The 71,600-nt window shown below is 42.5% G+C and overlaps 1 protein-coding gene across 1 annotated transcript; it reads left to right on the top strand.

Moving 5' to 3' along the window:
• Nucleotides 1–17,105: 17,105 nt before the first annotated feature.
• Nucleotides 17,106–69,844, top strand: TRPM8 (transient receptor potential cation channel subfamily M member 8). Its single transcript, XM_074910271.1, has 26 exons — nt 17,106–17,147; nt 22,603–22,707; nt 24,247–24,320; nt 27,487–27,643; nt 32,382–32,559; nt 32,900–33,072; nt 34,180–34,354; nt 35,399–35,466; nt 38,328–38,525; nt 40,906–41,008; nt 41,988–42,106; nt 42,452–42,742; nt 43,868–43,963; nt 44,807–44,936; nt 47,426–47,571; nt 48,300–48,412; nt 48,883–49,099; nt 52,599–52,690; nt 53,677–53,818; nt 55,412–55,583; nt 55,826–56,003; nt 60,084–60,274; nt 62,550–62,649; nt 64,217–64,250; nt 66,180–66,266; nt 67,674–69,844. The coding sequence occupies exons 1-25, from the start codon at nt 17,106–17,108 to the stop codon at nt 66,228–66,230; spliced, it is 3,345 nt and encodes a 1,114-aa protein (XP_074766372.1). The 3' UTR covers nt 66,231–66,266; nt 67,674–69,844.
• Nucleotides 69,845–71,600: the final 1,756 nt, after the last annotated feature.

Genomic DNA, 71,600 nt, shown 5'->3' with positions numbered 1-71,600 from the left:
GCTTTGGTGGTATCCTGGATTTTAGGTGGGATAATAAAAGAGCCAGACAACTCTCCTCTTGAAGCAGTTGCTGCCCATAGCTTACATGTGTCTGGGAGCTGGCATTTCTCCTCCTGGCCCATCTTTTGCTGCACTTATGCAGGCCCCCAAGGTGTTTTCCCGCTCTCGGTCTGGGTGGTGGAGACACCAAGTCTGCCAGTGTGTTTTGTGGCTCTTTGTTGTATCGTTTACTATTTCCATCTGGACACCAGGGAGAAAGGGCTGTCCTGTCTCAGCCCCATGGAGAGGTGGTGTGGCTCTTCAGGCTGGAGACACAGAGTGTGTGGGAGAGGAGCTCCCAGAGCACAGAGGGGTTGGACAAAGGGCTTCCTTCCCATGGGGCAGGAAGGCCAGGGGCTTCAAAGGCTCCACCCAGGCCTCCAACAACACGAGGCATTTTGGAGAGACTAGGTAGGTAGCTGTGGAATTTGTTATTACTCAGAATGCTGAGGTTGGAGAGGTGGTAACCCCTCTCTGAGCCAGGAGAGACTTCTCTGCAAAACCTCTTTCTATTCCGACTGGGCCTGTCTACCTCGAGTTGATCAGGTAGCGATTAAAAATCATACTTTGATAATACCTAATTTTTCTAGTTTAAAATATCTTTGGATGTTTTAGATTAATTCAATATTTAAATCGAAGGATAATCTGTGCACTCCCAACATGGTCCTCTAGCTCAATTCTTCATACAAAGTTACAGCATCTGACCTGTCCCAGCTTCGGCCGTGTTGTCACAGATTTTACACAGCTAAGGTTTCATAGAATACCAGGTCAGAAGGGACCTCAAGGATCATCTGGACTAATTTTTCTTGGTAAAAGCACCCTCTAGACAAGATGGCCCAGCACCGTGTCCAGCCGAATCCACCGCTTGGGGAATCCACCACTTCCCTAGGGAGGTTATTTCAGTGGCTGATTGTTCTCACTGTGAAAAATTTTCCTCTTGTGTCTCATCAGAATCTCCCCAGGAGTAACTTGTACCCATTACCCCTCCTCTTTTCCATGTGACTCTTTGTAAAAAGGGAGTCTCCATCTTCTTTGTAACTACCCTTTAAATACTGGAACATGGTGTAGGGTTTCCCTTGAGCCTTCTTTTCTCAAGGCTGAACAAACCCAGTTCTCTCAGCCCTTCCTTATGCAGCAGACTCCTCAGTCCCCTGATCACCTTTACGGCCCTTCTCTGGGCACTCTCCAGCCTGGACATATCTCTTTTGCATAGCAGGGACCAGAACTGAACAGAGTATTTCAGGTGTGGCCTGACAAGCACTGAATAGAGTCGGATAATGACTTATTTATCTCTGCTGGTGATGCTCTTGTTGGTGCAACTCAGCATCCTGTTGGCTTTCTTCACCACAGCAGCACACTGTCCACTCCTACTGAGCTGCTTGTCCACCAGGTCCCCCAGTCCCTTTCCACAGAGCTGCTCCTCAGATGGGTAGATCCCAGACTGGGCTGCACTCCTGGATTATGTTTTCCCAGGTGCAAGTCCCTACGCTTGTCCTTGTTGAACTTCATAAGGTTCTTGTCAGCCCACTCTTCCAGCCTATGCAGATCTTCCTGCAGGGTGGCTCTCCCTTCTGAAGTGTTCACTTCACCACTCTGTTTGGTATCATCAGCGAACTTCATCAGGGTACTCTTGATCTCATCATCCAGATCACTTATGAAGATATTAAACAGTGTTGAGCCCAATATCAATCCCTGAGGGACCCCACTTGTGACAGGTTGCCAATTTGTAAAGGAGCTATTTCCCACTACTCTCTGGGAGCAGCATGGTGGCCAATTCCCCACCCACCACACAGACCACTCGTCTAGGCCATAATGCACCAGTTGCTTTAGGAGGAGGCTGTGGGAAACTGTATGGAACATCTTGGAGAAATCCAGGTAGACAATGTCCACTGCTCACCCCACATCAACTGAGCAGGTTACTTTGTCATAGAAGGCAATCAGGTTTGTCAAGCACAATTTGCCCTTGGTGCATCTGTGCTGGCCTTTCCCAGTCACGGGCTTCATTTGACTTGTGATAGCCCCCAAGAGGATTCATTCCATAACTGCCTAGGGAATGAAGTAAGACTGATGGACCTATAATTTCCTGGATCCTCCTTTAAGCTGTTCTTGTAGATGGGGGTGACATTAGCCTTTTCCCAGTCTTCTAGGACATCTCTCAATCTCCACAGCCTCTCAAAGATTACACAGAGAGGCCTCGCAGTGACATCAGACAGCTCTCTTAACACTCTTGGGCAGATAACATCAGGGCCCATCAATTTGTAGGGGTCAAGCTCCCATAATAATTCACATACTAACTCTTCTTTCACTGATGGTGGGTCTGTGTTTGCATTAGCCTGGATTTTTGCTCCCAAGTCCTGGGGCCCAACAGTGCTGGTAAAGACTGAGGTGGGGAAAGTGTTGAGAACCTCTGCATTTTCAGTGATGGCAATTGATTCATCTCTCCTGTTTAACAGTGAGCCAATATTTTTCTTCTGTATCTGCTTGTTGTTTACATACCTGAAGAACCCTTTCTTGTATACAAGACTGTAAAGGTTCAGAGAGGAGAAAGCACTGAGATAGAGGCTGCAGTGGACTCTGTGGGTGTTTTGTTACTTGATTAGAGAGGAACAGTCAATAACTGAAGTGACTTCCTAGGGTGAGCGTGGGAGCTGAGCGGATGTGAATGCGTTTCATCGATATGTTTGATCTTACTGCAAAACTTAGGCAAGTGTTTCTGAACTAGCACTTCAAAGATTGAGTTCTTCAGTTTTGTCATATTAACTGGACTAGTTTTGACAGTTACCTGTATCACACAGAAATATCTTGAATCCAGGATAAGTAAGGTAACTTGTCCTTACACAACTCTGGCAACTGGTGGAGACAAATGTGTATCTACTGTGAGGCTAATCCATACACCAGCCTGCTGAGCTCAAGAAATCTCTCTCTGGGCTAGAGAACAGCAGGATCTGATCCAATGGCGTGCATTTATGTCAGCTGTAACAATGGTGCCGTTGGGAATTTGGTCATTCTTACAGTTCTGATGACTGGGACAAGTCTGTAGAGCAGCTTACGGGCTCTGTGAGAGGAGGAACTGGTCTTTCTGGCCCTGGAAATCCAAACTCCTATAAAGAGAAAGGCCTGCCTCTCCCATTTCTCTTCTGTCAGGAGATCTCTCTTCCTGCATTCATGCTGGTTCAGCCCCATATATATGTAGACTTGCTCCTGGTTTCCTCTGTTGCCCCTAAAATTGTGACAATGGATGCATTAGAAAAGGAATTTCCATGACTGACAACAGGAGAGGCAGTACAGCAGGTAAGAGGGACGTTGGAGCTGACTGCTGGGAAGGGAGCAGAGTAGCATGTACAGAGTGGATTTGGATAACAAAGAAGGTCAGCACAGCTGGTGCTGTGCTGAAAACTTGCTTTAGAGATGGACTTGATTTTCAGATACCAAGTGTTAAGCTGGTCCTTTCATCATTTAACCTCACCTCCTATGTGATGGAAAATTACTGCCCTCGTGTTCTCTCATTGTCCTGTTGTAATACTAAATACTCTCAGAGAGATGCTTATCCATGCTGTTAATGTGTAGTAATGGGATTGCTATTTTAAAAATCGATACAAATATCACACTAAAAAAGAAGAGCTTATAGATTAGTCTGTCAAGAGCTGTTTTAATAGATTTGTCTGACATTTGAGACGCTTTCCCCAGAAGCACTCTTTCAGTTTCAAATTACTTTTTAAATGTTGCTGGTTGCAGATTCCAGGCTAGCTAATACAAGTTGTTAGAGTGGAAACCTTTCTCTGCAGTTTCAGAGAAGCTAGAAATCATAAATGTTTTCCTTATTTTTTCAATTGATCAAGAATGTATTCTCTCACAATTTAGGGAGTGGCAGCTCCAAACCCAGGCTTTATTTCTGTGGTTTCAGCCATCTGGTAGACTGGGGAAGCTGAAGAGTTGAAGATGATGGGAAAGTTTAGAATGGATCTTTCTAATACTGCCACTTGCAGTGTGAAAAGCTGAATGATGCCGACTTGATTGACACTCTTACTGAGATGCAAAAAATTGCTAGCAGATGGTATATGCATCTGTAATGTAGGTATTTGAAGTAATCTTTAATATCCTTCTTATATTTTCACAATATTTTTTACCCTTCTCATTTCCTTCCACAGCTCTTTGTGGAATGCCTCAAAGATCCTTGCCTGTGTATTTGTAGCCTTTTTTTTTTTTTTCTGTGATTCCTAAAGGCCTATTAATTACCAATAATTGTAGTCGTTTATCAAATTTAGGGCCATGTCTTTGGTGTGTATGCTCTGCTGAGGGTCTGAGACCAAAAAATGTCACCAGTGGTGATAGCTTGAAGACTTGCAAATCTTTGAAAAATTACTGCTATTATTGTTCACTCCAAGGCTTAGCACTGCTCAGAGAAGTGCAAGAGTTTGATTTGGGCTATGTTTGACTTGATTCCATCTTAACATCTGCTGCAGTTTCCACTTTGCAAACAGGGAGGATCGAGGAACTAGCACAATTACTCCCTTCCCCTTAGAGCCCACAGAGTCAGTGGCAAGCAAGTAGATAAATGGAGGGAAGGAGGAAAAAACAGGTGATAAACATTCACTGCTTCAGCTGGGTAGTTCTTCATTCCTTTGGAGATTCCTCACTGAGACTGGAAGGAAGGTTTTGCTTGTTTGTGATCACCTTTGTCCTGTAGCAGGTATAAATAAGTTTCAGTAGGGACTGCTAGGCTTGTTAGTGCCTTGGTGGCTTAGGACACTCCAGAGAAAGACTGGGTGGTTGCTGCACTTTGATACAGCTAGCAGATTTTGTGATATGCTGTTACCTTTGGAGGTTGAGTAAAGGGACCCATCCTGCTGGTTTACGTGCACAGATTATTTTTATCTATGCAACGTATCAGGATATTTTGTCCTTAATTCAGCATCTTGTGGAGGGTTGCTCTAAAGCTGTTTGTCATAGGATCTGTGTGAAATGGCTACCTGATCTAGGCTTTCCCAAATCATCTATAATGTCCAATTATATGCTTTATCTTTAAAAAGTCTTCACAGCACAGAGCTCTCAGCACCAACCAGACAAAGACTCTGAAACCACGTTGAGGTCGTTGTACTTTAATCAGTGTAGAACTGGATGCTCAAACTGTGTAGTGGTGGTGAGAAGCACAAAGCTGGGGTGTTTGAGGGTAACTGCAGTGAAACAAAGAAACAATAGATTTGGCCTTAAGTGTCCACAGGGCAATGGGAGGGTGAGACATGTGGGTGTAATGGCAGGAATCCACTAAACCTTGTAAAATGTGGCAATCTTTGAAAGATATTTAATTGTCAAAAGGGTCTATTTTAATACCCCTACTCTTAATCAGAAATAGTTGTCTAACATTACTCCAGAACCTGTATTGTGTAATTTCAGAGTTCTTGATATTTGCTTTGCATCAGAAAGCACAACAGTTTCTTCAGAATTCAGTAAACACCCATTTAAAATCTCTTTCTAGCTTAAATAGGCCAGAGAACTTCAGCCTTGTCCTATCTACGTTTTAAAGTATTTTTTTGGTTCACATACTTACTGTAGGGTTTAATGGCCTGGAAGGTAACTAAATCAAATGGCTTATTTGCCTACAGGCCAAGTCTACCCTCAGGCAGACCAAGGACAGGCCTAAAGATCTTAATGTAAGCAGGGGAAGTTAATCCAAGCAATCTTCTTTCCCCCTTGTCTTTTTTATTCCTTCTCCAGCAGTTCTGACTCTCCTCACTCACACTGGTCTCTCTCAGTAGCTGGTTTTTGGGACACACACCGTTCCTGTCTCATGCTGATCTTGCTTGATGGTTCTGTGGTTTCTGGACATCCCATCAATTAGTGGGACCAGTGAGGTTTGTTTCTTGTCATTGACTCTACAGTGGTTTTGGTAGGTCTCTGTATATTTTGTTTTGGGTTTCCCCCTTTTCCCTTGGTTTCCCAATTGACAAGGTCCCCAGTTGGATAACCTTGCTGGAGTAAACATTCTCACACTCTCACATGCCTTCATCAATTGGTGTGACTGATGAGGTTTAAACATTTATTACTTTATTTTTTTTCCTTTGCTCATCAACCCTGTCCATCACTCCCTCCCAGGGCTGCTGATTATTCTCTCCCTCTCAGGTCATTTCCAGTTTAAAGCCATCTTTACCAGTTCCTTTACCTTGCTGGCAATAATACCACTGCCCCATGTAGTGGTGGATCCCATCTCTCCCAGAAGAAGCTAATTTGTAGATAGTGTCCCACAGTTATAGAAACCAAAACCAACACCAGCCAACACCATCTCTGCAACTGACTGTTGATCTACATATCAGTACTCCCCTCCTCATGCCTTTTCTCCTCACCAGGAGGACTGAGGTGGGTGCCCCACACCTGGGTCCCCATGCCTCTGACTGCTGCCCTGAGAGCTCTATAGTCACTCAGTCAGGTCCTTGGCTTGAAGGCTCCTCTTCAACTTGGAGAGTGGTGAACCTTTTCTGTTAAAGTCTGTTCTAGTTGCAGAAGTAATTACAGTGATAAGAAACTTCAAGAGAGCATTGAAGGCAACTGCGTTGCCCCTGAGAACACAGCTGATAAGCAACTGGTTTTTTTAAACTGTGGGGATATTTGCCTTTTTTCAGCCCTGTTGATTGCCCTAAGGTGATACCTTCTTCAGTATCATGGCTGTATTGTGAAACTTCTTTCTTCAGGGAACTGTTCAAGCTGGGACCAAGGTTTTTGGGAGCACAGAAGCCAGAGAGCTGTTCCTACCTTCACTGCAAGTTACTGATGGACTAAGATAGATAGAGCACTGAATAAATCTAGCACAAGTCTATAGCATGCTTAAACTTACTTGCTGTCCTTAATAGGAAATTTCCAGTCCTGGGACTCTGAGTCACCTTTAAGCTTGTGCATATGGTGTTTTGGAGGAAGAATGAGTTTTCCACTGCTGACTTGCTAAAGATGTACCGGAAGAAAGGCAAGCATGACCATGCTTGGAGAAATTTCAAACCCTAACAGTAATGTGTGCTCTGTGTGCAATACCAGTGTGTTCTAGAGAGATATTTACTGTCTGTCAGAATCAATGATATCTGTTCAGACTAGAGAGAGTAAGAGGGGTGTTTCTGGTGCCCTTTTTGCTGCTTTTTGTGACTGTAGCTAGAGACTCTGGTTTTGGTGAAAGTGATGCTTTGTACTCTTCTCCACTCCTGCATGTAAGTCCAGGGGATATCTTGGAAGCAGCAATGTCTACAGAAGTAGCTCTCCAGAAGTATAACTACAGACAAGTCATGCACTTCACCTTTGTGCCTGACATTAGACTTATGTTCTTCCCTTCAAAGTGTGTCAGAGCCACCCACCTCCCCAGACACCAAGCTCCTTATGGTCTTGGGAAAACAATTAAATATGTAAGTGAGTGGATCAAATTCATGGTTTACTCTAAAATGCTAATCTTTCATTATAATGCTGCATGATGGACATAAAATCAAATTTATAAACTACCTCTATAAAGAACAGACTGCTTCGTGTTTTTAAGCACATAGGCTTGACAGCAGCACCTGATTAATAATTTAAAAAAAGGTTAATGAAATAAATATACCTGTGCTAATCTATAATTACTTGGAAGCTTCTTCATACATTTTCCATGAGAGTCTTTTCCTTGTAAGACTCAAAAAGTATATTTAGTGTTTGTTTGCTTTCAACTATGGTTTTCAGCGGATATTCACTGAAACAGCATCTTAATCACTCTGACCTCAGCCTCCAGGGGATTTTTTTCCATTGACTGTATTTCTTCCTCCTTGCCTCTCCCTGTGTGCTGAAATTCTTGTCAGAGCTGCTAGCTCTGTCTATTAATGCTGCCTTTAGTGCTTCTTATTTTAAGACTCTCTTTAGCTCAAAACTTTTCTGAACATTCCTGTCTTGGTGGGCAGTTCTTGCTGACTTTGACCTGAGCTAAATTACTTGGAAGGAGCTTCCTCCCGTCCTCCTACTTTTCTCAAACTGACTTTACAGCAGCAGCTCTGCTGAGAACAAAATTCTAAGTAATGCAAAGCATTTTATAAGGCTTGAGGAGTCTTGTGTGAAGACCACTTAAACTGGATAATTCAGTCAGGTTTTCCCATCTCAGTCCTGGAGTGTAGCTTTTTTTTTTTTCTGTGGACTTGTCAAGGGTTCTTGTATTCTGTTTGTCTTTTCTACATTCCCTGCACATACTTTTTCATTACTTCATATTTCACCAAGTTTGATTGTATCCAGCTTCTCTACTGCAAAACATAAAGGTGTCCTTGGCTTCTCATCACCACATTGTTTTTAGAAAATAAGTTGTTCAGAGTGATCTGGAGTGAATAACTAATAATTTGAGATGCTTGTAGCTCTGAAGTCCAGTTCTTCAAGCAAAAGACCACTGTAGATACAACGTACGGTGCTCGCTAAAACAGGGGCTCACTAACCCAAAGCAAGTGTCAAGGGTCGTTTGTGAAGTCAACCCCTTTGCTTGTGAAACATGCAGGGCTCAGCAGGCTGATGAGCAAGGGAGTTCATCTGATTAGGGTTTTTTCGTTCAAAAGGTCTGCTCAGGAGTCACCACATTGTAGACAGAGCCACTGGCAAGTGAGGGGTCAACACACAATGCACTCTTGTCACTAGAGCGTACCCTGCAAGGTGCATGTTTACTGGGTGTACTTGGACTACATACTGGGAAGTGTCATGGGGGGTCTGTAAGGAAATGGGACAGGAAGAGCATGAGATGCTGTGGTCAGGCTGTTGCAGTGCAGACCTGGCTGCTGTCTGTGGTTACATGGACAGCCTTAACAGGTGTCTTCCAGCATCTAAGAAATTGGTTTCTCTGCCTCAGAGAGCCTAGTGTTGTTCTCTCTCTCCTGTGTGTATCAGCCTCAGGTTAACTATAAATCCAGCTTTTTGCTTCTGTTGTCTCTCCGGTCGTTGAAATCCTAGAGTGTTTTGGGGCAGGTTACAGCTTCCCACAAAGTGTACGATGGAATTGTGTTTTATACAGAAGGGCTTGAGAAGGATGCAAGTGAGGGTTCCTCCAGACAGTGGCTGAACTAAGGAAAAATGTGTAAGAAGTATCAGTGCCTTTGACAGTCCCACTCTTTTACAACAGCTGCATTTGCATCTGGGCTATTTGCAACAGACACTGCAGACTGGTAAGTGAATTTAGACTGTGCCCACATCTGTTCTGTGTTGTTGGAGCAATAGTCCAGTATCTGCTGCTGGAACTGCAATTTTCACAAAGTTGAGGCATCCTATATTTTTTACTCTGGATGGCCTGCATTTCCAACCACGCTTGCCAGCTGAACAATTCTCCTGGCACTTTTCTCATACTACTTCCATTAGGCTGATGATTATTGTCCCTTTTTGTTCTGTGGCAGCAGGAGAACAGAAACAGAAAGCAACAGGACTTGGGCAGGTTATCTCTGGTCAACCAGTCACCTGGTCAGGGATTGGTAATAGGTAGCGTGTTCCTAAGAGCTGCCAAGTTTTGACATGGGGTATGTAATTGCCTGACTGTGTGCTCTTGGTCCTCTGTCTGGTAAATCCTGTCCTAGGTTAATAAAAATGTCCTAGATGCATCTGGGGCTGAAAAGATCTGAGGGCCAAAAAGTTGGATACGAGTCCGCAGTGTTCCCTGGCAGCAAGAGGCCAACGACATCCTGGGCTGTATTGACAAGAGTATGGCCAGCAGGTCCAAGAAAGTGATCCTTCTTCTCTGTTCAGCACTTTTGAGGTCACATCTGGAGTCCTGTGTCCAGTTTGAGGCTCATCAGTGCAGAGAACACGTGGATGTACAAATGTGAGTTAAAGCAGAGGCTGCCAAGGTGGCTGGGACTGGAGCACATAATGCATGAAGAGAGGTTGAGGTGAGAAGATGCTGTGTGGGGATCTTCATTGTATCTGCAACTGCTTAATGCAGGAGGGTGTAGAGAAAAATGGATTCAGACTTCTCAGAGATATGCGGGAATAGGGCAATGGACACAAGCTGGAACAAAGGAAACTGCAAGTAGACAGTAGGAAAAAAAATCAGCCTGAGAGTTGTCAAACACTAGAAGAAGGGTATTGAGAGGCTGTGGGATTTATATTCTTTGATATACTGAGCCATGTGTAGTTCAGTTCTGTTTACCTGGACCTCTTGATGTACCTTCCCACTTACCTGTCTTTGATTCTATGATTTCCAAGGATTAAAGGTATTTTACCTAGGATCCTGTATTTGAATATTCAATTAAGTGTACCTTTTATAGTGGGGGATAACCAAAGGCCTACTGCTGATGCACACTATTATCTGCATGGTGGTGTGAAATTGGAATAGATGTACAAAGTTTGCATGTTACATCCAGTTTCCAAAGAATGGAGACTGAAATAGTCATAAGCATATGTTCATTTTGACTGAATATGATTAGATGAATATGACAGCATATTTTAATAATATTCCTCTGTAAAAACAGATGTACTTCTTCACTGGAGTAGTTTCTTTTGGTTAAATTAAAATTTTCTTCAGTGTTACCACTTATCTTTGTGCCATATAGCTTTGATTTATGTATATGATCTCAGTGCACGCAAAATAGGCATATGAATATTATGCATAAAAAAACTCTCAAAATTGAAAACTATATCGTTTATTGCTAAACCATATGTTTAGCATGTCTGTTATGAACTTTGCAACCATGAGTGATACCAGCTATTACTAAGGATAATTTTATGAATCTTGCAACAATGTTACAATGATCCTTAAAAAAATGAATTCACTTGGTATTTTTCTTAAACATTCTTAGTATATTCAAATATACTTTGTTATTGAAGTACATGTACTTCCTTTTAAAGAAGGTTTTAAGTTTGGTTTTAAGTTTACTTTTGATGAAAATAAGAGAATTTATTACTACTTTCAATTTTTTTTCAGTTTTGAAAGGTTCATTGCTGAGTCCGTACCTTAAAGAACTGTTGTGTAAATGTAGACTTGCCTGTGATTGTCATCACCCAGATTATTTGGGGTTATTGCACATTTTTATTTTGATCCTAGTTAAATTCAGAGAAGCTCATACAAGGGTAGCAAAGCTAAGCTTGTGAGCCTACTGCATTGAAACTGGTAGGAGCGAGTCTTCAATTGAGTAGTGTGCTTGAGGCGAGGGGCTCGCTTGGTTTTGGGTTGGTTTGTTGGTTTTTTTTCCTGATCTAAAGTGTCCTAAGCTCCTCTCTACTCTCTCCCTTCTCCCCCTTCTTTCCTCTCGTCTGCCCTCCCCCTTCTCTCCTCTTCCCTCTCCTCATTTTTGAAGCTTGATGAAGACTTTCTCAGAACATTTCCATCAAATTAAGTGCATAAAAGCCTGAGGTGCACAATTGCTAGTCACTCTGAACATTCATAAGCTGAAAACTACATAATTAGTTTTGGTGGGTTTCTTTTATTTTTAAGGCTTTTACAGAAAGAATTTGACAGTGTTCTGTTCATACCTATTAATATTTCACACCAAAATGCGCTTTTAAAGCTTTCTGGGCTAACATGCATATCAGAATGATTTCACCCATTGTTCTCCAAATGCAATACACTCTCACGCTTGAAGTAAATACAAGTGTCTGCATTTAGGAATCTAAATTGTTAAAAAGGATTTTAAATGCTTGTGAAACATCAGGATAGGTAATAAGAGGGTAGGACCACAGCTTTCTGCTCTGTTGTAACCCAGCTTTAAGGTCCCATAGCACTAGGTCTCTGTATCTTTGTCTAGGAGACTGTCCTCTTTAAGTGAGACTAGGTGAACACTCAGACTAATAAGAAGTGCTTCTAATAGATTTGGACTTTGTCAATAATCCCTTTTTGAACAGTTCAAATATCTGTAATTGCCAAAATACTGCCATTTTGCAGTAGGCTATGTTCTCTTTAGTGTGCCGTTTAATGTGTCATTGTAGATTTGAATATTCTGTTACATCCCTTGGAAAGGCAAATGCCATGCCTACAAATAACAAAATTGCTTTCAGTAATTAATATTAAATCCTCGTGACTTGAGCAGCCATGTGGAAATATGCCATTCTACAAGGTTTTCCATTCAAAATGAGTAAGAATCACTGGAGCTGGGTTTCTTTTATGAAATTTTGTGAAGTGCTCTTTAGGCTTTTCCAAGATTTTTTAAAGACCCAAACCCCAAAGGAGCTCTGCTATCTGTGGTTTTGTTGCCAAAGTTGTACTGTAACGACACTTATCACACCTATGATTCAGGTAGGACTCTGCTATAATTTGAATAGCTTTGCTGACCTTTCTTGCAATGAAGAATACCTTCTGTGGCTCCTCATTTTACTGAGCTTTAATATAACCCAGAAGTTAAGCCATCAAATTGCTTGTATTATCTGAAAGAGACTTATTGTAGTGTCTGGTAGGTGCATGCCAGTGGTCCACACAGAGAGAAATAGGAATCAGCTCTCCCTTTCTTTCCTAAAAAGGAGGAGGGAGGGGGACAGGGGAAGAAGTCTATCATTGTCCTTTTGCTTGATTTGAAGAGTTTCCTCTGCTCTATCTCAATGCTTTTGTGGGGTGCTTGTTGCTAGAGTATTGGCCTGCCATCCATGGAGCATCTTCAGATGTCCTCCTTAGCCAGAGCTGGGAAGTGGTAAAAGAACAAATAGGGAAATTCTCGCCTTTTCTGAGAACAGCTGGGTGTTTATGGAGTCAGGTGAGGTAGAGAGACAAAACATATGGAGTTGAAATGACAGATAATTATCTTTAGTTCTCCCTAGGTTTGTTGTGCTCATGCTATGTTCAAGGTGCTTTTGAGGATGAGAAGTGCTGAAGTATTATCTCATAGTTCACATTTTAAAATTTTCATTGCTTTCTCCCCCTCTTCTTCTAACTCTGTTGAGAAATGCAGTATCTAAGCTGGATACATGATGAAACAGTTTTATTCTCCCCAGTGTTGATGAATCCAACATCACAACATAAAAAGGGTAAGGAGCCACACAAGCTGTTACCTCTGCTCAAGGTGAGTTTCTGCAGTTTGGATAAAAAGGAAAAAAGTGGGTCACTACAGCAAGCAATAAAAGGTGGTAACAAAGGCAGGTCATACACAGTAAATGAACTTCTCTGTGCAACAGCATCAGTGTCTGTTTCCTGCTCAGAAGCAGGAACAGTGTTAACAGCTTGCAGCCAAAGCAAAGTAAGTCCAGAGGGATTTCTGTGATAGAAATGTTCTTTGTGAATCTCCATGTAACACTTTGTTTTAGCTTCTGTAATTAGTAAGTACTCTGGCCGTTCTACAACAGTATTTGGCATTTTGTTCTTTCTGGTGATCCATGGGGAGAATTTAGACTAGGGAATTAGCACTTAACAGAATAAGTATTTCACCTTTTTGATGATTTGATCCATCATGCTTCGATAGTGCTGTAAAACCCATCTGTATTTTTGCTTGGGCTCTTCCTGTTTCAGGTGGGAACAGATGGCCCAAGCATACTTTCAGCCGTTGAATTCTGTGGTGGCTATGCTGTGAATCCCCATATACAAACCCCTAGTAAGACGTTGTCTTTAAACAGTGTGCTAATTAATACTGTGTGGCGCAAAGCTTAGCTAAACCAAACTTGTTCCTAAAAAAGGATTTTATGGCCAGTAGTGGTAATGCTGTCAGGCCATGACAGTTCCCTTAGCATTAAAATTTCACTAGTTATGGTGAAATGAGACTAAGTTAAATAAAAAAACAAATTAAAAAACCCCACAAAGCCAACTTTATAAGAAAATTAATATATTGGTTAACTTCACAGCTGCACTGTCAATTCTGCCTTCACCAGTAAAAAGCCCCTCTTACGCTCTCACGGGTCCTGGGATAGAAAGTGATTTACTGCCAACCACTGAAATGAATCCTATAGTACCTGGCTTTCTGCTCATTGGAGGCTGCAAGCTTCAGAAATCCCTGTAGTTCTTCAGGCACCATTTGTCTTAAATCTGCTCTCTTGCTTTATACTTTTTTTGTTAAAGGATCACAAGGTTTATTCGTGTGTGTATTCTGTACAGTCTTTGCTCTCAGAACAATAGAAAATGATTTCATATCTATGTGAACTTCCATTTCTCAGTAATACAAGTGCTTGTTGTATTTTGATTCCTGCATAGGTAACAACACTGGTGGTCTGAATGCTGATCCTGAAAATGTGGGCTTTTACTTCACTGAACATAGAAACTCATATAGCTCTTTGGCCAGGATCCATAGTAACACCTTTTCTGTTCTTCACAAATACCCACCTCTATTTAGTCCAAAACTGATGTTACATACTTTCTGTGAATTAGGAAAGACAGCAAATTCTGTGCAGTTTGGTAAATTCTCACTGAAATCTCTCCAGTGGAAACAGACCTGATTTTGCTGGAATACAGTAAGTATTAGTGCATTTTCTATCATTTGGTATAATTACTGTAGGTCTGGAATACTTGCATGTGTATTCTCAGACCAAGAATGCAGGAATGCTGGGAAGTGTGAATTATTGCCGGTGGAGGAGTTCTTGTCTTTGGAAAATATTGATCATCTTTGCCCAGGTAGACTAAAAACTTCCGGACACATTCAGAGAGCATCTCTGACTTATGCTTGGGGTGCCAAATTTCTTACTTGAGGTATGGGGGGATTTGTTACATTTGAGTGGCTCCAAAAATCTGTCTGCTCTCCAGGTTTACTATACATAATTGGACCAGGCAGGAGGGTTTGTTCCCCGACTCTGCAGTTACTTTTTTAAGGGATGGTTGAGCTCCCATTATGTACTACTTTCTCTTCTTGAGAGTTATCAGCCAGACTGGTTTCACACTGTGGTGACTAAGGACCTTACTACAGGTATAAAAAAACAGAATCAAGATTCATCTTTGGTACTTCAATAATGTTGATGCATGACCATACTGCTACTGCCTGCCCCTGAAAACTCTGTTCTTCTGAAATAGGATGATAGTACAGCAGCAGTTTAGCTCCCCCTCAGGATTTGCTGCAAGTCTTTGATATGTTTCAGGATCACTGGGATGAGTTATGTCTTTGGGCTGAACACATATGTGGTAGAAGCCAACAGGACGGTGGTCCCTCCTGACTTAAATAAAAGGTCCCTGGTGTATGCTGTTCTAGGAAGTTTCTCTCATGGATGGTGAACTTGCATTCCACACTGTTGGGTCTAGGTTGAGTGAGGAAATAACTTTTCGTGTCAGTTTGGCACAGCAAAACTACAAACTGAAATAGCCTCCAGTAGTTTAAACTCTTAACTGCTTTTTACTGTCAGCTTAAGGTAGGCATCATCTGATAACAGATCTGAAATGACAGGGGAAGTGGGGAGATGTGTATGAAATTACAGGTGTTATGGCTTTAGTTAAGACTTAGTTTTGTGTAGTTATCATTTTGTGATCCTAGTAACATTTACTGTCTAAGGTTCTTCAGCCGATTTGCTACTTAGGTAATAGTTGAACCAACTGGATAACCAAGCTGAGAAGGAAAGAAAGAGCAATGAAGTACATGGCAGCTGCCTGTTCTTAAGTCATTAATCACTAGCGTGCAGTACGTACTGTCAAGACAGAGCTGTTAGATGCTGCAGTGTAAAGTTAAGCCCCTAAGTGAAAACTCATGCAAATGCAGATGCGTATATGTCAAGGTAACAAGAGATTTAAGGTAAATAAAGCTATCTCCATCACAGACAGAAGGGTTGCTCTGAGGCCAGGCTGCAGGCTGGTAAAATCCAGTTCTGTTCCCTCTCCTGCCAGTGCCTCTTGGCAGAATAACTTGTTGGAATTGATTAACCTTCCCATGCTGCAGGACCCTACAGAGTAGCAGTACCTGTCTCACTGTGACTGGAGAGAAAAGTGCATCTGGGGCTTCTCACTCCTGCCCTTGCAAAAGCTACGGAAGTACTTTTGCTGAGCTTTTTTGGTGATTATCCACTTACATGTCCTAGCGTACTGACTGCATGCTGGGAACAGGTTCCTATGTGCATTATTCCCTCCATTTGGTTTCCAAGGGGAAAAAAGCTGGGAGCTGGGGAAGTGGAGGGACCCCAGTACGTGGCACCAGGCTCTTAGTCTGGATGCTCGGAGATGACGCTTCAAATTTACATTGAATATAAATTGAACAGTTTAGAGACACCCCTGATTACCAGGAAGTAGCACTGTGAGCTTTTGACCATCAACAGAAACTCAAAACACCTCCTGGTGTTTTTAATGGTTGTGTTTTCAACAGCAGATCTTTAATTACAACACATACTTGTTTTGTCTTGGGCCTTTTGAAGAGTATGGCCTTTGTTCTTTCCCTCTGCTGCTCTAGAATTGCTTATGGATTAGAAGCTTCTGCTCTCCAGAGCTGGATGTATTTTCTCTTCGCATGCTCATTGACTGCAGTGCAAAGTAAAAATAGGATCATGGGGGAGTGCTTGAGCTGGTGGGGTGGTGACATCTGTCCAAAATGGGTGATTAAAAGGATGTAGAAGGTTCTTCAGCAGCACACCAGATAGCTCTGCCTTCTGCAAGGAGAGTGGACAGGGAACAATCTGGCTCTCCACTGTGAATATTAAAGCAAAAGAAATTACTCTGACAAAGTGAATAGTTTTAAGTCAGAAGAAAACCAGATAACTTTACACTGATGAGTGTCAAACAAAAAGTTAAGGAACTGAGAGTAAGATTTTTGTGGGTCAAAATATCAGTTGTAAAATCCTCTGTTGTACTCGCCAGTGCTTCAACAACCTTGCAGTAAATTAGATTAATAGGTGTTGATTTTAGAACCATTTAATTATCTTCTAATACATTAAAATCTAATTATTTATTCCCACAAGCATTTTCTTATACTCCTGGCTTTTTAATAGCGCTGTTGATTGCATGAATTAGCTGCAGTATTGTTACCAGTTTCTGCAGTACATTGGCAGCAGGTGGGACAGAAGCATTGCTGTTCTCTCTTACAGATAACCTGCAACTGATAGTTCCTGTGCCCTGCTGCAATTATGCCCACCTTCATTATTAATTGGTGAGTAATCTTGCCGTTACTTTCTCCTGTGCATTATCTCTTCCTCTGTGTCCTCCCTTAAAAGGAAAGCATGACACAGATAAAAAAGGTGGGGCTTTGCAAGCTGAAGTATATCAAAACCTTCCTCTTTGATTAATGATTTCAGAAGGCTTGCTGGGGCATATTCTGGAGACTTTGGTAAGTGTTCCACAGTGGTATGTGATTAGTCGTTGATTTTTCTGTACTTAAGAGTATATACTTTTAATATGCTGAAACTGAGGTAGCTGTGCATCTGAAGTTTGGCAACATCCTTTCCTTTTTGAGAGCTTTCACATAAAGCCTGTGAAATTCACATAAATTGCTAGAATTGTGTTAACACAAATAGTGGTTATGTTTATCTGAAAGCTTTCTGAGAATGGAAATTGGTCTTGCTTTTTCAGTTGCAGTCGAGTTTTCTTAAAGTCTTTACTGAAGTCTCTTTAGAACTAGTTATTTTGTCACTTCTTATTTTTTTAGTCACATCCAAACTGAAGATTTATTTTGAATATGCTCCTTCAAGTACTGTGGAAGTCATAGTATTAGTCTTATACTTTAGAGGATTATTTTGGTGTTTATCTAATGGTCATTACTCTCAAAATGTGTTAGTTCAAAAAAGTTATGCTTTAATGCGCCAGTCAGTGCTTTAAAAATGTCTTCCTATCTATTTAATGAGTTGGAAATACAATAGAAAATGAACTGTGCCTGTTATGTAGACTGCAGCTGTGTCGCATCTTTTTACGATTGCTGTGTTATTTCTAACATTCATGGGGTTAATGAGCTTCACTCACATACATCAGCTAAGCATTCTGGTATCAGTGCAGCTCTTCAGAATTTAAATTTAAAAATAATTCCAGGATTTTCAGGGTTCCTTTGCAGTCTTGCTAACTATTTTCAGTTTGTTTGCAGCATGTTTATTCTTATCAATTATTTACAAAAGCAGTGAGGCAAACTTGAAATCCTTTAGTGTTTTGAATGAATAATTTAATGCCCTTGTTTCCTTTTAATATTCTCTCTGTACAGTTATGTTCATAGTCACTTTTCTCATGTTAACTTATTAAACAAATCAACAAGTAAAGTAAAACTCTGTCAATAAATAAATAAATGTATTCCCCCTCCCCGTGGAACTTTTGTCTTGAATTAATAGCTTTAAAAACATATTTACACCAAACATCAATCTTATGAAATTGCTTTCTGGGTTATTAGGAAATATGTCTCCCAATACACAGCTGCCAGTCTTAGTTAAAGAAGTGATATGGTGGAGGGTGTGTGTGGGGTTTTTTGTTTTATACAATCTGGTATTTTTAGGCACGATGCTCTCTCAGCTATCTCTTGGTTGTTACCAAAGTTAGCACTTCAAAAGGGCAGGATGATTGCTTTGTGGCTGTAGCCATCTAAATTCCTCTGGCACTGTGTCTTTCTAAAGAGGAACTAGTTCTAGAGCTTTGATAACTGCTTCTCTGCTTCTAGCTCATGCCTGGAAGCCATCCTTGCTCTAGGTAAAATGTGCAAAGCTTGTGTCCTGCCTGGGGAGGGATCCTAAAATGTTTGGGGTGCTGAGTGAAACCTGTCATAACCCCAACACCGAGGTCAGCTGTTGCCCTGTAGCTTGCTTGCCCTGTTTGGAAATGCAGTGTGAGAGCTACCAGTCCTTTGCTGGTGGAATTCTTGTTTACCAGGACCTCTTGATATGCTCCAAAGTCAGGGTCATATAGGGAAGGGGGCTGTTACATGCAGGACCCTGGACTGATTTGGCATTTGCAGGGTTTGTGAAAATCCAGGCAGGCCTATAGGTGGACAATGGATGGCTGCATACTTAGGAAAGGTAAAGCCAAGCTTATGTTTGCCCAGACTATAAAGCCAGAACCACTGTGTTTGGTCTTGCATCTGTTAGCAAACAAGTGATGCTAGCCAAGTACCTGAATGATTCACAGGCCCTTCCTTGGGTCTTGCTTCATAGGTGCCCAGCAGAAGGCTCCAGTGGCCCTGAAATGGTCTTGGGAAAGTAATGAGCAGAAATAGTAGCTTGGCTGCTCTTGGTAAGCTTCTAGTGCTTTGTATTCCTTTAATGGAGACCTTCCCATTGGGCCAGTGGAGACAGGAGGTCACTAGTGCAGGACACAGATGACACTCTGGGGGTTCATGTATTTGCAGATCCTTTGAGCACCAGCACAGCCCCTCTGTCTGCCCAGCACCACTGCCCAGATAGTTAAGAAATAATTTATTAATAGGAGAGACTGCAGTGATCAGGCACAGGGCTCAACCAGACAAGCCACTGGCCCATTTCACATGCAAAGGGCCCCTTTTATACCCCTTTCTGCCTGTTCCTCCTTTGTTCCTCCCTGTCTGCCTTCCCCTCCTCAGCTGGCAGGATTCCACTGCCCCCCTCCATCATTTTTGAACCTCAAGTTTGCATTCTTACCAGCTGCAAAGTCCCAGTTTGCATTGTTTCCTGCTAAACGCATCAATTACTGTGACTGACAAGGCATTTTTTTCTCGTCTTTTGTTTCCGCAATGCTTGTGTGCCAAGTTTGAGCCTCTGTATATTTTGTGTACGGCTTCTGTCTTTTCCTTAGTTATCTCATTTGACAAACCTGCCCTATAAGATAACCTCGCTAGAATAAACTTTCCCACGTTCCACATACCCTTATCAATTAGTGTGGTTGACCAGGTTTGAGTCTCATCACTCCTTCCCTTATTGTCTGTCAGACAGGTTTTCCTCTCTGCATGTTCTAGTTTATGGCTTACTCCTTTTCTTATCCCCTTTTGCACTGAAAAGGCCCTTGAGCAGATACCCTCAAAGGAAGATATATTCTCTCCTTCCACAGATCTTTGCAGTTCCTGGGCAAATAAAGGCATGCTTCTCTTCTGGAGATCTGAATCAGGGCATGACCAGACTGGTGGCCTCAGTGGAGGTCAGTTTGTTCTAGTGTTTTGCTGTTATGAGCTGTTTTAGTTAGTTTGCTATAAAGTCTTTTCCTGAATCCAGTGAAAAGCTTGCCAGACTTCTGTCCTTGCTCTGAAGATGGGAAGTACTAGAGTAATCAGTGTAAAGGAGATTATGAACTTCAAAGGAGTGTGTTCCGTTTTCTTCAGATTCTACTTGAGAAACAGCATGACATCTTTCTGTAGTGCTGCAAGAAGAAATAAATTGGTCTGTCTGAAATGTTGAGCAAGTGTGTATAGCCTGATATTTATCAGCAGCTGTAAAGAGTTCCCATGTGGAAGGCTTAGGCCAGCACAACTGTAGCTCTTAATGGCACGTGTTTTGAGAAGTCCCTTTTGGCTTGGTGTTTCAAAGTTGAAATTTGAGGGAGAGATTGTGATGGGAGATGAAGAGACATGAAGACATTATACACCATTGGGTTTTGAAGGAAAGGGTTTTTTTGTTTTTATTTCTTGGGGCTGAGAATCCTAGATACCACTGGTGGAGATCTGGTCAAAAAAGATCATATAACCATGGGATCATAGAATTATTTAGGTTGGAAAACACCCTTAAGATCATTGAGCCCAACTGTTAACCCAGCACTGCCAAGTTCACTACTAAGCCATGTCCCTAAGCACCACATCTACATGTCTTCTAAATACCTCTAGGAATGAGACTCTACCACTTCCCTGGGCAGCCTGTTCCAATGCATGACAGCCCTTTCAGTGAAGACATTTTTTCCTAATACCTAAACAAAACCTCCACTGGTGCAAACTGAGGCCATTTCTTCTTGTCCTACTGCTTGTTACTTGGGAGAAGGGACCTTCTTTCAGGTAGTTGTAAAGGGTGATGAGGTCTCCCCTCAGCCTCCTCCAGACTAAACCCCCCCAGTTCCCTCAGCCGCTCCCATCAGATCTGTGCTCCAGACCCTGCACCAGCTTCATTGCCCTTCTCTGGACGCACTCAAGTATCTCAGTGTCTGTCTTGTAGTGAGGGGCCCAAAACTGAACCCAGTCATCGAGGTGCGGCCTCACCAGTGCTGAGTACAAGGGTAAGATCGCTTTTCCTGTCCCAGCCACACTAGTGCTGATACGAGCCAGGATGCCATTGGCCTTCTTTGCCATCTGGGCACACTGCTGGCTCTCATTCAGCCGGCTGTCAATCAACACCCCCAGGTCCTTTTCCACTAGGCAGCTTTCCAGCCACTCTGCCCCAAGTCTGCAGTGTTGAGGGGGGTTGTTGGGACCCACGTGCAGGACCCAGCACTGAGCCTTGTTCAACCTCATACAGCTCGTCTCAGCCTGCCCAGATCCCTCTGTAGAACCTACATGCCCTCAAGCACATCAACACTCCCACCCAACTTGGTGTCGTCTGCAAACTTACTGAGGGTGCACTTGATCCCCTCATCCAGCTCACTGATAAAGATGTTAAACAGGAGTGGTCTCAGTACTGAGCCCTGGGGAAACACCACTCGTGACCAGACGCCCGCTGGATTCAGCTCCATTCACACCACTCCTTGGGCCTGGCCATACAGCCATGATGAAATGCGCTTTCCAGACTTTTGCCTCTTCTTGGGTTTAAATCATTCCTATTGCATACAGAAGGTGGGTGGGAGGAATAGGGTTTTTTCTGTGCTCTTTCATCACTTAACAGTGATAAAGAGTGCCCCGAGTAAACTGTTTTCACACTTGCTAGTTTTTGGATCTCAAAACCATGTATTTATGCAGGGATGCTTCATCAGAGCTGGACAATGCGTGTTCTGGTGTCTGGGAGGGATGTTTTTTGCCATACAGTCGCAGTATCACTTGAGAGGCCAGCCCAGTGTGCAGAGTGAGAGGAAAAAGCAGGAAATAAAACACTGTTGGAAGGAATACTAGAATTCGAGCTCACCATGTTAGCTGGCTGGCAGACTTCCTTTCAGGAAAACACCTTTTCCAGTATTATTTTGCAAAGTAACATAAAGGGAATTGGTTTGCTGTTAGCATAAATAAAATTCTGTTCTGTGCTTTGGTGCAAATGAAGTAATGCTCCTTCAAAGACAGGGAGGTGTGTCTGCTTCCAAGGGTAACTTGTGAACTTTGGAATCAAATACACTTTAAATCCACTCACTCTTCAGATTGCACATGTTGACTCTCCTTGATATGGGAGTGGACAGAGACCTGAGGGATCAGTGCTCAGGTGCTGCATCTACTCTAAGCTTCTGACGTGCTGCCAGACCAACTTTTTTTTACACTGCAGTTCATTTTCTCTGCGATGAAAATGTTTCTTCTTAACATCTCCCTTTAATTTGTAAATACCCTGGATTAGGGACTGCTCATTTTATATATAAATGCTGAATAGCGCAAGTCCTGCACATGACCATGAAAGAAGGGCAGGGAAAGAGACTTAAGATATGGCAAAGAATTGAAGGGGATGGCATACAAGGTATGTTCCTTTCTCAAAGCATGTTGGGTTGGAGTTCTTTTTTGGAGTGGGGAAAGAAAGAGGAAAGTCTCTTTGTGGTATGAAGTAAGAGAAAATATTTTATCTGGATGCTAGTTTCACATTTTAGGAATCAATATACTTCCTAATGCTTTATGCTGGACTCAAATAACGTCTCCCTTGCTTTCCTAGGGTGCTAAGTGTCCTTGCTGGTTTTTATCTAGTGAAAGAAATGACCATTGCGCTTTCATCTACACCATGCTCTTTCAGGTTTCTATGGGCACCATGCGACACCGAAGAAATGGCAATTTTGAGAGTTCCAGACTCCTCTATTCCAGCATGTCTCGCAGCATAGACGTGTCCTGCAGTGATGCTGTGAGTATCTGGTACATCCTTGGTAAGCTTGGGGGTTGTCTTGGGGGTGGGCCATAGTGGCTAGGAATTGGGTCATGTCAGGAGAAGGACGATTGATTTGTCAGTTTTTCCTTTATGGAGAAGTTTTCCTCGCCAGTGGCCCTCCAAGCAGTAGTGGTGCTTTGTTGACATGGTGAAAATCTACGGATGTATTGCATTCCTTTTGTTCCCTGTAACTCTTTATTCTACGGTTTTAGTCACTTCTGGTTTTAAATCCTTTTTCACTTTTCAGTTAAAGACACTGTCTTTATAAAGAAGAACCCCAACCTCTTCAGCAACTTGATGGCAAAGGCAGACAACATATAATTATGTTAAACATCCCTTTCAAGCCTCAATGTTTTGCTGATCACAGCGATTGGCAGATTTTTTGCTTTTGATGGGCTTGCAAGAGGCCTAATGACTAGCTCTTAGGTCTTTAGCAAGTGGTTCCCCCTCCCTTTTTTTTTTTTTTTTTTTTTTGTGGCTTTTACTGCCTAATTATGTTCTTCTCCATTTTCTTTGTTTTGGATATTATACTTTTTATGCTTTTCTACTTAGAATAATTTTCTTTTAACTGCGGTTTAACCAGAATTGTTCTAAACTGTAGTTGTATGTCTTCCCGTTTCATCCCAAACTAAATCTTGATTTGCAAACCTCAGCTGTGCTTAGAAACGAAACCTTTATCAGCAAGTGAGTTTTTTTTTTTACTTTCCTGTCTTGCAGAAGCAGATTAGGAATGAATTTCCCAAATTGGTAAGGTTCCCCTGGTTTGTGGAGTTTCAAGGTTAATATGAGAGTTAATGGTTAAACGAGCTGGAGAGACTTTGCATTCCACTGAGCTCACATAAAGCATGACTAAGTTGTTCATGTCTCCTGCTGGGGTCTTTTTGTGTTGAATTAAAATAGCCCCTACCCAAGAGGACGTTAAGGGTGGGGTTTTTTTTTCTTTTTTTCTTTTCTTTTTTTTTTTTTTCAAATATTTATGAAGAAACAGTGTTTGCCATAGTCTTAAGAAGTATCTAGACCACTTAACCACTGTTTGAAAAACACTTATCAGTGCTGTAAGTTTCTAGGAAACAGGGCAAGGCATGCAAATGGAAATGCTCTATAGTCTGCAGGTAAAAGTAAGACATTTTCTATGTGGGTCTTTTGGATTAAAAGCTGAAATTAAAGTACACTGTCTAGCAACTCTTAGGGCATCAATTTGTTTTGCTTTTCCAAGATTTTTTTTTTTTTTGAGGGAAAAGCCATACGTTTTGCATCTGTAGTTTATATTGTGCTTGACAGATAAAAAAATATTGATATCACATGTTTTTTGGAATACCTGTTTTTGATTTTTAGTAGTATTTTTGTGTCCTGTCAACTCCCATCAGTGCTTTCTAGTTGCTCTTCACCATCCACTTTGAGAAAGGAGACCTGTGTATTTGTACTAGTTTTCTGTGTTTAAACTATGCTGACTATTTCTGAGGTTTCTTCTATGAGTTACCAGAAGTAAACTTTTTTTTCAAAATTATTTTCAAGGATTTGGTCAACTTCATCCAAGAAAACTTTAAGAAGAGAGAATGTGTCTTTTTTACAAAAGACACCAAGTCAATGTAAGCAGACATTTTTCTCTTGTTTTATAGGTGTGGGGGGCTGGGAGCTGAGGGTATTTCTGCTAAGCCATGTGACAGGGTTTGGGCGGGGCGCAAATTTTTTGGGTTTTTGTTAAGAGTCTGAATCTAGCAGTGGAAGCTCACCTCAGTCCCGTTTGTACAACTCCCTTCGTTGTCACTGTTTGTTTGGCTTGTTTGTGTATGCCTGGAGTGTTCTGCAGTTGTGGTCAAAAAAACTGGAAGTTTGGTGTTTGGACAGACACCCTGAAGTGCTTCTCCTAGCTCTAGACCAGTGCTCTCCAAACTATTTTGATCGGAAACTCCATCAGTAAAAGATTTTTGAGCATACCCCAAATATATATTTGTTTATATACATCTACTCCTGTAGTAATGATGTGTACATTCGAAAACCTACACCAAAAAAGCAATTAAAAAAGGATGAGATAAAGATGGAAAACCCACTATTTTTTTTTTTTTTTACGCTTATATAATGTACCCCCCACTTTGGAGACCACTGCACTAGGCTGTCTGGAGTTCGTGTAAAAGCTGTAAATATATCATTTTGAATTACTCCATAAGTAAAGTAACTTGATGCAAAACTAGGGGCGTGACCTTCATGCTAACTCTGTCAGCATGCCTTCCAGCAGCTCTGTTAAAGGGCTTTAATATCAAATTCCCTACCTGAAGCATAATTGTGGCACTATATAGGTTTGGGATGCAGTACCAGCACTGGTATTGGTGTATAACAATGTATTAGAGGTTTGCATAATTGAAATTTTCCTTTTAAACCCAAATCACAAATTCCATCCACAAGCTTTTACAACACAGAGTCACTAGGTTTTGCTCAGACTGATACTCTCTTAAGACATATTATACTTGCTCTGTTTGGAGGCACAAGGATCTATGCAATGCAAGTTTGAGGGCCATAGCATTGCTTTTGGTTTTTTGGGTGTTTCTTTGTAATTTTAGGAGAAAAGTGATCAAACTAATGCAGCTGCAGATGTCTTAAGACAGAGCTCTGAGGTCTCTCAGTAATCCCACTCTCCTCTGAAGCTGTGAGAAAAAATGCCTTGGAGAGGGAGGGAAATTAGTCTCATTTCAGAAAGTCTGACTTAGGGTCCTCTTCTGGCATCTAAAATGGGATGTCTGGCAAAGGACCAGCAAAGGATGGGAGAGCTTCTCTTCCTACAAGCCCACTGGGAAAGGATTGCAAGTCATACTTATCTATTTTTAAGGTAGGCTTGTTTTATTTGCAAGTTACAGCCGAGTAGAAGAAACCATACACATTTTCTCCTCTTTCAAGTCATGCTGTGACTTACCTTGACAACAATCTTCACAATTACTCAATCTCATGTTTGCAGTCTGTAACCTAAATTTAAAGGTCTCTGTAAGGACACAAATTAATGTTCTCATCTTAATCCTTTTGGGCCAGTGCATTCCCCCCCCCCCCCCCCCCCCCGGTATATTGCCAAATTGCACAGTGCTCTTAATAGCATTGTTCCTCTTGCTTTTCCTCCCCACCTACTTTTTTGTAACCACACTGGGGAAGTGTTTACCTCATGTTGCTTGTTAATTTAAGAGTGTAGGGGCCACCCTTGCTCCCTCCTACTGCTGTTGATGTTGCTTACTGCACTTGGCTGACTGCAGCTCTCAGTCAATCCTTTCTTTCATAAGCAATGACCCCTTCCCTATGCCCTCTGAGGAAGCAGGGATATAGGATTGTGCTGCAGTTTTTCTTAGGAAGAGAGTTCTTACTTTCCCAACTAGTCCAAAGTGCAGATTTTTCCTCCTGTGATGCAGTTTCAGTGTTGGTGAGGAGGGTATTGGGAGTGACTGCACGCCATGCTGTACAGCAGAGAGGGATGGGTGGGTGGGAAAATGTGCTAGGAACACAGCAAATTGACTGCAAAATCTGATCAAAGACCAGACATCCACCCCTCTGGAGGTGAATGTCTTGGGTGTGCTTAGACACCAGTTAGGCCCTGGAGCTGCATGGAAAATGATTACACTTAGTAATTGTCTTCATGAACTCTTCATATCTGATTGAAAGCACAAAAAGGGAAAGAAACCATTTGTATGCATCAGCAGCAGATGAGGTCACTTCTGGTGGTGTCTGATACCAAGTTCTGGTTCATTTTCTTCATTTCTGTGCACAGTGGTAGGGTTTCAAATTAAGCTGCTGGTGACGGGCCCCTCACTCCAAAAAGGCCATTGAATGACTTGAGCGTGTCCAGAGAAGGGCAACGGAGCTGGTGCAGGGTCTGGAGCACAGGTCTGATGGGAGCGGCTGAGGGAACTGGGGGGGTTTAGTCTGGAGAAGAGGAGGCTGAGGGGGGAGACCTCATCGCCCTCTACAGCTCCCTGAAAGGAGGGTGCAGAGAGCTGGGCATGAGTCTCTTGAACTAAGTAATAAGCGATAGGACAAGCGGGAATGACCTCAAGTTGCATCAGGGAAGGTTTAGACAGGGTATTAGGAAGCATTTCTTTCCAGAAGGGGTTGTTGGGCAGGAGGGGAGTCCCCATCCCTGGAGGTATTCAAGAGTAGAGTCAACATAGAGTTTAGGGATATGGTGTAGTTGGGAACTGTCAATGTTAGGTTAATGGTTGGACTGGATGATTTTCAAGGTCTTTTCCAACCTAGACGATTCTGTGCAATTCTGTGCAACCTAATTTGGTTTGTAATCATGAAAGAGGTCACATAGGTAAGGCCCATCCAGAAGCTCATCTCTCAGGACAGAGTGGTTCCTGAGATGTACTCCACTCCATTGCCCAGTGCTAGACAGGAGCAGATTATAGGAGGAGAAGCATGATTAGGTGCTGGTCTCAGCTGAGAGTTGGTTCCTCTTAGCTGTTAATTTGTTATATAGCAAATCTAAGTGGAGTCCTATGTGCAAGTGGTTCCGTAGCTCCACCTGCTGCTTGGTTTGTTGAGTTGTGTTGGTACAACCCTGCTCCCAGACTTTGCATTTGATGTGGCTGCTACTGTAGTCAGCCTGTGTTCTACAACTCCAGATTTGTTGCAGAATAACAATTCTTGGAAATGCCCTGATTGAGCAGAAGTTTTGAAGGTGGTGTCAGCTGTGAAAACTTTCTCAATATCAGAGCTTACTTTTTTGTGCCTAGGGTGATACCTGTGGGGTTTCATGTATATTAATTCTTCTTTCAGGGGTAACTTATGTAAATGCGGATACCCTGAAAGTCAACACATAGAGGGAACTCAGATTAACACCACTGAAAAATGGAACTACAAGAAGCACACTAAGGAACTTCCTACTGATGCTTTTGGGGACATTCACTTTGAAAACATGGGAAAAAGAGGGAAGGTAAGTGACTGTGTTAAGACTATATGTCAGTTCCCTGTTGGGGGCACTGTATTCAGAGTCCTGAACCCAATGCCACTGGAAGCCCCTGAAAAGCAGGGAAGCTGAAGCTAAAGTCAATTTTATTCTAATGGGAATGGAAGGAGTTAGGCTATAAAGGAGACATCCTGGTTTGTCAAGCTCTGAAAATAGGTAACAGAACACTTTCTTCCATGTTATTTATTTCATAGGGTGATGATGGGAGTGACAAGAGGTTATCTGATTCCAGGCTCAAGAAGAATGGGTGAAGGAGGGTGATGCTCAATTATTATTTTTCTTTTTTTTTTCATGTAGCTAGTTTTACTGTAATTAGCCTGTAGTACCATTCAAAAGGTCTTGGACTAGGAGGAGATAATTTTCATAGAATCACAGAATGGTTTAGGTCAGAAGGGACCTTAAAGATCATCTAGTTCCATCTCCCTTCCATGGGCAGAGACACCTTCCACTAGACCAGGTTGCTCAGAGCCTCATCCAACCTGGACTTGAACCCTTCCAGGGAGGGGGCAGTCACAGTTTCTCTGTGCCAGTGTTTCACCACCCACACAGGGAAGAATTTCTTCCTTATCTCTAATCCAAATCTCCCCGTTCAGTTTAAAAACTGTTACCCCTTGTTCTGTGCCTACACCCCCTGATGCAGGGTGCTCCCCATCTTTCCTGTAGCCCCTTTCAGTACTGGAAGGACACTATGAGGTCTCCCGGGAGCCTTCTCTTCTCCAGTTGAACATCCCCAACTCTCTCAGCCTGTCCTCACAGGGGAGGTTTTCCAGCCCCTGATCATCTTCATGGCCTCCTCTGGCCTCGCTCGAGCAGGTCCATGTCTCTCTGATGTTGGTGCCCCCAGAGCTGGACACAGCACTGCAGGGGGGTTCTCATGAGTGGAGCAGAGGGGGAGAATCCCCTCCCTCTCCCTGCTGACCACACTGCTCTGGATGCAGCCCAGGGCATGGTTGGCTTTCTGGGCTGTGAGTGCACATTGCTGGCTCATGCCCAGCTTTTCATTCACCAGTACCTTCTCCTTGGGGCTGCTCTCAATCCACTCCTCGCCCAGCCTGTATTTGTGCTTGGGGCTGCCCAACCCACGTGCAGGACCTTGCACTTGGCCTTGTTGAACTCCATGAGGTTCACATGGTCCCACCTCTCCAGCCTGTCCAGGTCCCTCTGGATGGCACATCCCTTCCCGCCAGTGTGTCGGCTGCACCACACAGCTTGGTGTCGTTGGAGAACTTGCTGAGGATGCACTTGATCCCACTGTTTTAAACTAGATCTGTGATGTCCGCCACTGGGACTCTGTACCCTGACTATATCAGTGTGCAGTTATAGTGGCCATTTTGTGGTCCCCATCTGTACAGAAATGTCATGGTGTGGCAGAGCAACCCTTTTATCTCTCTTTAGCAGTGAACCCAACATAATAAGTTTAAGTATCTGAATGATCAAGCTCGTTATAAAGATGCTTTGTTTCTGACTGTCTGACTTTAATGCCAAGACAAGGCTGTTTTTTAGAACATGGCGCATTTCCAGTGTGGACTAACTTACGCTTTAGAAAGAAAATGGTGTGCGGTCATGCACCAGTGCAACTCATGGAACAGGAACATGTGTAACATGCTTTGCCTTTGAAGGTGCAGCAGGATCCATGAGTTCATAACCATAGGGATTTCAGGTCTGTAGAGATGCACAGCCGAAGCTGAACATGTGTGTGTGCAACTCCATAAAATCATCACTCATTTTTTGTAACAGCTTTAAAATTGCATGTCATGTCATTCAATGTCTGCCTACAGAGCTTGCTGACCTATGGTCCCTTCCTTCCTCCCTGTCCTCTGTGCAGATCATCAGTCTGCAGACGTACCGTGCTCCTTTCCACCCAGTTGTATCTTAGGCCTCGGACTGGACATGCTGAAGGACATTGTGAGATGTGGGAATGGGGTTTGTGTATCCCACACTGTCACAGAGTAATCTTGTTTGTAAGGGCTCTCTGGAGTTTTCTAGCCGAAACTCTTGCTCAAAGCATATCCACGTAGACCAACTTGCTCAGGCCCATAAACAATTGAATATTTCCTGGGGTGGAAATTCTACAATGACAGTAAATTTAATGGGGATTTAAGATATCAGCAGAACTTCAGAGGTTTATTCTGTTTGGGTTTTGGTTTTTTGTCTGTGTTTTTCCTTGGTGTGGGGACAGTAGAGAGGTGGAAGGAAGGAAATAGCTGGTGTTGCAGTTTCTGATGATTTATACTGATACTGTGTGAGGCGTTGCATATGGCTGAGCTCATCTGCCTCTTCTAAATGACTGATATTTACCGCCAGTGCAGCTTGCTTGAGACAATCAAAATAAATGAGGAAAATCAGAGTGTGCTATGTAAATTAGTTGGGTTTGTTTTATGCAAAGCAGCAGAAACGAGGCATTTTGGTGGGAAATAAGGCTGAAGGTTTTGAATCATGCTTAAAGAGATCCAAGTACTTCACATATTTTTTGTTATGCTTATTTTAGCTTCATGCTACTGTGTTGTAAGCTGCTGTGTACCTTTGCTGAAAGAAGAAGTGTTTTATTCTGTTGCAGCATTTCTGTGTTCTCAAAGCTTCAATGTTCTTTCCTTAGGTTGTGTCCCCCTTTCAACCTTGGAAATCCATTTGTGTGCTCATAGTCATTTCATAAGGACTCCAAGGGCACTGTGCATATTTCAGAGCATACTTTGTTCAAAAACTGCATATAAATCTCCTAATCCATCCCATCAGCACGTTGGCTGGAGTTACACCTCTATTCCACATTCTCACTTCCTATACTGCAAGGCACCTGCTGATCTTAAACATTGCAAAATATTTTCTCTTGATCAGTGGGGAGGACTTCAAACCCAAGGTAACCTAAGAATTGCTGACTATTATCAGTGAGGGATGGGAAGTTTTATACCCTACCTTGTACTTTTTAGGACAGATGAGTTCTAAAAAGTTCTGGGCATAAATATTAGATGTGAACAGACCAATAAAATCTCTACACTTCCTAAGTCCTTCTTGCACAGGCTTTTTTTCTGCAGTGTTGCTCAGATCCTGTAACATCCAAGAACATTGCAGTTGCTGTATTTTATGGTCTGGTAGCCATCAATCTGAAAAATGCTTCTCTTAATACCTTTCTGAGTTCAGCTGCTGAAACACTTGGCATCGCCTGCGTTTTGAGGGTTGGATCGGTCATGGTTGGGGTGCACCAGCCGGCTGTACCAGGAGATGGCACCGTTGTACCTCGGAGAAAGAAAGCGGCTGAACCGAAGGGTTCGCTTGCTTGAGTAGAGCCTTGCCGAGGTGGCAAGTGCCAGATGTATGGGTGTTGTCACGTGGAATGAAACTTAGGTGTAACTGAAGTGTGTTTGCAATTATACACCGTTATGATGTATGAGAGAACGACATAAGCATAAGGCAATTCAGCTTCAGCATCTTTTATTTTGTACTTGCTTTATATGGTTGAAAACAATTCATATACACGAAAACAAATCGTTCAACTGGAAAACCTAACTGTTGATGGAAGGAACAAAGGTAGTCATACAGACACAAGGTGCTTCATGTATCAGCAGGGTTTAAGAGAACCGCCTTCTAACTACAGAGCTAACAAGATGTGCTGTGAGGATGGCTTACTGGCTCTGCAGAGCAGTTAATTTTTCTGGCATGCTCCCCCTCTCCTATGGGAGACCCTCTCCTGAAAAACACCCAAGGCTTCGTGTGGCTGATGCTTCTTCGAGCAGGAGCTGTGAGAGTCTCTTAGCTCTCCTGTGTGGCAGCTGGAGCCTGCTAGACTTCCTCTGTGATGTGCTGTTCTGAGCCAGATGCAATAACTTACTCCTGGGAACCTGTCCTGGAACAGAAGAATATGTTCTTTCATTCAAGTTAAATGCCCCTCAAGATATGGACGTTTCTTCCTCAAAACTAATCCCTTTGTTTTGCTTTCCTGCAGATACTGGGCAATCCTTTATGATTCAGGTCCAAGTTATTCCATTTCATCCCCTGGTATGGGTTGTATAGCCATGACTATCTTCCAAAACTCCATCACACTGAACTGCTAACGGTGATGAAATTGCCAAGGGGCTCTTGAACAGCATAGCAAGAAAAAGCCAGAGAGCCTTTTACATAAATGAAGACATAGTGGGTTCATCTGAAGCCAGATTATCTATCTAGTGTGCTTTTTGGCATCCTCATACAGTGTTCAAGCTTACTACGTATTTGATAAACTTGTTATGCATTATTCTTAAAATGCTTTTATGGGTGTATGTTAAGATAGAGATACCATGCGCATGGAGCCTGGAGTTTATAATTGATTAAATTAAAGCTTTAATAGTGTAATAAAAATACAACCATAATTATTATTAGTTCACTTATAACCATGCTACCACTAATCCATAATCTAAGCTATAAATAGCATTGTTACAATTAAAATTGTTATACCATAAACTTCCCCAGTGTTGTGTTTATTGTTCCAGTGTTCAGCTGAATCCCAAGGTCAGTGCTCTTGTCCTTCCTCTAGTGGAAGGTGGGTTAAGTGCCTGGTTTAGGGGGAAGATAAAGATGCTTTAGAAAAAGAAACTAAGACTTCATAATCACCTTTTGTCTGCTGGCTGTTGGAATAAGACTGTACATTACAAAAGAAAATGCAATTCTTGGTCTGTTCCCAGCTATCACAATTTATCCCTTGCTATATTTGTTTTCTTATTTTTTCTCACCCAAGTACATCCGTTTGTCATGCGATACAGACTCTGAAACGCTCTATGACCTGATGACCCAGCACTGGCACCTGAAAACTCCTAACCTTGTCATCTCTGTCACTGGGGGTGCAAAGAACTTTGCGCTCAAGCCCCGAATGCGCAAGATATTCAGCAGGCTGATCTACATTGCCCAGTCCAAAGGTAAAGACCTGAGTATGTGTCTGTATTATTTTATTGCTGCATAATACTGTTAGAGAGGTAGCAGTTTAAAGGGTCAGCAGGGAAGTAGAGCATTTTGTTTGTTTCTGTGTGGAACTTGGGGAAAATGTGACATAACAGTTTGGAAGTAACAGAGTTGAGAACTAGTCATCAGATGCCCATGATAATGTAAGGTGTGTAGCATGCCTTTTGTGTTTGAAGAAAAATGCCTCTTCTGAGGTAAGGTCTTGAGAGGGGACTGGGTTTTAGTGTCTTAAAGGTAAACCATTAGGAGGGTGGGTATTCTACTGCATTCCCCCAGATCATTGTCTGTTGTCTCCAGGAGCCTGGATTTTCACCGGAGGCACACATTACGGGCTGATGAAGTACATTGGGGAAGTGGTCAGAGACAACACCATCAGTCGGAGCTCAGAGGAGAACGTGGTGGCTATTGGCATAGCAGCCTGGGGCATGATTTCCAACCGAGAAAGTCTGATTCGCACTGGTGATAATGACGTAAGAAACACGTACAGGTTGATGGGGAAATGAAGAGCAGGCTCAAGTGCCAGTTACACAGATTATGTGCCTGATTGACCGCTGCTGTCGGCAATGATAGGCTGAGGCTATCAGCCATATGGTGATCGAGTTGAGTGGTCAGTCAAGTTCTGCTTGTATGTCTGGCAAAGCAGACCTCAGCAGAATGCTTTCCAGTGCAGTGTTGGTGTAGAACAATTAAATACAGGGCCAGCTTTTCTTCAACATTCACAGCAGTGAGATAAAACATCAGGTGCTCTTCCCGGAACTGGAGGAAATGAAAGAGTTCTTGTGTTCAAGATTGTTGCATACATCAGGCGTGGTGGGGAGGATTTCAGCTGCAGGTTTAGCATGTCCGTGTGGAAGTTCAGCTGCTCTAATTTCATGTCTGGCAGAGCATTAGGGAATAGCTGCTGCAAAATCCCTACACATTAGCCCGTTCTGGGGATTCCCATGAGCTAAGACATGTACCTGCTGCTGCTGTTAAGGATCTTGCTCATCCTATCTGTCAGATACACTGGCATAGCTCCCCTTGTCTCTTGTCCACTAGACATCATAGAACATGTCTAAAACCCATCCTTCTAAATAAATAAAAGCAGTTTAGTTTAGTGAGGGTTCTAAGAAGTTTTGAGGGTTGAACTGGGTGATCTCAAGAGATCTCTTCCAGCCTAAAAAATTCTGTGAGGTGTTGAATGTAATTTTGCCACAGACTTAATGTTTCTGGTGGATGAAGAAAGCATGAATTGCTTAACAGGATCTCTGAAAGGACTAAACAACATGTTGCAAATAACTTCCACTGTTCCATTGACTGAGGTGAAGTTATGAGAGGATCATGGCAAGTCAGAAAACTCTTGTAAAGAAAAACTTTCTCTGCCAATATTTATGCTGTGCTCTTGTATGGGGTTTCTCTCACAGTCTTCTGCAGCTGTTAGGACTGCCAGTGAGCAGTGTCTTGAGTCAGGAAATTCAGACTGCTAACTAATGAGTAACAGTTGGTAGGTAGGGGTTCAGCTGTCACTGGCTTGTCCTTGAAGACTTGTGCATGCTCGGGCCTTGGATCTCTGTCAGATGCTGTGCTTATGCTTCTAGGGGTACTACTTGGCCCACTACATAATGGATGATCTCAAGAGAGACCCCCTCTATTGCCTGGATAATAATCACACCCATCTCTTACTGGTTGATAATGGCACCCATGGGCATCCGACAATAGAGGCAAAAGTACGAACTCAGTTAGAAAAGTACATTTCGGAGCGGGTTATCCCAGGTAGGTTGCAGACCTCCTTCTCCTTAGTTCTTGCATGCTTTGGGGCTGATGCACAGTGATTTTTCTGGGAACAGAAGAGTAGTGGTAACATCCCTTGGATGGTGGGCTGGAAGGGATGTATTAACTGTGTTGCATCTTGAGCACTTTCAGGAACAACCAGCCCTCTTCAGAGCAATACCCCTCCCCTCATCTTCTTTTGTTTATGTGACAATAGTCTTTTGTGGAACACAGCAAATGATCCCTTTCAGCCATCCAGCCTTTCCTTCCCTTCCTGCTGGGCTACCTACTGGAAGCTGACCCTTCCCACCTGGCACTGAATTCCAGGTAGCTGAAGCACAACTACACAGGAGCTGCAATTAAGCTTTTCCCAAAATATTAATTTGTGAGGGTGATTGATCCATCTGCAGCCTGCTTCTAAATAGTTTCTCTTTCAGCTCCTTCTTTGCCAAAATGGAAAAACGTCAAAAGCCTTGATAGGAAATTCTTAGTTAAAGAGTTTGTTTTGTTTTATTTTACTGTGTACCTTAGCTGAAGCATACTTACTTTATGTTGAAGTCGTGAAGTCATGAAAAAGCACCCAGAATCACTATGAAACTTGGTACATCTCTTAAACACTAGCTCCTAGAATTACAGGATTCCTAGCTTTCCTTTACAATTGAAAATGCCAAGTCAGAGGTTTTGTATCTTTCACCTTGCATTATGAACCTTATACCTAGACTCAGAATGGTTAAAGCAGTAGGTGAATACAATAAGATCATGTTTTTGGGACTTTGGAGCTAGTAAAAATTATGACTGTTAGGAAAAAAGGATCTGTTGGAAAAGGGTGTCTGAAGTCAGCTATGCAGAGGTTAGGCAAAACTGAGTTTTCATTGAAAACATGAAGAGCTGTTAATAGATTTGGCAAAACTAACAGTAAACTAGTATCAAAGTGTTTGCATGAACTACCTGGAAATTCTTTCGTTATTCTCAGGAAAAATAAGTTGCTCAAACTGCATTAATGAGTTGAATCTTTTTCCTTTTTATTTCTTTTGACATGTTTCACAGAATCTAATTATGGTGGGAAGATTCCAATTGTGTGTTTTGCCCAGGGTGGAGGGAAAGAAACTTTGAAAGTAAGTTTATTTCTTTTACTTATTTCTAGGAGTGACAGTAAGAACATTGCCTTAAAGTTTAAGAGAGATTACTCCCCAAGCAACTTGATAAAGTAGACAGCCCTATTATTTACTGAAGCTTGTCCAGCACCTGCTATAGAAATATCTTGCTTGCAATTGCATTTAAGCTTGTGAAGTTTGTTTCAGTTAAAATTTTCTTGCAAAGTTTCTACCTCAGGCTGACATCCTGCAAAACTGTTGGCAGGGACAGTTCATTTGTCTCAGTTCTTCCGTTACAAATCCAGCACAAAAACGTTAATTTCTTGTGTTTGTTTCCACAGCAAACAGAAGAGTCTTTGTTGACCATGTAGCTCTTGGTTTGTTTTATATAAATTTGCCTAAACTTTGGTTTGGGAAAACTTGGCTTGCTCATGCTCAGTGGAGATCAGTGCTTTCTTGTAATATACGGGGAAGGTCAGCTGTGCTGTGCTGCTCCTGAGAACTGTGTGCTGCACCTGGTTTAAATCTAGGTAGCTGAGCCTTCCAAGTCTAGAAGAGGAGGAAGGAGGCATCATCTTCAAATAGGTGACAGATAGGAAGAAGATGAACAGAACAGAGAAGGCCCAAATAAGTTTCTTGAAACAGGATATCTGAGTGACGCTTGGGGAAGCAGGAAAAAGAAATGACCTTAGATCTGTCTCAGAGTTAAACAGGATTTTACTTCCCCCTCCATCTTGCAAGAGTGGAGAGGCCTGAGTGAGGAGGATGTGACTGAGGGACCAAATGGACCAGGCTCCAGGGGCTTCAAAGTGAGGGGATGTGCAGTCAAGCTGTGTGGGAAGGGAACAGTGACAGGGAGGACGAGATGGCTCTGAGTAACAGCGAGAAGAAAAGCTGATGCAGCCTGAACTGAAGGACCTTGAGAAAGAGCTGAGAAAAAGCCTGGATTTTGCAAGAGAGTAGGATACAATGAAGAGAGTATGTCAGTGTCTGAGTCAGTAAAATTGAAGCAGGGTGTTGTTTATAATTATTTCTTTTGAAGAAATTATCTTGGTACTACCTGTTCTGACCACGGCTATGCTGTTAATATTGAGGCTAATCAAACTATTTTGCTTGTTGGGATGACAAACAACGTGAATTCAAAGCACAGTCTCTGTTACCACTTCACTGCTAACATTAATCAATTAGTGTGAACCACTCTGTAAAATTTCAGACCATTATCCCAGCCTACCGACATGTTTCCTGGATGTGTTGGCTCCATTCACATGATTAATTTTAGCTTCGCCCACAGGTAGATTTTAGGTGAACACAGATGCGGAGTTCAGTGTGTTCATTAGAGGTGCTAAGATGAAGGTTTTAGAGCAGAACTTTGCTGAAAACGACATGTTGAATATGCCCATCTCCTTGTAGCTCCAAATCGCCAACACTTAAGAGAGGATTTGGCCATCACTGAAGGAACTGTTTCTATATGCCATGCAGTGTAGTTAGTTGGGCAGCACTGTGGTTACACGTATGTTATGGAGAGACCTCAAACCCACTGTTAAGAAATGATACCTAAGTCTGTGGACTTACTAGCTGTCTAATCAGAATGAATAAAAGCCTTGTTAAATCAAATGCATAATTCCTAGCAAGAGGTTCCTCTGAAAAGTAACTGGATCATAATTCAATTAAGGGTCAATGCCAGTCTCTTGGCTATTTATCAGTGTTACTAGTACATGGAGACATTCATGTCCGCCGCCTTGCTCATTTGTAGGTGAAGCCATTTTCTGAAGGAGTAAATTGAGTCTCTGACACAGCAGGTCCCATGCTGTGGTTGTTATGTCCTTCTCATGACTTAGTCTTAGCGGTGTTGGCCAGGAAAGACTCCCTCTTTCTCAGCTTTTCTGACAGGTGCATGATGACAGGAATTGACTTTAGCAGAGAAGAAGTAAAACTGTTTCAAGCTTCTGTTTTAAACTCCCTGTGATGTAAAACATGTACTCTAGCTTTACCCTCCTTAAGAAAACCACTTTGATCTAGTTGGTAAGAAAAAACATCTTGCTTTTGTCACAGACCCGCTATCCAATGGACAAGAGTAACATGCTCGCGATTTTGATGACTGCAAGTTGATTTTTTTGTTCTCACAAAACTGTGTCTTCAGATAGCTAATAGATGTTCGGTCTTTCCAGTGGTTGATGATAAACTGCATTGACTCCTTTTGCACACTTTGCTGTTAGACTGTGTTCTCAGTGGTAGTGATGCAGATGAAATAAATGTCTCCTGTTGCAGTCTTTGCAACAGGAGGGCTAATGGTCCTTCCATCATTATTTCAACAACTTTTTTCTTTTTTTTCTTTTTTTCCTTGCCAATAAGCTGTGTACAACATTGCTGTGTGAGCAATCACCTAAGCAGCTATTTGGAGACATTCAGTAACATTGGAGTTTGATGCTCTCATGATGCTACAGAAGTGATCTCTCTGTAAAAGACTGTTGCTTGCATCTCCAGCAAATAAAGCCGGAGCCCTTGTACTCAGCTGTGGCGTTACTTGAGCAGTGCTGTGCCATAAACCAGCAGCAATTGTAGCTGGGCAGTGTTGTAATGTGTCCTGAATGCCATTTCCGCTTGGCAATTTTCCCTATCTGCTAATCAACACTAAAAATTGACAGATGGTGATTTCTATCCTTCAGTTTCTGTGGGGCTCTTCATATTAAATGAATGCTGTTTTAAAAAGTTGTCATTGATAAAGTATCAGTGGGTAGTAATAAAAATACTGCTCTGGACCATGGGTTTCTGGTTTTCTTGCCTAAGTCAAACCTACAGTCTCTAGGTTTTCTTGCTGAATAGTAGGCTCTGATAACACAGCTGTGCTTGAAGTGATCACCTCTCCCTCTCTGGCTCCCTAGTCTATCAACGTGGCCATCAAGAGTAAGATTCCCTGTGTTGTGGTGGAAGGTTCTGGCCGGATCGCTGATGTTATTGCTAGCTTGATGGAGGCAGAAGGCAGTCTTGCTTCTTCATGTGTCAAGGAGAGCTTACTTAGGTATCTGCCTCGCACCATTTCAAGGCTCTCGGAAGAGGAGACTGAAAGCTGGATCAAATGGGTAAGTGTGTGCTACTGCAGGGAGCTAGCAAGGCTGAAAGTGGGAGAAGGGTGGAGGAAACAGGAGCTCAGGAGCTGCTAGTGACTTCCAGATCAGGGATGTTGTTATCTGGTGATACCTATAGGATGCATAGGGCTCCTTGCCATGACATATCCATGGGGATTTAAAAAAGAAAAATTCCAAGCTCTTATAACTTATAGTGATTGGAGCAAAAGGAGTGGGGGATTGCAATCTTTTGGAAGGGCAGCACATGTCTGGGCACAGGAGAGCTAAGACCAGATGTTTTGTAACTGTCTGCTCCCTGGATGCTTGTGATTCCTCTGGAGCACTGGCTACTGGATGTGACTCTTGGCTGAAGTGCTGGTTGGTGTTGCAATGTTAAAAAATATTGTGGTTCCTTTGAGTGCTTTGTGAAGGTGGAGAAATTGGATATTTGCTGAATCAGGCCTCATACTGCTAAATCCTGCTGAATTGCTCGGAGACAAAGGGTTATCACTGCTAGCCCATGGACTTTCAAATTGAAACAGCTCTACTTCAGGATTCTTTCATTTGTTCCAAAAGTTCTTGCCTTTCTTCCTGGATCCCTTAAGATATTGGGCAGGACAGATTTCCCTTACAGGCTAGGAATGGGACGTTTAGGCCTAGAGGCTTACTTGGTCAGTATTTCACTGGAGCAGCATCCCTACACCATCTCCACAGGGACTGTGTTAGCATTGACTTACTAGTACTGTGTACGTGGGATGCTGTTGAAGGTACAACACTGTACATATACCATCAAATTCTTCTTTTCCTCTTGACCAGTGGTAGAGCCTTCAGGGTGTAGTCACCATTGTAATCCCATATGTAACTGTTTATTACAAGAGTGTTTTCTGGAGACTGGGAAAACTGGAGAAGTGAGGAGAGCATCTGCTATCTTGGGTAGCTTGGGCCAGTCTCAGAAAACTGTTGTACTGGTTACTTCAGGTGAACCTCGTTTTAGATATACTTCTGCTCCCTTTAATTGAGACAGAAAAAATGGAGCTCCAGAAAAATCTTAGTGTTCTGTTATTTTTCAGAAGTCTTAGTTCCAAGAACGCTTCAGGCCAGTGAACAATCCATTAATTTGAGCTAACTGACTTTGTCAATTAACTGCCCAATGCTTTATTGTGGGGTCTGATTCTGTTTTCCTCTCTTGGTTAATTACCTCCTACCCATGCTCACAGTGGGGAGCGAGGAGTGGGGAGTGATTGCGTATTCAAACCTCAGTTGAAGTTCATAATGGGGTCTGGAAAATGTTATAACCCTTCCTGTACACTTAAGGTCCCTTCTCTCAGCTTTCCACTCCCCACCCTTAACCTTTTTATTTTTGAATATTTTTTTTTTAATGAATGTACTATTGCAAGTTGTTTGCAGTCCCTGAAGAAGAATTCAGACAATTAAACTTTTGTGTGTATTTTCTTTGATGTAAAACAAGCAAAGCTTCTGGTATTGAAGTTTAGGTAGCTGTTGTTTTTGGCAAGTTCTGAGCCAGATCTCTTGGTCAGAGCTTGGCAGAGTGAGTCCATGGGACAACCTGCAAGTTCCACTGGGCAACCTGGTCCACTTGACCCTGTTTTAAGAAGTTGGCTTGAACTAGACCTCCAGAGCTATCTTCCAACCTTCACAATTTTCTGCCTCTGTAATAAGTTTACAGGGAAAAGGGCAGGAATAGGGCATGGCCTTTTGTAGAGACAGTCCTGCAGAAACCGTGTCTGAACTTGCACTTTGAGCCTGGGGGCTGTGGTGCCCGACCTAAAGAGGAAGAACTTCCCTCTGAGCAGACCATCAGCCTCTGATTTCCAGAAGGAGCTCTGCACTGGGGAGTGTGGAGCTGCTGAGAGCAGTTTTCCCTGTTTGGTCACACTCCTCACAGCTTCTTCACTCTTCCTGCAGTCAAGAATGGCTAAGATTATTTGTTTTCTATGTGCTAAAATGAAAGTAAGTTTATAAGGCTTGGTTATGTGAGAAATGATCTTCATTTTTTGACAAAGCACAAGGAGGTAGAAACTGTTCTTTAATAAACTGCAAGGCATTTGTTGAAACTTGAGCTGTCACAATCTGTTTTTCTTTTATGAGTAGTTTCTAATTACTGAGATTGTATCTTTTTTGCTTATGATGTTCTGCATAGGGGAATCAGTTATTTGCTGTATGTTCAAAGGATAATTAATCTTGTACTTTGGTGGCTTTAAAATAAATCTCATTACTTCTATCTGGACTTGATTAAATTTTAACTGTATGTGGATGGGACTGATGAGAAGCAGCTTTGCTACGATGTGGTGGGAAATTTCTTTTAAAGATGCTCTAGAAGATCAACTACTAAACAGACTAGATTGCTCTGAAATGGAACTTTTCTTTTTTGTAGATCAAAGAAGTGCTTGAGAACCCTCATTTACTGACAGTTATTAAAATAGAAGAAGCTGGAGATGAAATTGTGAGCAATGCGATTTCTTTTGCTCTGTACAAAGGCAAGTAATTGTTTTTCTGTTGTTTGGGTTTGTTTTTTTGTTTGGTTTGGTTTTTTTAAAGATGGAAAAAGATGGCAATTTGTTAGAACAGCCTTTCTTAGGGCAGTGCCATTTCTCTAGAGTTAAGCTCCTGCCACAGTGTGGAGCTTGTCTTCATCTGAAGTGGTGCGGCAGGCTACAGCAGCATTACGGGACGTTAGTGTGGGTGAGATGGAAACCCAGTCCATATAACTGGAAAGGCATTCAGCAGAGCTTTGGAGATGCTGGGATAGCATCTCTGAGAGTAGCACACAGGTATGCAACACAACGGGGAGTCAGGAAGCCAAGCAAAGGGTCTTTTCTGGTTGTACTGCAGAAGTGGATTACTCAGCATCCTGAAATGAAAAATCACGTATCTTTTGGTATATATGTAGATTGAAGAGGTTTGACCCACATTCAGCAGGGAGAGATGTGTCCAATTAATTAATAGTCAATGTGCAGGACTGCTTCCCAACTCTTTCAAATCCCAGTGACTTGCTACCATGAGTAATTCAGACCTGGCCTCTCTAGTACTCCAGCAGAGCAGAATACTGATACTCAGTGAGGGTTGCTGGGCTGAGCTCATTTTCCTGGCTGTGCATGGAGAAAGCCTGTGAATGTTACAGCTTCTCATGACACTTCTTGTGTAGGGCCCTAGTGGGAATCCTACAGAAATTCTTTTGTGTAGAGGATACAGGACACTGAGGAACCTGAAGGCAATGTACTGATTTTAGTTGATGAGGTGCTCCTAGCATCTCCTTTGTGGCCTATGTTGGACCATAAATATGTGTGTCAGCCTCCAGCATCCTCTAAAACTCAATGAGGGAGATGGGCATGAGTCTGGGGAGACACTTGATTAGGGGTCTTGTCAGGTAGAGTGTGAATACTGGAGGTGAATAAGTATGCCAAGAAGCTCTTCTGTCTCTGGTCTTTTACCTAGAGGATTGTTCCTCCTCTGCAGCTTTCAGCACCAATGAACATGACAGAGATAACTGGAATGGGCAGCTGAAGCTGCTGCTGGAGTGGAACCAGTTGGACCTGGCTAGTGATGAGATCTTCACCAATGACCGAAACTGGGAGGTACAGACCACTTCTGTCTCAGTACAGTGACACAGGACAGGAGAGCAGTGGGAAGAGACACATTGTAGCAGCAGCCACTACCTTAGCACCCCAACTTCTCTTGATGATAAGTAAGAGTGTCTTTTCCTCCTTGCACTGACATCACTGATTGCAAAGGTTATCTGCCCATCGCAGAAGTACTCTAGGCCATCCAACAAAGGCAACTGCATACAAAAAACCCCTGATTCTGATGAAAATGTGGCAGCATGATGGAAAAAGTAGCAGTTAGCCACATGTGTCAGGCCCTTAGGTAAGCTTTCCATGTCTCGTGTGCTCCCTGATATTTGCTTTTCCATTTCTTCCTAGTCTGCTGACCTACAGGATGTCATGTTCACAGCCCTGGTGAAAGACAGGCCCAAATTTGTCCGTCTCTTCCTGGAAAATGGCTTGAATCTGAGGAAGTTCCTTACCACAGAGGTCCTTAGAGAGCTGTACACAAACAACTTCAGCAGCCTGGTGTTCAAGAACCTGCAGATTGCAAAGAATTCCTATAATGATGCACTCCTCACATTTGTGTGGAAGATGGTTGAAGACTTCCGAAAAGGTCTCAAAAGAGATGACAAAAATAGCAAGGATGAGACGGAGATACATCTTTCAGTAAGTGATAAAAAATTTGATTCCACTGTGCATCCCCTGAAACGAAAAAACAAAAATTATATTTTGTTTCTGGCGTAGCAGGATTTGTGTGAACAGTCTCAGCCTTGTTTTACATTTAACGTACTGCCTCATTTTACAAATGCATTTAAGGGTCATTTCACTACAAGAAAAATTGGTGAGTTTGGGTGTTGAGTTAAAAAATGTTTTCTATTGGAGCAATCAATGCTCTAGTTATGCTTGTAATTTATACCAATATGAATTTAGAGTCTGGTACAGAGGTGCCAGCTGGGCATGAGGATTTTGGACTATTATATTTTGGTACATACTTTTGTATCTTAAACCTTGTTTGTTGCAAGGGTATCAAGCACCTTCTGGACTTTATTTCATTGTCAGATAGAACCAGACTTCTTAGTTATCACAGCACAGTATGTCCAGACATCAGATCTGGATCTGAATTTCAAAACTGGAACTCAGACGTCAGATAGGAAACTTTTGATATAGTTGTTGACTTCTGAGATGTGATGCAACATGTGTGACATTAGGGGGAAGCTTGGTTTGAAAATGCTGGTTAGCTTTGGGAGTTTTCACCAAAGCTTGTGGTTCTTAAAAGTTTTGTTGCTCAGGAATCATTCTGTGATGGCTTTGCCATCCCCAGGTGCTAATTGCTCTAAGGCAAATAAGTTGGTGGTATAGAAATTCTTCTCTGTTTATGTTTTTTTGTGAAGTTCAGGGTCTTGCTTAAAGACAAAAGGCATATTGGTGTGAAGTTAGTATTCCTTTTAGGGGATGTTAATCTGTGTTCTCTAAACACAAAGTCAAGCTGTGAATCAGGCTATCTGAACTGCATAGGTTGAAACAAAAAATTACTTTGTCCCAAGTGTCTTCTAATGCTGACTTTAGGAAAAACAGGAAACTTGATTCTTCCACATCAAATAAGAAAATATAAGGCTCTAATATAAATATAAAATATAACCTAACTTACATTAGTGTGTGACAAGTGCCAGCTAGCTGAGAGAGAGAGTTGGTGGGCTGGCTGTAAAAGGAAAAAAATATGAAAACAGGAGAGTGGCAGTTGAAAACAGTTTGGTGACCTTAGGTCTGAGGAGCTGTCGCTCTTTCTTTCAGGATGAGTGTCCTATCACAAGGCACCCATTGCAAGCTCTGTTTATTTGGTCAGTTCTTCAGAACAAGAAAGAGCTGTCTAAAGTCATTTGGGAGCAAGTAAGTTGAATTCTCCTCTATTCCTCTTTGCAAACAGTACAGTGGTGTTCCCTGTCTTTGGTTCGTAGGCCTTTGAAGGCTCTGGATCCATCTTCAAACACAAAACCACAAGAGATAACTGGTAGATGACTCTGTTAGTAGGTGTAATATTACTCATTTTTTATTTGGTTGTGGATTTCATACTTTTCTTTCCTAATGTCATGTGTGAGTCAGCAGTTCAAGCTAACATTTACCTACAGTTGTATGTTCTTATCTGCGCTCAAGCGCGGATGCTGAGTTCCCACCCGTTCCACAATACGGATGTGTTCAGATCCCTGGTCTTTGATTGAAATCTATTTCTAATTTTGATTAGACAGTACATTTGGTGATGATTGTATCAAATACATAATTTGCAGGCTGTAAATGTGAGGCTAATGCAAGCAAAGCTTTTGGATGCTTCTGCTCACATTGGTCTGCATGTCCAAAACAGAGTGCTGCTTCTCTGCACATGTAGATGTTTTGAATGGAACGGATTAATGTAGTCTGGGCAGTTCTGGGTACACCCAACTGGTGGACAGTGAAAATGGTAGCGTATCTTGTGACAGAGCAGACCCTCTTTTGTGAATCTTCATCCAGAGATGCAAAGCTGATATATAACTAGTAAATGCAAGACCTTTTCAGACTGGTCACAAAGTTATCTTCAAACAAGTACACTGATGGTTACCATTAGTTTTGTGGGACTGGATCTTCATTTGCCAGTCTTGATGGGGAACTGACCAGCTGCAAAAGAGGGATAATTTTTAAAGAATATATGACATTCCCTTTGCAGAAGGTTTTGCATGACTTAACTCTCTCTCTCCGTAGACCAGAGGTTGCACTTTGGCAGCCCTTGGGGCTAGTAAGCTCCTGAAAAGCATGGCAAAGGTGAAGAATGATATAAATGCTGCTGGTGAGTCTGAGGAACTCGCTAATGAGTATGAGACAAGAGCAGTAGGTAAGTACCTTCTTTAAGTCCTTTAGAAGTTTAATAGGAGGGTTCAGAGATCAGGAAATGGCTTCCTTTCTTGGAACATTACTTGTTTTAATGATTTCCATGTCTGGTGTGTACCAATGATTGCGTAGTGATGTTTTTATTTTTTGCAAAGCTAAACTGATAACCCTTCTGGTTTTGTTCAGCAAAATGCAAGGCAAGATAATTCATTCAGTTTGCCTGAAATGCTGCCCAGAAATAGAGCCTGAATTTTAAAGAGGAGAAATGACATCTCAAAAGGAAGTAGAAAGAAAGTTTTATTTAGAAAGCTAGATATACAATATTAAATGCTTCCCTTTAATGTCAAAATGCATTTTTACTGCTTAGAAATCTCTTCCACACCATCTGTTTCCAGTAGAAACTGTGTGTCCTGTCTGAACAGCTTGCCTCCAAAAGTGGGTGTTGTGGGATTGGTTTTGGGTAGAAAATTCCTTTCATTGGGAAGAAAAGCTACCTAGCTCTAATCGCAAGTCTGAAGAAGAGTGCCCAGAAATAAGGAGAATCTAGAATAAAAGAAGCTTTCTGCACGAGAGCTGGTAATATTCAGATTGAGAAGAGCTACCCTTCAAATTTGCAGGAGTACTTCTGGGGTGTGGGAATAAATTTCAGGTAAAAAGTGGATTGAATTTCTAAATTCTGAACTGCAAAATCGTATACATTCCTTGTTCCAGGAAGACAAGCAATACTGTCTCTACTGAGAATGCAGATCTAGCTCAGTTATTTTTCTTCCTTTGTATGACGTTCAGTTTCTCCGGTTGGAAGGACTGCCAATAACTCAGAATTGAGCCCTGCATCTCATGGGCTGAAGTGACCCATAGTTTCTTATTTAATGAGGGTAATGGGTGACAGGAAAGCAGAGGGAAATATTTTTTTTTTAGGACTTGCATTATCCTGAGCAGTAACGCTGATGTTTCCTCAGTGTCTAGTTATACTGCAAATTATTCAGAGAAACATGTAAATAAAAGCCAACACAGCTGGCAGATACGAGGGCAGGGATTAATTTGTAGTACCCACAACTTACAAATTCAAGCTTACCAGTGGTGCATTCTGTGGAGCAGGACCTTAGCTCCTAAACTTGGAGGGAGATACAACACAGCGTTGCCTCTGGGGCTTTATAGCAGGTTATAGCCTTACTCTTTTGCCTGATGCAGAAAACAGTGAATCTGCTGCCCAGCAATCTGCTGTCGTCACCGTAAATCAGATTAGGTGACAACTGAAGTGCAATAGCCCTGCAGGTTGAGTAAGGAAACAACAGAACTGTTGCTGGAAAGGGCTTCTGGAGGCCTCTAGTCCAGCCTTCTCATTGAGGTGCTGCTACCACCAGGACTAAATCTGTTCTGTTATGGCTTCATTTAGTCAAATCTTGAAAATTTCCGAGATGCGTGTTGCTTTATTGCTCCTAAAAGCAGACTATGCTGGTTTCTTTTCTGGGGCTAATGGAGACTAGATTGACCTGTTGAACTTGAGCCTTATTTTTATTTGTGTGTATGTCAGCAAAGCTATTTCACTATCCACTAAGGAGTGGCAAAAGGCCACACTGAAATCTTGCTTGTTACCGGAAAGTATCTCCTACTTCACTAGGCAAAAACTGCTTAAATAGACTTTCTTAAAGGTATCTGCATCCCTCAGGCCTGATTATTTAGGAAGACACTGAGAAGTTAACATGTCCAGTTGAAGTCTGTCTATCAAGATCTATCTGCACATTGCTGTATTTCTGTATGCGTGCATCTTTGTAGTTATAGTAACACAGCTGTTAGTGAAATGTCTGGGAAAATGCGCTGTTGGAGAGAAGAGCTTCTAGTGAAGGTTGGTATGTTTTATAAGAGGCCGGATCTCTCTTCAAGACAGTTGTGCTCTGTCAGAGATATGCCAACAGAACTACCTATGAGTGGGAAACGTCCAAAGCTGGAAAGAGAAACAGTTTTTCACTCTGCATGCATTGTTAGTGGCAAAAATCTATGGGCAGAAGTAGCTCTTCTAAAACAACTATGTTTGCAATGCATTTCCCAGTGAAAAAGCATCATATTCTGCACTTGTTCAACCCTACTGTTAATATGGGACTACTGAGACTGACTATAAATCATTATATCAGTGAGAAATGAATGAAAAAAAGATGAAGCAAGCAAATATACTGAGTCATCTAAGTAGGGGAAGTTCATATTTTTTTACTCAATTTTTCAGTGCAGAACTCAATGCAATCTCTGCGTGAGCTGATTTAGTATTACAGTTTTCCATCCAGACATGAATTCTGTATGAAAGCTTAATACATGCAAGTAGGGTTGTAAAGCAAAGCACACATTGTTTTACCATGCTGAAAATATGGGAAGTTGTTTCTGCATGCTTTAATATTACAAATATTATACTTTGGAAGTCACTGAAGACGATTGCACCCAAGTTGGTGGGAAATTGAGTCTGAAGTTGGAGCTTACTGTGGGGCTGCCTCTTTCCTCCAGAGCTGTTCACCGAGTGCTACAGCAATGACGAAGATCTAGCTGAGCAGCTGCTGACTTACTCCTGTGAAGCCTGGGGAGGAAGCAATTGTCTGGAACTAGCAGTGGAAGCTAAAGACCAGCAGTTCATTGCGCAGCCAGGGGTGCAGGTAATGTCAGTGAAAAGAAGGTGCACAGATGATTAACTATTGTGATCTGGGAATATTCTTGCTGTGAAAATGCTACATCCATGTGAACAGTCTGTGAAAGGCCAATGCTCAGACACTGTCCTTGTGGAAGTGAGAGCCTCCAGGTGAGGTTTCCCAGCCCTGTGAATACTGAGCTTTGGAGTGTGGCAGCGTAGCCATGTCCTGCAGTATGCTCACAAAACCAGCCTCTGCAGTGCTGTGAAATGCATCCCAGAAAGCACAGACTATGGCTGGTGAGGTACAGGGTGTGTGGATCCTCTCCTTCAAATAGAAGGTGGCTGATTTGCCCACAAAAGCTAAGTCAGGAGGAAAAGACTTGATTTAGAGCTATAAAACTTAATGAGGTGGATGATAAAGACTGCCTGAAGTGACTTCTCCCTTGGCACAACTCCCGTGCATGCACAGTGTGGATGTACTGCCCAGCATAAACTGCCTTATAAATCGGGTCAGGTCCTCCTTAACCTCATTTTGAACTCTTCGTCATGTAGACTGTAGGATGACTGGACTAAGGAACCAGCACTGTAACTGATACAGAAAGCTTTCTGTATTGTTGAAATAGGAATCCCCATTATTTTGATTGAAATCTCAATGTTTTGGGTTTTCTTGCTAAATCAAATGTCCTCTGATAGCATTCCTAGGTTATTTTGTTGTTGTTAGAATGAATGAGGATATTTTCTTCTTCCCTACAGAATTTCCTTTCCAAGCAGTGGTATGGAGAGATTTCAAGAGATACTAAGAACTGGAAGATTATACTGTGTCTGTTCTTTTTCCCTTTAATAGGCTGTGGTTTCATCTCATTCAGGTAATCAACTGGCTTCTCATTAGCAGAAACAAAGCAAGTCAATTAACCATAGGCATAGAGCAATTCAGGCTGGAAAGGACCTCTGGAGATCATCAAGTCCAACCCCTTGCTCAAATCAGGATCAGCTAGAGCAGGTTGCCCAGGACTCTGTCCAGTTGGGTTTTGAGTATCTCCAAGGGTGAAGACTCCACAGCTGCTCTGGGAATCAGTTCCAGTGTTCAATCACTCTCAAATAAAGATATTTAATGGCTGAATCAGCTTTTGACAGATCATGTCCTCACTCTGATCTGGAGTTAAATGTGCCAATTTACTTTCATGCTTGAAGTCAGTGGATGCAGAGTGGCATTACCTTTAAAGTAATGTCCATGCTAGACTCTGCAACTTTCTCATTTTCACTTTGATGAAGAAAACAAATGTTTTCAGGCATAAAAGCTATGATTTGAGACCTTTTCCCTCTTTTAATTCCTCAGGAAAAAACCTGTGGAGAAGAGTAAGAAACTCTTCTTGTATTATGTGTCTTTCTTCACCTCCCCCTTTGTGGTCTTCTCCTGGAATGTCATCTTCTACATCGCTTTCCTGTTGCTCTTCGCCTACGTGTTGCTTATGGATTTCCAAAAGGAACCTACTGTCCTGGAGATGATCCTTTACGTGCTGGTCTTCATTCTGCTTTGTGATGAAGTGAGACAAGTAGGCAGCGCTTGCAAACCAAAAATGTTTAGTGCTATTAGATTAAAAGCCTTGTGGTTTTTCCCCTCCTAGTAGTGTAAGGTAGTGCAGGCTGCTTCTAAGTTACAGAGGAACCACTTCTTGAGAGATATGTTCAGGCAACTCAAGGCACAATTAATTTATTTTTTTTTTCCTCCTCCCAATGTTTAATTCCTACTTGTGCCCCGATAGCTGCAGTGTCCATGCACCAAGAGGAATGTGTATTGACTTTGAGGCTGAGTGGATAAGGTGATGCCAGTGGAGATATTTCTCAGGAATGCTTGGCTTGGATTGCCAAAGCAGTTGAGAATAGGAGGTTAGATTTAACACGTTTATCTGGGTGCAATACCTCTATATCAAGTGATTCCTGCCTTTCTTCTCCACAACCCACTCCCACCACCCTCCTTTCTTTTTAACCAATGAGCAATGTATCATTATGTATTTCTGTTTATCTTTTAATCATAAATACAGTTTTTGCTAGTTTCACACAGTCCCAAGGACCAGCTTTGGACTTCCTGCACTGCTTGTGCTGGTGTGGTGTGGGAACAGTGTGTGGGGACTGCCTTTACAGCCAGCCGCATCATTAATATTCTTCTCACTTCATGTGAAATATGTTGGTTTTCAGGCAAGCTGGTCTCCACCAGTCAGTGTTCAGAATAGTGGGAAGATGCTGGGGAAATTGGAAGAGAAGTGGGTGTGTGGTTTCAGTGCAGTACTGCTTTCTGATTGTCCTGTGTGTTTGCGGGTGATCTGCTGAATCAGACCACCCAGCAATAACGTTTCTTACATGAGCTCAAATGACATTGCTGAGTGTTGATATTACTGTGCTTAACTTGCTGTGTGGTCTTTTTCCTTTTTAATAGTCAAGGTGGTAGGTACCCTGTTTGAGGCAACTTTACTTGCTAAGCAAAATGGGGGAAAAGTTAAAAGGCTGTTGCAATGAAAACACTAATGGAGTGTTTGTTTCTGCTGATTTAGGTTCTGGTGTCTCTGGACCTGTCCTTGCACTTCCTGTGTGTACCCAGCAAAAGTCCTGGGGAAAGCCTTAGGGATAGAAACCTTTTTTCCTACAAATGTCGCTATTTCTCACTACCCAGAGCAGGTAGAACAGCTTCAGATCCCAGTAATCCCATTAATATCTGGTAACTAGACTGTACCAAGATTGTGGGAGTGGAGGCAGCTAAAACAGAGACTTTATTGAAGATTTAAAGTTATCTTAAGCCAGTGTCCTGGCTTCAGACCTATTTTGTTAAGGAGCAGTGTCCAAATCCTCTAAGCTTCTCAGGAAACTTTCTCCCTGGCTTCCTCTGAGATAGATTGTGTGTGCATTAGTCTAACTCTGCAGTCAGAATAGTATCTGTGTCCTTAATAATTTTTGAAAAAAAGAAAAAAGAGGGATATCTCAGATTTTGTTTTCACATCAAATGAAAAGTAAGAGTAACGTTGTCTGGGGTCCCACGGTAGCTGCTGCAGTCAGATACCTAGTTTTGGGGAGAAATCAGCCCTGATTAGAAAGTCGTGTGTCTGTGGAAGTGATGGCTACTAGACATTGCTCCAGATCAGGCGAACTGAACTGTATCTGAACAGTAAGATACTGGCTCAGCCCTGTTTTCACTTCTGATGGTCCTAGAGATTTTTAACTAGCTGGAGCTGCTTTCTCATATCCCATTTAGAGCTGTCTTGGCAGTAGTGAAATCGGAAATGCCTTTTTCCTGCTATCTTCTTAGCCACTTGGATGTAGCCTCCAGTCAGGTGAGTGGATAGATTTGTGGGGTGTGCAGGAAAGCCCCGTTTTCTCAAATGGAGAAGGAATCTGGACAGAACCTCCATGCCTGTTAAGTCTTAGCAGTGGGAACTGCTTGATATTTGAAGGACTGAACTGCACTTCAGTCTGTGGTTCTCACTTGTTTACATGCATCTGCCTCTGTTTTCTCTCTGTTTCTGCTTTAGACCAAAACCTGTTTCCTTTCCTCCATTCACAATTGTTCCATTAATAGAAGGGGCATCATGTTTAAACCCACTGCATTTAGTAAAGCTGTAGTGCAGTGATATCCTTATTGCTTTGTGAAAGACATTTGGACCATATGTGTCTAGCTGTTCACATAAAACCCCATTTCACTGTCATGTATAGCAAGACAACTTATGTTTGATTTAGGGGGTTACTAGACAGAGGCAACCCAATGCCATGGGTGTCAGACATGCTGTCCTCACTCAGCAAGGTCAACCTTTGGTACCTTATGTAGTAAGAAAGGTGTGTGGGGTCCCAAGATGCTGAAATAGTGTCTGGTAATATCTTGAGCCTGACACCCTGGTAGTTGACACAACTGTCCATCTTTAGCAATGTGTCCCATCATGTGAAGAAAATGCACCAATTGTGCAACTGGAATACCAAAGAGGGTCTCTCTACTTACAGCTGCTTCTGCATTTAGAAGAAAACTCCCCTTGATCTTTGTTTCCTGTAAAAGTACCGAGAGCAGAATTGCCTTCCTTGGATGTGCCAGTTAGAGAGATTCACTGATCAGTACTCTATTAAGCTTTGATTATTTCAATGAAAATTAAAAAGAATTATGATCAGGGGCTCAGTCTATTTCTTCAGGCCTGGTGAAGGTTTCTCCCAGTTAAGCTACTTGTCCTGAATTGGAACCAGAGGCTGGTTCTTGCACAAACTTTGGATCCAGGGTGCAGTACCAGTCAGTCTGGAAGCAGGAAGAGATTCTCACTAGACTTGCAATTCAGAAATAGAGCACTAGGTAATTAAAAGAATAAAATAAATCTGCATCTTTGATCAAAAGCATGTGCGAGTAGCCAGGGACAGCTTACTGAATTGAGCTCCGTGAATGAGCCGGAATACTTCAACTGCTCCAAAACTCGACCCTCCTGCCTCCCCCCAGTGTTTCATCTGCTCTTAGTGGGTCACCTCAAGACTCCTTTGACCCATTTGGCAGGAGTTCTGCTGGAGCATACTATGATCTACCCATCAGCATGTGAGCACTAAGTATATCGATCTCAGCTCGTCAGGACTGTTCCTTCCTCTCCCCAAGCACAAGGACCTGTGTGGTTATGTTGTTTGAGCACAGTAGCCCAACTGTGGTGCAGTGTTGGTGTCACTGATCTGCTTAACTGGTCCCAGTGCAAGACCATTAGCTTAGGACATCTGGACTGCAATAGAAAATGTGTTAAGGAGCCCTACAGAAAATCTTGATCCATAGTCCTATTGGTAGTGAACAGTAAAAACATGTTACCAGTAATTTTTGGGTATATTTAAAATACTCATTTTGGAGAAATTAAAAGCAGTCTGAACTCTGGTGTACCTATTATCTGTGACAAAAAATTTGGGCAAGGAAACAATCCTTACTGTTGCAGTGGGTGTAATATTTACCTGAGAGGACATCCAGTGGGGAGAGATGAGGGGAAGATGGATGAGCTCCCCATGTCAGTGGCCGCTACTGTGTGGTGACTTTCTGCACTTTTTCTTTCCCAGTGGTACATGAATGGCAGTAAGTATTTCTCAGATCTGTGGAATGTTATGGATACACTAGCAATCTTCTACTTCATAGCAGGGATTGTGTTCAGGTGAGTAGTATCTTCTCCTGTGGCCATGTTATGGCTTTGCTTTCTTCGGGATTTTGACTACAACCTGTAATGAGATTTTGGGAAACAATGTTTTTCATGAAACTACCTGGTCTTTATGAAGGCCCCAAATTCTTCCAAGTCTTGACTCTAAATCTGTAAAAGCAAATAAAGAAATAAAGTCATTAGGGAATGTTTGCATGCAATGCTTTCTCTTTTTTTGTTTAATGGAAGTTGAGTCTATCCCTGGAGTCAAAGGTGGTTTTCCTAAACTCATCTTTCTGGGCCAGCAGGACAGCCCTTCTTAATGCTTAGGTTTAAAAGAAGGTGATTGAAATAGGCTTAGGTTTCATGACAATGCCTTCAAGACTGGCTGTATAGAGTGTATCAAAGTTGCAGGGTAAAATGGTTAATATCTCACAGAGTCAGAAGTTCTTTGTGATTTTTCCTGGCTCCTATTATTGACTCTAGTATGGTAATCTGGACTCTTTGAGCTTTATTATGTTGTTTTTAAGGGGACTGTAATTGTACCTACAGTAGTCTAACAGAATGTCATTAGCTCACATAAATTGTTTTACATGAATGGGTGAGTTAACAACCATGACAAAGAAATGATGGAAACATTTTACAGTGTAATTGTTCGGTCAACTGTAAGTTAGTTCTTGTTGCCTCAGTGCAGCAGAGCAGTCATTGCACTGATGTTTTTGGAGGGCTGTGGGAATAGCTAAAGGTACAAGATTTCCTTGCTGTTAGTAGTTTTAGAGGGGAGACCAGACACAGGGATGATGTAGCTAAGATAGGAAGGGTGTAAACAAGGTGTGCTTTAGTTCTACCACCTGTCATCAGGTGGAGAGGGTATGGGGCTCTGGATAGCTGTGCTGTTTTCCAGTTACTCACTTTTCACTCCCTATTTCAGTGTTTCAGTGTATTTTTACCTGACTTCTGCATGCTTTACCCAATGCTTCTCTTCCTTTTACTGTCTCCATCAGGCTTCACTCATCTGATGAAAGCTCTTGGTATTCTGGGAGAGTCATTTTCTGTTTGGACTACATAGTTTTTACTCTGAGGCTGATCCATATTTTCACAGTTAGCAGGAATCTGGGGCCCAAAATTATTATGCTGCAGAGGATGGTAAGATTCTGGCAGCTATTCAAGAGAATCTAAATAAATGATGTGATGCCTTGTTTTTCCTCAAGAGTGAAAATCACCACCATTCTGATGATGGCAGCAAGTTCTCTCCTCTTAAATCTGCTAAACAGGATTAATTAAGATTTAAATAGGACCTAATTAAGAGCAGGGCCTCTTTCTCTGCCACTGCACTGAGAGAGAATAAAGATCAGGCTGAAGAACAGAAGAGGAAATTTGTTTCCTGGTAGCTTTTGTCTTCCATGTCTCATATGTTTCAGTGGTATATTCCATCAGTCTTGTTGCTCACATGAGCATTCCCCAAACAAGACAATGATGATAAATGGTATAGGAGAAGGATTTCTGTCTTCCACTATATCTGTCACCCAAGTAACTGGAGAAGTGGGTGGTGTGTGGCCTTGGCTGATTCTGTCCTTTGTAGCTGGAGGGGATGTTTGCTAGCAGACTGGGAAAGGTAATAAGAAGAGAGTGGGGTTCTTTATAATAAAGATATGGCTTGCTGTAGGTATGGGAATGAGGGCCTTTGGAGAGCTGGAGTATGTCTGCTTGAATCTTCATTCCAGTGATACCTCTGCACACACATACATATACTCCAAAGAAAAGAGATTTGAAGTGCACTCGACATGGAGAGCATGTGGGGAATGGCACTTGAAGGGCATTGAAGTGAGTATTGCTAGATGTCCTTAGGAGAGGTTTTCCTCATCTTCGTGCATTTCTGCAGTGATTGGGTTGTCTTGTGCCATAGCAAAGCATTAGCATAGATAGAATTTAAAAACCAGCTAGGTGGTGGCAATAGGAGTAATAGCGTGGTCTGCAGCTTACCCAGAAAGCCTTTATTTTGCCTTGTAGCACTGCTGCAAAGCTGAAGTCTAGATATTACCTGATCCTAGAGTGCCTTATGATATGGTAGCAACAGCACAGATTGTTTCCTGTACATCTTTCTGTTGTTTAGCCTTCTTCAAAAGGGAATGAGTTTCTGAGTAAGTCTAATAATAAAGATGCTTGGGGCTAGTGGAAGGGCAGGAGGAGGTGGATCTACAACAAATGGGAAAGCTCACCTGGGATACTGCCAATCTTCAGTTATCTGTATATTGTTAAGAGCCAGAAATTCATGAAACCGTTAGCCAGAGTGTCTGGACTATAAACGCTGGTTTGAAGCCATCCCAGGTGGCATTTTCAGAAACAGTGGCTGCTTTCACCCGACACTCGGCTGCAGGGTCTGCAGCTATGGCTGTTGCATAAATAGTCTTTATAAGTGGCCTGGTTTTTGTGGGTGGACCTTTGTCTGATGCCAGGGGAATACCCTGTATTCTGAAACATGCCTTAGTTTTCTGCTTGTGTAAAGATTTCTGAAGTTTTGTGAATGGGACTGGTCAATTATTCGTGTGTGTGTGTGTTGGTGACTGTAAATTTATGAAATGGTGATCTGGAAACATGCATTAAGCTGGTGCTGACTGTGTAGGCTTTTCTAATATTTGTTCTGCACTCAAGTATCAAATCAGGGAGAAAAAAGATGTGTTTGCCTTGCAACAGGGATGCAGTGGGGCACTGATGTGTTTGCTTGTTGTTCTTTTTCAGATGATAGACGTCTTCTTCTTCCTCTTTCTCTTTGCTGTGTGGATGGTGGCCTTTGGTGTGGCCAGGCAAGGCATCTTGAGGAAGAATGAACACCGTTGGGAATGGATATTTCGATCTGTCATCTACGAGCCATACCTGGCTATGTTTGGCCAGTACCCTGATGATGTTGATGGTACCTATTTTCTGGTGGAAGCTCTCCTGCGCAGGTGGAAGGCTGTGTACCTTCAGTGGTTGTCCAGTCCTACATTGAACTCTTTCCTTCAAGCAGCAACAAGGCACAGTTTTATGCCTGATGGGGAGGTGGGGAAGGAGGAGGCCACACATATTGTGGTTAGTGACAGTACCTGGGGCTGGGCCCAACAGAAACAAGGGGAGAGGGCTCACTCTCTTTTCTCTCCTCTCTCATCCTCTGAGGTACCACCTACAACTTTGACCGCTGCACCTTTTCCGGGAATGAGTCCAAGCCCTTGTGTGTGGAGCTGGATGCCAACAATCAACCCCGCTTCCCAGAGTGGATTACCATCCCCCTTGTCTGCATTTACATGCTCTCAACTAACATCCTCCTCGTGAACCTGCTCGTGGCCATGTTTGGGTACGTAGTACAGGAGCGATCCCTTGCTTGTGATCTCTGGATCAATATCCCTATGAGAAAGGGAATGAAGTCCTGGAAAACAGGAGGAAGCCAGCCCATGGATTCTGCCTGTGTCTTTTGCAGAGGAATTGCTGGGAGTAATCTGGACAGGATTCCCAGCTTGAAACAGATCTCTCAGATTAGGGGTGTGGTGTGGGAAGGTGAACAAAGGTGAGGTTTTTCAGCATTTCTCATAGCTGTCTGATCAAAACAGGTGCAATGTCCTGGGGAGGGATTCCTCCCTGTCCTTTTACTACTTCTCTAAGCATACTTTGCACACTGGGCCTAGTACAAATGCCTGTGGTTCACACAAGGGGTGATAGCTGGGTCAGTGCTTTACCAAGCGTGAGCTGTAGCACAATTGACCTTGCTAGACTGAATAAACAAGTTATTACTCCAGTCTTTGCATGACACTCTGGTTCTATTAACCAGAACTGCTGTGTGGTGATGATGGGTGTGTTACTGCTCTGGTGGACCTGATATTTATTATTCTGACTTACACCACAGGCAATGGGCCATGTCTCCTTGGGACATACAAAAGGACTTTCTCTTGAAAAATGCTGTCACCTCTGTTTTTGTATGGTAATTTATCTGTCTGTGGGTCTAGCGGTCAGGAGGCCTATTCTGGCATCTTGTGAGGTGTTATACCATGTAGATGGATCAGACATCTGAAATGTGGTGCTAGTAGCTGCTGACTGTATCACATAGAAATGATCTGCCAAATAAAAACAGTTGCTGTTGTGCACATTATCAAGTATATATTGACTGTGTTGGGACCAGCAAGAGCAAACCACAACTGGTCCTCAGGGAAAAGTTTCCTGAGCTTCTTCCAGAAATCTTTGGTGTTTACACTGCAGGCTTTGACACAGAGTTTAGTTAATAATGGGAAGTCCTTCATATTAGACTTCTGGAGTGTGTTGCTTTCCTGTCTCACTTCTGACTTGTAAATACATTTGGATCGGTGCTACGTCTCTGTTCTCTTTCCCAGCCCTGCTTCTTTTCTGCTTTACACTTCCTTGCAGCCTAACAAAAATCCTTACAACCCCTGGGCATCATTCTTGAGGTCCGCTCTGTTTATTTTTGCATGTTTTGATGGTACTTTGGCAGTGACAGACTTGGCAGATATTTGCTTTGGCAACAAGAGTATTTACAGGAACTGCTGAGGACTCTTGGTTTGCCTTGAGAGGATCTCCCTTATGAATGTCAGTGCCAATTTTTACTGGCCTGAGATGAGATGTATTAGTGTGATGAGTCGAGAACGCCTCAGCTTTGGGATCTGCCCTCCCCTCTGCTCTGAAGCTTTCTTCCCATGCTGAGCTGGACTCCAAAGACAGTCAGAAATGTGATTTTTGGCAAAGCAGCTAGGACTGGTGCAGCATATCTATTTATTGTAGCGATGTTTTCCTAACCTGCACAGGATCTGGGGACAGAAGACAATGCTTATACTCACTAGAAAGGGTGAAAGCAATTTATATTAATAAAGGAAAGTATAGCAGTAAGCCAGGTCTGCCCTAGAAGCCTTTGATATTTGTTAGAACACTTATTTTAAAGGACCTAATAGTAAATGCTCCAATTTATACAGTTATGCCAGTAAAAACCTAGGTTTTGCCAGTTCAGCTTATTTTGTGGAAGGACCCAGCATGAATTCTCTAATGACACTCTCAGAGCTTTGCATAGTTCATTTTAACAATAGATGAACAACTTAAGCAGGAGTGTTGAATTGTACTGAAGTCAGGAAGCTCAGTGGGCAAAGAGCAATCCTAAGGGTTTTTTCTTGATACCATTAGAAATGTGTGAAATCTGTGATGGCTCCTCTTATGACTAGTGTGTATACAGTATTTGTCAGTCTTTAATAATGATGATGACTATTAGACACTAGTCCAATCAGTGTCTCTGTATTTTGTAATTATACATTAATTTTAGCAACAGAGTATATAACTTTTTCTTTGCATTCAAAGAAATGCTGAAAAGTTGAATATTACATTTTAGATATTTCTGAAATTCAGGCTTGTATTTATCTTCTAAAACAATAGATAATTTCCACCAGGTGAAGATTTTAGCTTATCTTGTATAAGGATCCATTAGGATCTCAACACAGACATTTTGGAAGCACTCATCTGCTATTTAATGTCAGCAATGAAAGGTCATGCAAGCTGTGAGCTGTTTGCTCTTGTGGTTGTTGCTTTGTTAAGTTCGTACAGCGCTTAGTAGAGTAGGTTTGATCCGTGCCTGGAGCATTTTTAATGTCTCCACTAAAAATCTCAGGACCTTTTCATTTTTTGTAAATGTTCTATTTTTAGGTGGGTTTTTTTGCTTAGAGAGAAGTTAGCTGATGAATTAATGAGACACAGCATCTTGCAAAGAAGCATCCTGTTCTCATGTGTCTAGGCTGGAAAAAAATTGCCTGGAGCTAAGGTAGTGAAAATATGTGGAGTATTTTCTCCCTGTTCCTAGATTTTCCAGTTTATTCGTAACTTCAGATTTTGTTTTTTTTCTACTGTCTTCGTTCCTCACATTTTCAAATTTCTCCCTAAAAAAGGAGGATAAACTCAATAACCTCCTAATCAGTAAAAATTAACAGGTCCAGGATAACATACCCTAGTATAATAAAGAGAAACACTGTGTTACTTGACTGAGACGGAGTTCTTGGCCTACTGGAGTAGGCCAGTCAGTCTCACTTTTGTGCCCAGCAAGATCATGGAGCAGATGCTTCTGGAAACTATGCTAGGGAACACGGAAAATGAGGAGGTGATTAGTGACAGCCAGCATGGCTTCACTAAGGGCAAATCATGCCTGATGAATTTTATGGCCTGCTGTGAGGGGGTTACAGCACTGGTGGGTAAGGGAAGAGCAACTGACATCATCTGCCTGGACTTGTGCAAAGCATTTGACTCTGACCTGCATGACATCCTTGTCTCTACATTGGAGAGACATGGAATTGATGGATGGACCACTTGGTGGATAAAGAATTGGCTGGATGGTCACACTCAAAGAGTTGCAATCATTGGCTTGATGTCCAAGTGGAAATCAGTGACAAGTGCTGTTCCTTAGGGGTTGGTGTTGGGACCAGTGCTATTTAATGTGTTTGTTGGAAACACAGACAGTGGGATTGAGTGCACCCTCAGCAGGTTTAATGATGACACCAAGCTGGAGGGAAGGGATGTGCCATCCAGAGGGACCTGGACAGCCTGGAGAGGTTGGACATGCAAACCTCATGATGGTTAACAAGGCCAAGTGCAAGGTCTGGCACAGGGGTCAAGTAATACCCTGCACAAATACAGGCTGGGGAATGAGTGGATTGAGAGCAGTCCCGAGGAGAAGGACTTGGGGGTATTAGTGGATGGAAAGCTGACTGTGAGCCAGCAATGTGTGCTCACAGCCCAGAAAGCCAACCGTGTGCTGGCTGCAACCCAGGAGAAGGGTTGAGGGGAGGGATTCTCCCCCCTCTGCTCCGCTCTCATGAGACCCCACCTGCAGTGATGTGTCCAGCTTTGGGGACCCCAACACAAGAAGGACACAGACCTGCTTGAGTGGGTCCAGAGGAGGCCACGAAGATGATTGAGGGGCTGGAGCACCTCCCCTGTGAGGACGGGCTGAGAGAGTTGGGGGTGTTCAGCCCGGAGAAGAAAAGGCTCCGGGGAGACCTTAGAGCAGCCTCCCAGTGCTGAAAGGGGCTACGGGAAAGGGGGAGAGGGACTCGCAATCAAGGGGTGTAGGGATAGGATGAGGGGTAACAGTTTTAAACTGACAGAGGGCAGATTGAGATTAGATCTAAGGAAGAAATTCTTCCCTGTGAGGGTGGTGAGGCCCTGGCACAGGTTGCCCAGAGAAGCTGTGGCTGCCCCCTCCGTGGAAGGGTTCAAGGCCAGGTTGGACGGGGCTGTGAGCAACCTGGGCTAGTGGAAGGTGTCCCTGCCCATGGCAGGGGGGTTGGAACTAGGTGATCTTTAAGGTCCCTGCCAACCCAAACCATTCTGTGATTCTGTGATTCTCTGTTGAATAACTAATGCTCTGTGCATTTTCTCTTTCTTTGCCTGTTAGTTACACTGTTGGATCAGTACAAGAGAACAACGACCAGGTGTGGAAGTTCCAGCGTTACTTCTTGGTCCAAGAGTACTGCAGTCGCTTGACTATCCCCTTCCCTTTTGTCATCTTTGCCTACATATATATGGTGATGAGGAAATTTTTCAAATGCTGCTGTAAGAAGGAAAGTAAAGAGCCATCTATTTGTTGTGAGTTGGATTATTCATTACTGCCTAAAAGTCAGCTCTGTGGCAGGTGCATTGCAACTCTTCCATGGCATATTGTGCTCAACCAGGCAGTTAGTGTTTTGGTGGAAAATTTTCAAGGGCAATGTAGAACTTGGAGGAGGGGTTGTGCTGGTAATGAGGAGCAGCTCATTCATGTTCTCTGTCAAATGCAGATCCACTATTTTGCTGGAAATCTTTTCAGTGAGATTCAAATCAAAGCCCCTGGTTGCTTCTCAGCCATGATCTTCCTTCAGAACTCAATGTGTACTCTCTCTGGGATATGGGGAATTTTACTCCTACCTCCTTATGCTAAAACTCCAGTTGAGCATTGTTGTGATCCCCACCCCCCAGTAGCTTTGGTTTTGGTCAGGTTAGAGAGCTTTTATGTTCTACCATGAGACCTGCTCTACTTGAGTACTATGCAGAATTATCCAGTGCTTTCTTGTCCAAGCCATTTTGAGGCAGAATTACTTTGTGTATGTAAATCAATTAAATCTTCAAATATTAATCCTAGCATTTCTGCCTATGCTGCGTCAAAGCTTTGAAAGGTTTTTTTTTTTTGTATTAGAGCACTGAATGAATTCCTCCAGAGCCTGCAGCAGCTGTAAGTCATCTTCATGGTCTGTATGAAAAATTTAAACCGTCCCATTTCTCAGTAGTATCTGGTAGTGCGTCCCTCCTACACTGTTACCAAGTGGCAGAGATCCCTGATCTTGCATGGTATGAATGTTTAGGTAACTAGTACAAGAGGTGATCTCAGTCTCTGCTTGCCACTCTGCCTGCTGGAGTTGCATTTCTTTCTGTCCTTACATTACAGTTTCTTAGCTAACACAGCTAGTAGCTGCTAGGGCAGCCTAGTAGAGGGCAATCATCATCAGAGGCCCTTCTGCGCGCTAGCGACTGACCGAAAGAGAATAGTCTTCTGGCCCTCCGGGTATGACCAAATGGGCAAATCGCCTCAAAAATGCAGGAGTGGCTGAGTCAGTCCTCTAGCTATTTTCTCCTTATTTACTCTGTCAGAGGGCACAGATATGAATTGTTTTAAAAAGCTTCCCCACCCCAACAAATGGAGTGTTTTCTCTTTTTTTTAAGTGCCATTCAGAAGCAGATGAGGGAGGATTAAGTTGAGTTAATTGACAAATTTATTCACATCCATCAGCAACCTGACTGTTGCCCTGCAGCACAGGCTGGATTTGTTATTAGTTTAGGAGACAGATGCCTGCTTTGGGGTATAAAATTCCTTAGCACTGACTAAATCATTTTGGCTATCCAAATCACTGTTTGGTTTCTTTGCTGGGGAGGTTGTTTAATGGCAGATATTTCTGCCCAAGTGATGCAAGTTGATATTGCAGTTCTAAAAGCAAATAGAAGAATTAATTAGATCCAGAATATTGTGATTGATCCAGTGATGGAAACTGAGAACTGCATGGAGAAAGCACTCTGTGTTGACTATTGCAAAATCCTGTCTTCCCCACGTAACTCCTATGGTTGGGATTTGGGTGCTTAAATGCTTGTTGGTATCTGGAGAACAACTGAGGCTGTATGAGGTCAGAGGAACATCGGGTAGAAGAAATGGGACTTCAGTCATTTGCCAGCTGTAGGTATCTTTTGCCTCAGCTAACTTTTTCTTTTTTTTTTTTTAATTAAAACCTATGTGGTTTGTGTTGTCCTGCTAGAAGAGGATAAAATGCAGAAGTATTATCCTGGAAGAATTAGATGCCTCAGAGTGGCTTGTTCAGTGTCACCTTTTAATTTACAGCATCAACAGGAGATGCTTTTTAAAGAAGACAATGCTTCATCAATTTGAAATGCTTTAGTTCATTGATAAGTCATACAACATAGATCATATCACATGTTACACTTAATGATCCAGTGTGGGATAATGTAGAAGCAAATGGAAAACTCAAATCCAGACAGGAACTTTCTGGAATGTCCTGCGCCTGTTGAAGTGGCTGCCATTTCACAAAGCACTCATGTTAACCACTACTCAAAAATTTCCAGAAAGACTTCTGGAACTTGTTCATATTTTCTTTCTTTAATAAACTCTGGTTGTCCGGAGCATACAGTAGAATGTATTAATGTCATGTTTGTCAGAGTGTTGTCACAGGTGGGAAGTGGGACTGCAAATGCACTGGATGCAGAGAAGGGAATCATTAGCCTCTGAATGCAAGCACTAACCCAGCCTTTTTTGCATCTTAGCATTGGAAAGACAAGTTAACTGAATCTAGTGTTGTTCTTTTTCACATACATTTTCTAGGCTCCAGAAATGAGGACAATGAAATTCTGGCATGGGAAGCTGTCATGAAGGAAAATTACCTTGTCAAAATCAATACCAAAGCAAATGATTCATCAGAAGAGTACGTCCGCCCTTCTTTGTCTTCATTCTTTTAACTTTGTTGAATATTTTGAGTGAAGACAAGTTTTCAGCAGCTCTAAATGTTTACAAACTAATGGGTAGATAGATAAACTCAGCATAAATGTGCCTTTTTATTTTTTAAATAAAATGATGGCTTTTTTGTCCGCTGCTGCAGACTGTCTTCAGAAATAGTTGATTGGGCTGGTAAAATGCTGATGCCAATATTGCAAGGGTTATAATGGTACATTATGCACACAGTAGCTGAGTAGATGTGTTAAACACACTTGTTCCAAATGTCTGTCACGGTATTTCTCAAATAATTTCACCTTTCTGTACTTGAGTCTTTGCATTTTTCCACCAGAGGAGAAAACGTTGTCTTCTATAGTGTTTTGAGATCTCATCATGGAAAGCAGTGCTGTAGCTGACTAGTTTTGTAACATTAGAGGTTTAGATTGGATATTAGAAAAAATTTATTCACCAGAAGGATTATCAAGGACTGGAACAGGTTGCCCAGAGAAGTGGTGACGTTGCCATCCCTGGAAGTATTTAAAAGATGTATAGGTGTGGAGCTTAGGGACATGGTTTAGTGGTGGACTTGGCAGTGTCAGTTTTATGGTTGGACTCAATGATCTTGAGGATATTTTCCAACCTACAAGATTCTATGATTTATGCAGTTAGTAGAGAACACTTAGTGTTAAATCTGGAATATCAAGCATTCCCACAGCATTAATCTATATGGAGGACTGTACTTAATAGCATGAGTAGGAAAGATCTCTGGGGAGGGGAAGATGCTACTTGGAATGATGGTATTTGACATTTGGTGACTTGGACTGCTCTTCTTTGACTGCCAGCTCATGACATTTTATCTTTGGGATCTGTCTCAGTGTTTTCAGAGTAACAGTATAAGAGAAAATAAATATGAAGAAAGGTAGAAAGCGGAACAGTAACCTGCTGTGTTGATGGCTTGATTTTGTAGCTAGTTCCCAGCAGCTTGAGTATTTCCCTAAATCAAATGTAAGGGAAGAGCTGATAAGAATGGGCAGGAAAGACCAGACTTTTCCGTGCTCCTCTGCCCCTGCTGTGGACATTGCTGTCCACAAGTGTTTATGTTAAGACTACCCAGAAGCACTCAGCATGGGATAAGAAGCCAAACAAATACCAAAAAATAGCTTTTATACTGGAAGCAGAAGCATCTTGACAAGGAAAATGGAATAGCGCAGCACAAACAGTAGTTCATATGTTAATTAATATACGTGTAATAAAACCAATGCCAAACCACTTGCAGCCCTGCCTTCTTGGGCGGAAGAAACACTGGTGTTCCCAAGCAGGGGGGTCTGCAGACAATCTGGTTTGTAACTGGCCTTTGACTACATGCACAGAAGGCAGTCTTCTGACAACTTCAGTGTCTGTAGTTGCCTTAGCTCCACTCTTTGGCCAAAGGTGAGGACTAAATCTCTTAGCTCCAGATAGACTTCTGCTGCACAGGTTTGCAAAGAGGGGATGGTTAGCCAAGGCTTCTCTAATACCTAGACTCAGTCCTCTACTCTGTGTCCTCTTTCTATTTTCAGGATGGTGCATCGATTTAGACAACTGGATGCAAAGGTACTTGTGTTTCAGACTGCTCTGGGGAATATTCTTCTGGTAAAGCAGGTAGTGGTCCACAAGGACAATGAACATCACTGAGAGGCACGTGCAGTCTTTGCTACTATCGCCAGGACCCCATTTTAACTGAGCTTTTTTGTTGTGCCCCTTTGCACCTTTGATTCGATATGTAGCTTCATATTATGATGGAAAATGAAGTAGAAAGATACTTAGTATCTTGAGGAAGTGTTTCTCAGTATTCCTTATTGAATGGAATAGAAGAAAAATAACTTCTGTCTTACACAGCAGAATATTGCAGTTTTGTAACAGGCCCACGAAACACCGATGGGAAGAAAGGTCATTATACACGTAGAGTATGCCCTTCTCGAACATGGGCTCTGTCTAGTTAACTTCTAGTGCTGAAGGCATGAGGTATTTAATCCTACTTGTTGCTGGTGTTTTACCTCTGCTTATAAAATGATGTGGCATTTAAGATATATTGTGACAAGCCTGGTGGTGCTTCACATAGCACAGGCATGGTAAACAAAGGTAAACAGAGATATGCTCCATATGTGTTGCAGGGTAGGAAGACCCTTAATCATAATACAATTAAAATGACCAGTTCTCTTCTGATTCACAGAAACCTCCTGTGTTGAAGCAATATAAAGCTAGCAATCTTCTAGAGAGTACAATCAGAATTGTCATACAAGTATACTTTTTATTACTGTGATACTGAAAAGACCTTCACAATGGGTATTTTTTGAGGCTTGATTGAATTATGTATTTTGCTTCTGAAGCGGAGGAGTTGCTTTGGTGTGAGGAACAAACTTTTTAGAAGTCCAAGGGTGAAAAGGCCCGCATATACTTCAAAATACTTCTTTTGACTGCTGTTAAATAATTTAGCTTGCTTTCAAGATTGAAATGGAAATGGTGAGTGATCAAGTCTGTGTCTAGTGATGGTCCTCTTGAAACAGGAAGAAAATATGTTAACCTTAATTATCTACTGAAAAGTAATACCCAGATTGTGCCTCTTACTCTGTGAGGGAGTAGCTTACAGCAAGCTGTTTTGTCTGTTCATGCCTTCAGCCTTAGTGACAGAAATGTACTGAGGCCAATACTTAGGAGTAGTGCCCTTGATAGCAAAGCACTCCAGGGGTATCTCACTGGCTCTCACTTGAGACGAAGTCCTAAAAACAAGTCTGAGAATGTAACTGAGTCCTAGGCATGAGCCTCGATCACGGGGTAAACGTTTCTTTAAACATGATACGAATGTCCCAAGAAATAATGGATTTCAGTTACAGCGCAGGGAGGGTTTGAAGGCAGCTCCAGTGTCAGAATAAATGCTCCACAAAACTCCAGTCTCCACAAAACTCCAACCTCTACTTTGACGGAGCACAAGGAGATGGAGTATAGATGGGAGCTTGTAGCTGTCATGATGCCTGCTTGTTAACTAGGTGAAATATACTTGCATTAGGGCTCACAGCATTAATTGCATTGATGAAAATTGTAATTGGGAGAGTCCTTTCAAGCACTGTTGCATTTGATATAATATTTGGAGAGACAATTACTTGTTACTCATACTGCTTATCAGCATTGCTTTCCTGTGAAAAGCAACATTAACACTGCTTCACTTGCCACCACATTGTGACTACTAAATACAAAAAGCAGGCAGTTACTGCTTTTGAAGTAGTGGCTGCTGTCCACAAGGGTAGCCAGGGAAGCAGGAGTTCAAATAAGGGGTTTTATGCCGCCTGTTGTGCAGTATTTTCTAGGTTGTGTATGTTCTAGGCTATTTTAAAGTAGTTAATACTGCTTGCTTGTTTTGTTCTTTTCCTCTCCCTTCACCCAAGCTGTGATCATCTGTTGAAATGAGTTAGATTGACTTTACATAAACAAAGTAGGGTTTGTTTTGTTGTTTTTTGTTTTTTGTTTTTTTTTTAAATTTCTAAGCTCTCTGATTTGAAAGGCCTTCTGAAAGAGATTTCCAGCAAAATCAAATGAATGCAGCTGAAATCCAAGAGCAGCTACTTGAGCGAGGTAAGCCCTCTTTAAATCCATTCTCTGACTTGAATAAGTTATCAGCATTTGTGATATTAAATCGGTATGTCTCCAGAAGTATTAATTACTGATGCATGTATTGATGTTGTCTAATGCTGAAAAAGAAATAAAAGCTAAATTCTCTTTCTCATTTGCTTTTTCTGAAAAATACAATTTTCTCTGATATTTCTAACCATTTTTGGCACAGTTTAAAATATCTTGTTTTGTTGCCTTGCATTTGAAAATCTGTGAATAACCCAAAGTTATTGTCTTTATGCTGGAGGCCCTCTGGAAAATTACAAGCTGCTGTGCTGGATCCTCTACAGTTGGTTCATTTTAAGTCTGAAGAACATAAAAACAAATAGAAAAGACAGAATTGTAGGTAGGAATATGGTTTATTTTCCCACTGTCAAAGTGGGGCATTATGGCAGATCACTATAGCCTTCCTGTGTCCTATATGAAAAACTGCAGGCTCTAGAATAATGGAACTCTGGAGGTCATCCAGTCCAACCCCGCTCAAAACAGTGCCAGCTCAGATGAAAGGTAGCTGCAGTCTGGCTGAAAAATAGTTTGCAATTCAGTAAGAACAAATGCTAATTTTACAGTTACCTGGGAGTTATTGGCTACACAGGCACAAAATGGGTGAAAATCCGATGAGACAGCAGTTCTACAGAAAAGTGTCTGAGATGGAATATTAAATAGCTGGCATTTTGTTGTCTGAGAGATGTTTGAAATAATCCCCTTGCTGTTAATAGTGCAGTGAAGCCTCTGTTGGGCACAGCACCCAGTGTTAGCATTAACTTTCAAGGAAGATGATGGAGTGGCTGGAGAGTGTTTGGAACAGTGACAGGAGGAACTGGATATCTTATGGTTATCCAGCCTGGCAAAGATGATACCTGTTTATGATAGAGCTTGCGGAAACCACCTCTCACTATAGACGCGTGCCTTGAAAAGATGGAGTCCCTTTCCAGTTTATGCCTGGTAGACTATCTAGATGGCATCCCAGTTGTGATCAAGCTGTTTTGCATATGAGCTGTCCTGACTCTGAAGCTGAGCCTTGGCAGTCCATCATGGTGTGAACAGAGAGGTTAGTGTCTCGCAGGAAGCAGATGTGTGTATTACACTGCCTCATCTGAAAGGGAGTGTTTGCATCTGTGCTGACCATCCTCAATTTAAGATGCTGGATTGGCCATTCCAGGTACTTTGATGCAGGTGTTTCTCTTACTTTCACTTCCTGACAACTAGTATTTCTGCTGCTCTGCTGAGACACCATGTTCTGGCCAGGTGCTGCAAAGAGCTCCATGATCCTGAGCCGTCCAGTTTTCCAAGCTGATGTCATGAGGATGAACACAAAACACTGAGGTGGGCTAGGAGCTCTATTCTGAAATTTTTGTTTTGCTCACACAGGTACTGATTCATCAAGAATAATTTCTCTGAGTTGGCAGTAACCACCAAGCGAATGGTAACTGATCCAACAGAGCGTCAGTGTCTCAGCAGGAGTTACTAGGATTTTTTCCTTCTTTTTTTATCAAACAGCCCTATCTGCTTGTTGCAAGAAGATGATAAAACATTAAGACGACTGTTTATCTCCTGGCAGGACTCCCACATTACCCAAGCTCTCCTTTTTCCTCATCTCCCCTGATGTTCAATGGCAGCAATTAGTCCTTGTCAGCTGCTGTTAAAAAGCACTCCTAATTCCAAAGATTCTGCTGCTGCTGCCAAAAATCACTTTGCTTTTCAATTTCACTCAAAGGGGTCTGTTCCTGGGTTTCCTTTACCCACTAATTGCTTGTCTTAATGAATCAGTCTCCCTTCTCTCTTCTTCGTGTAGTAGCCAGATCTAGCTTGTTGCTTGCATGGCCTGTCTGTCAGTCCTGCTGAAGTCTGTAATGCTGACATGCCAGAATATGATGTGTATCAGCATCACCCTCCGGAGGAAAGACAGCCTTTGGTCCAACCACGCACCCACATCTCAGACTCTACACGAACAGTGTGGATTTCTCCCTGCTCTACCTGGAACTGTGCAGCAATGCAGAAGCTCAACTATTACAGCACCAGAAGGGAGAGACTTAATTCATCATCTAGAAAGTGTTTCCAAAGGCCTCATGTGCAATTCTTGCTTGTTTCTTTAGTGCTATTATGTATACTTGGAGCATTGCAAATGCTGTGTGCAGATGTTTGCATTTTGAAATGGAGAAGAGATTTTTGCTTAGCATTCAATATTGTGATGCTTGATATGGTGAGGTTGCTCTTTTTTCTTTCTGTCTAAAATAGCAGCTGAATTTTGTGGCATTTTCTGTGGTATAACTGGGTGCCCTACCAACTGAAAGGAACACTCTCCAAATGGCATTTATTTACCTTGCAAAGCATTGCATCTGTCTTCATCCCCAGTGTCTAGGAGCGCTCTCCCAAGATGTTTGATTTTGAAGGTTTAGGTATTTTCCTTTTGCCTGGCAATAGCTATCATAGTCACAGAATCATTCAGGTTGGAAAAGACTCTTGGGATCATCGAGTCCAATCCTCAGCCCTACTCTACAAAGTTCTCCCCTACACCATATCCCCCAACATCTCATCCAAACAACCCTTAAACACATCCAGGGATGGGGACTCCACCACCTCCCTGGACAGCCTATTCCACTGCCTGACCACTCTTTCTTTGAAAATTTTTTCCTAATGTCCCGTCTAAACCTCCCCTGTTGTAGTCCATACACTTTACCATGACTGGCAGCTAGTCTGAGGGCTGTCAGGTGGAATATATGGGTGCTTACATGGGTGCCACATGAGATGTCCAGATGAGTAGGTGGAAAGCAGAATACACCCCAGGTGAGTCACGTTGGCCAGTGCAAGCAAAGACAGCCATCTAGCCTGCTAGAAACCAAAGCCTGTGTGCAGGCCTGCCTATGTGCACAACAGCATGCTCCAGTCCTTGTCTGCTGTGGAAACATGTTGGTCCAAGATGGTGGAGACAAGACAAGACAGTTCTGTGTGGTTGGCTTCAGTACAGGGATATGAAGTGCTGTTGTACGTGGGGAATGTTTCTGCTTTAGGATGCAGCTGATTGAGGTGCAGCTTACTGACTGAGGAGGCCAGCACATGCATGCATCATTTACTGAAGCTGCTGCTCTGCTTGTCTTTATAGCTGAAAATGGAATAGTTTTACAGGGAAAAACTGTAATGGGGTCTTTATCAGAAAGGTTACTGCTCTTTTTTTCTTGCTTCACGTGACCTAACTTTACTGTATGCCGTTCATTACATGATTCTGGGGGATACAGCACTACCAATAGCAGTGTTACTCATTTATGTGTGGAAATACTTGTGTTTTCTTGTTAAAAAGTTTATAAAGGACTCAGGCTTTCATTGACTTCCGTGGCAGTTAGCTTGCATCATAAACTATTGAGATAAGTTTCCTTTCTAGAAATTACTTTTTCTTATGTCATTTCTCTGTGAATGTGAAAATTGTGCTTTCAGTTCATTCCTTTCATATATAAAGCCTTCAGTATACTTGCCAGCAGCTCTAGTTATCTGTTCTCTTGTGAAATGGTGAATGTAACTTGGAACTATGTTCTGAAAACTCAAAACCCTGGAATCTGTCCCTGCCCACCACTGCAGCCCATCGCTGCTGGCTTGCACCCCACACATGCTCCCTTCCCACAGGCGTGCAGCCCCCTGGGCTTTTCTCCAGGTTCCTCTCCCTCGCCAAGCCTGGCAGTGCCCACAGAGCACAGATGGGTTTGGCTGCCGAGCAAGGGGCTGCTGGCCTTGCAGAAGGAAGTCCTGGAGCTTTATTCCAGCTGTTCTCTGCGTATTTCCTAGGTGTTCATTGCTGAGAATAACTGCTACTTCATCTCCTGCCCACCCCTCCACCAGCCAAAGGGGAATAAAGAAGGCAGAACAAGAGACTACCCTAGCTTAACGATGAGTTTTGAGTGTGTTTAAAAGCAGAAAAAACAGAATACTGGCTGTGAAAAGGCAGCCAGATAGCCATCGAGGACTACAGGAACCTTGCTAGGGCAGGCAGAGATGCAGTCAAGAAGGCTAAGGCTCAGCTAGAAAATTGGCCGAAGATATCAAGTGCAAGAGAGGGTTCTTCAGATATGTGAGTGTAAAGCAGAAACGAAGGAAAGACATAAACCCATTACTAAACATGGCAGGGAAGCTAGTCATTAATAATGCTGAGACAGCAGACATGCCCAATACCTTCTTTGACTGTCTTTACTGGTGTAGCAGGACACCAGACCACAAGATCAAGTAGCATGTGTCAACCCACCAGAAGTGGAGGAAGGGCCAGTCTGCAGGCTCTTGGAAGAGCTCAACCCACATAAATCTTTGGGCCTGGATGGAATCCACCCCAAGGTGTTAAGAGAAGTGGCTGATATTGTTGCAAGGCCTCTATCTATAGTACCTGAAAAGTTGTGGAGATCAGGGAATGTCTCTGATGTCTGGAAGAGGGCAGATGTCATACGCATCTACAAGAAGGGCCCATTAGCCTTCCAGTCCCTGAGAAAGTAATAGAACAAATCATCCTAGAAACTGTTACTAATGAACAAATGAAGCAGGTGAGTGGGAAAAGCCAACATGGATTTACTAAAGGCAAACCATGCCAGACTAACCTGATCACCTTCACCAAACTAACATCTGATGCCATGGGGAGAGCAGTGGATGTTGTTTACCTGGACTTTCACAGTGTTTGACACTGTTTCCCACAGCCTTCTCCTGGACAAACTGTCAAGAAACAGATTGGGTGGATGGTCTGTGAGATGGGTAGAAAAGTGGCCAACAGGTCACACTCATGGAGGGGGGCGTAATGAGTGGGATCCCCAGAGATCGATATTGCCCCAACCCCCCACCCCCATGCTGTTCAACATCACAGGTGATGGGATTGAAAGGACCCTCACCAAGTCTGCTGATGCCAGCAAACTGGGTGGCAAGGTGAACATGTCGGATGGGAGAGAGACCTGGGCAGGCTGGAAGAGTGGGTGAGCAAGAACAGTATGAACTTAAACAAAGACAAGTGTGAAGTCCGGTACCTGGGACAGATTAACCAAAAAGACCAGTCCAAGTCAGGATCTCAGTGGCTGGGGAGCAGCCTTGCTGAAAGGGATCTGGGGGCCCAGTGAACAACAAGCTGCACGTGAGTCAGTGGTGTGCTGCTGCAGCAGCAGGCAGGTTGGATCCTGAACTGCATCTGCAGGGGCATTGCTAGCAGAGACAGATGTGTGACCATCCCACTCCACTTAGCGCTGGTCAGGCAGCACCTGGAATACTGTGTCCAGTTCTGGTCCCCACAATTCAAGAGTCCCAACCCCTGCATGCCATAGTCAGAAATCAAACAAA

This window comes from Athene noctua, chromosome 7 (genome assembly GCF_965140245.1).
Source record: "Athene noctua chromosome 7, bAthNoc1.hap1.1, whole genome shotgun sequence".
Classification (NCBI taxonomy): Eukaryota; Metazoa; Chordata; class Aves; order Strigiformes; family Strigidae; genus Athene; species Athene noctua.
This window is presented reverse-complemented; position numbering and strand designations above follow the sequence as displayed.

What these genes read in the sequence shown, in the direction of transcription:
- TRPM8 (XM_074910271.1), top strand. Translation starts at nt 17,106, where the DNA reads ATGATTTCAGAAGGCTTGCTGGGGCATATTCTGGAGACTTTG. An exon ending in CTAAAGTCATTTGGGAGCAA is followed by an intron (nt 43,964 to 44,806) that starts GTAAGTTGAATT and finishes CTCTCTCCGTAG; the next exon opens with ACCAGAGGTTGCACTTTGGC. An exon ending in TAAAGAGCCATCTATTTGTT is followed by an intron (nt 60,275 to 62,549) that starts GTGAGTTGGATT and finishes TACATTTTCTAG; the next exon opens with GCTCCAGAAATGAGGACAAT.